Below are 72,089 nucleotides of genomic sequence, written 5' to 3' on the forward strand. Positions count from 1 at the left end.
TACATATGAGCAGCCTCATAAATGGGTGCACACATACATGCACCTGCACAAATCAAAACCAAAATCAAAAATAAGAATGCTGGGAGGAGACACTTCAAGTTGGGTGACCCAAGAGAGCAAAAGAAACTGAATCAGGGAAATAAATTACATTCCAGGCAGATGAAAAATCAAATGCTAAGTAGAAGCCATATAATGGGAATACAGTTATTCTAGTGAAGAACAGAAACATAATATTTATGCAAAGGGAATGGGTGGGTAAGGAGACTTGAAGACAAGATTTTTCAATGTATTACAACCCAAATAAATAATATTGAATTTTATTTTGAGTGGGCAGGAAACTTCTGGAGAGTTCTGTTTTTTATTTTTATTTTTTGTCTCATTGAGGTGTAATTGTGTGCAACAAACAGCACATAACTAAAGAGTATAGTTTGATATGATTTGACAGACATGTTGATATATAGTACACTGCCCACACTCAGGACAAGAAACATTTTTCCCATCCTCTGGTAATATTCATCTCATAACTCTCTATTCACAGGCAACAGCTTAACTACTCAGCAATTTTAGTTTGTGATATCTAGATTTTTTTTAAAGACCAATTGGGATCCCAGAAAATATATTCTTTTTGTTTGTAGCACCTTCCTCTGGCAAAAACTACTTTGCTATTTATTCATGTTATGCATGTGTGAACAGTTAATTCTCTATTTTGGTTGAGTAGTATGAACAATAGTGTATCTTTCCAACTGTTGATGGAACCTGGCATCTGTGATATTTTTAATATTTAGATAATATAATTTGGTTCTGCTTAGCATGGAAAAGAGTTTATATTTTCCTCGGATAATAATCAAGGGGTTCCAAGCTAAACTATAGAAGTTATATAATTTATCTACCTTTCAAAAAACTGCTAGATTGTTTTCCAAAGTGGCTGTATTATTTTGTATTTCCATCATCAATGATAAGAGTTCAAAGTCTTCTATAGGCTCACGAGTCATTGATTTCATCAGTCTTTAAATTTTATTTATTCTTATATGTAGATGGCAATTAACAAGAAACCCATAAATGAGAAATATACAAAGAATAATTAATTTTGGAGTACTCAGCCCTAAATGGAATGACTTCATTGTACCTCTTACTACAAAGCTCAGGAATCCATGCCAAAGAGGGGGCTGAAAGATTATTAGAGCCAGAGGTGTGGTTGACTCCATGGAAACAGTATCTTCTAGACACAACAGGACTGGTACATGTATGAACTCACATAGACTGTGGCAGCACACATAGGATCTGTGCAGACCCAAAACAAAGTGCCAGCACTGAGAAGGAGAGCTGGCCACAGCATCCCACCCCTGTGAAAGAATCTCTCTGCAATTGATGCCTGCTGGGAAAATGAAAACATGTTTTGTTCAGTGGAGTGGTATACTAACCATACCCTAAAACAGTCCTATTCCAAGGCATAACTGGCCAGCACAAAACAGACATCACTGTGTGGTTTTGTTTGTTTGTGGGCCTCTTGCTTTGTTTTGTTTTGTGTTGGTATTTTCATCTTTGTGGTTTTCTGTTTGTTTTAATTTACATTTTCTGTTTTGTTTTTGTTTTGAGACGAAGATCAGAAAGGTGTGAAAGCAGGGAGAAGCTGTGGGGAGTTAGAGGATGATAAAATATATGATCAAAATATATTGTATGAAAAATGTCAAGATTACTACAAAATATGATTACTACAAAAAAGAAGGAAAAAAAAAGACTTTACTGGATGCCACTGATGATATATAAAAGTGAACTCAAAACGAACATAGATCAAACATAAAATTTCAAACCATAACACACATAAAAAGTAATATAGGAGAATCCCTGATATTGGGATAAATAAAAATGTTTTTCCAGTTGATACCAATAAACACATTATCAAAGAAGACACTGGTAAGTCAGATACCATTAGATTTCCAAGCTATTATTGAGAGCCTAAAGAGATACTCCAGATCCAGGTATGGTGGTGCATGCCTTTAATCCCAGGACTCTGGAGACAGAGGCATACAGATCTATATAGCAAGTTTCAGCACAGCTAGAGTTGTATAATGGAGAGACCTTGTCTCAAAAAGATTTTTATAAAAGAAAGAAAGAATGTAATGAATGAAGGAAGGCAGTAAGAAAAATGAAGATACTCCAATAATGGGGAGAAAATATATTCAAATATGTATTTATTTTTAGCTTACATTTAGAATGTATGATGGAGCTCCAAGATATGATAATTAGTGAACAATTTGAGCAGGTCTAAGAATATCTACAGATAAGGCATACACATGACCAAAAAAAAAAAAAAAAAAAATACATAGAAGGTTGGAGAGATGGCTCAGCTGTTAAAGGCTAGGCTCACAACCAAAACTAGAAGAAATGCATAGAAAGCATCATTAGCTTTCAAAGAAATGCAAGTATAATTATAATGAGATACCACTAATGAGGACCTTATCAAAGCTTTTGAAGAGGATCCAATAGCCTTAGCAATATTCTGTGCTGGTTTGGAGAGGTCTACAGGACACCTTTGGCTAACAATTCAACAAGATGTAACCTGTTCCTAACACTGGAGGTTTTACTTGGTGGAATAATAAATCTAGTTAGGGTGTATGCATTCTCTCACCTATTATATAGTGACTCCATTTAAGTTAATTTGATATATATATATATGTATATATACATATATATATGTATGTATGTATATTTTAGTACTTCTCTGGTATTAGGTTTGCATATGGCTTTTCACAAAGTCTTTACTGTTAGTTGTCCCTTCACCTTTTCCTTCCTTTACCCTGCCCTTCCACTTTCTCCTCATCTAATATTCAGTGTTTCCCTTATTAATCTTTTCATAACACTACATTCTATTTTCCCTTCCTTGCAAGATCCCTTCTTACATAGATCTCTTACTAGGTACATAACCTCTGTGTTTTTTTGGAAAAAAGAACACATATCAAAACTTTAAAAGCTGGCATTACCATAAAAGAAAACAAATTTTCTGTCTTTTGGGGTCTGGGTTGTCTTACCCAGGGTGACTGTTTTCAGTTCTGTCTATTTATCTTCGAATTTCATCATTTCATTTGTTAAAAATAGCTGAATGGTATTCCATTGTGTAACATACCACATTTGCATGATTCATCTATCAGTTGATGGGCATCTTGGCTCTTTTCAGTTTCTGGCTATTATAAATAGAGCAGCCATGGATACAGATGAGCAAGAATCTCTGTAGTAAGATATAGAGTCCTTTGGGTATAAGTCTAACAGTGATATGGTTGGAGTTCAGCTGTTTAGGAAACTTTACACTGGTTTCCATAGTAGTTGTACCAATTGCACTTCTTTCAACAATGTAAAAATGTTCCCCTTTCCATAAATCATCAGTACATGCTGTCCTTTACTTAGTGATCTTGGCCTAAATTTGGATTGGGTAAGATGAAATCTCAAAGTAGTTTTAATTTGTATTTTCCTGATGGAAAGGATGTTGGGTATTTCTAGAAAGAGACTTGAACATTTTCAAACAAAGTTCACCAAATCCCCTTCTTTTGGTGCAACTTGCTTATCATTTGTAATTCTTACTTTTGGTCAATAGTTTCACTTGCCACACACTTGAATTAGAAACAAGAAATAATGAATTTATTCTAGGTTCAGATCTCCAGGGTGCTCAAATTAATCACAATGTGTCAGATATTTTCCTTCCTAATTATTCCTTAGATTTATTTCTGACCATCTAGACTTGTTTTCATTCAATTGCTTACAGTTCACTTGTTGGGTTTCCTGCCTCTTTTCTTGTACTCATAAATCCTTCATATTAAACACACTGCCAAAGGATATATCCAAACAAAACATGAAGTACCTTGACTAGAGATCCCCTTTTTAATGACAAAGTGTTGGTTTATTTACTTTTTTTGAGACAGGGTTTCTCTGGGTATCTCTGGCTGTCCTGGAACTCACTCTGTAAATCAAGCTGGCCTTGAACACGCAGCGATCTACCTGCCTCTGCCTCCTGAGTTTATTGGCCACACTAGGACAAGTAGACTGAAGACTGACAACATTGAGGCTCACTCATGATCAAGGCTCAGAGTTGCTCCAATAGATGATCATTACATCAGAACACTTTCTTTTAAATCTTCTTTTCAACTTTGTCTCTTTCTTTTTCAATTTCAGTGACACACTTCTCATGTTTTTCAGGATTTAGAGTCTTTAGGGGTTGGGGCTGCCACATGATAGCAAGTTCAGTGACTGAACCATATCCAGGAGGGGTTTGATCACTGGTTTTGTGGTCAGATTATCTGTCTTGATGGCATCATCAATGTCGTTTTCCTCAGGAATACATGCCCTGATGTGGCACATTAGCCTGTGGTATTGGCCTTGTAGGTACAGGATGTGTCTGAGGGCTTAGTATGATAAAGTCTAGGGATGCCATCAAAGTAAAAACTCACAATTAGGACAGAGATGTGTGTAGCGTTGCTTCTGACTGGCAGTGTAGTAGGGGGAACATGAAACTGGGTCCTCTACAGTCAGCTGCTAGCTTTGGCACTCTACTCTGTGTTGACTATTCTTACATTATCAGTGTGGCCCTCAAAGGCCATGCAGACATTATCATCCAAAGTACAGTCCTTCTGCACGGTTCTTTCACCTTTACCTTGGCCACTGATTGTTTTCCCACACCAAGGACAATAATGTCACTTCCCCAAACACCAATCATAGTGGAGTGCCTTTTCAGGGCTACAGTCAGAGCCAGCCAACTCACTCACAGTTCGTACATGACAGGGGGAGTTTGGATAAAGAAAAGGCTAGCTAAAGATGTTAAGGAAAAGATGGAGACACAAAAATCAGGAGGGCAATTCAGTCAATACTGAATGCCATAAGTTTATTTTTCACCACTCTTAAATACCTTAATGGAAAAGGCGAACATGGCATCATGTATATGGAACAAACAGACTTTTCTTCCTCAGTTCTCCAAGGATTTGGTAACCACACTTATATGCAATTTATCTGGTCTTGAGGGTCAAGAGTAACCACACTTCAGACCAAGTTTGTTGTTATTTAGGTAAGACACTCAAGGCCAACATCAAACATCCTACTGTAGCCACACCTTTGACCTTTAGGTCTTATGACTTACTTAGGACAGTTTTGAACTCTGTGGCCTTAAGTCAAGATGGATTGGAGCCATCTTTATGGACCCCAACAGTGGAGCCTTTCTCAATCACTGCGGCACATATTCTACCTGAAAGAAGTGGCCACAGGGCCAGAGGACGGTGATATTACCCATGTTCTGACTGCTGGCCATGTCCTTACTGTTTCTCTCTGGCATTATCTTCTCACTTAAGAATTAGGATTTGAGGTCTCTTGAATCCAAATATGTTTTTTCTCACACATATTTGGTTTCAAATTCTCTGCCTTTCACATATTCTTGAAACATTATTTTACCATGGCATTGGCTGTATGATTCCTGTATTTACTCCTTTACTCCATGTCATGACTTGAGTCACATTCTATTGAGAAGTCTTCTCATTTGGCTCCGGTGCCATTTGCCTGTGATTCAAGCACTCTGTAGAGTGAGACATGAAGACTATTAATACAAAGTCAGCCTGGGATAATAATAATATCTCCACCTACATATAAAATTTCCTTAGTTACTATACAAAACAAAGGGAGTAAAATTTTGTGCTTATGTTCTATACTTATCACCCTGGTGTACAGATCACTCCTGATGGGAGATGTCATTCTGTAAGTATGTTTCTCATACTGGTTAATGAATAAAGCACTGTTGGCCAATAGGAAAGCAAGATAGATGGGGCTAGGAGACAAGGAGGATTCCAGGAAGTAGTAAGGAGGAGTCAAGATGGAGAGACTGGGGAGACCCGACGCCGGCCCCACTCCCTGGTAAGATAAAAGCACATGGAAATATATAGATTAACAGAAATGGGTTAATACTTAAGACAGAGCTAGCCGATAAGAAACTAATACCTGGCCAAAGCATTATATCAAATACAGAGTCTCAATGTGTTAATTGGGGCTGGCGTGGTGGCTGTGCAAGACCAGCGGTGGGAGGAAAAAACCTTACTCCTTACACACTCCCTTGGACTCTTCTGGGAAAACAGATGAAAAAAGACCTGTCATACAATCCCTGACATTTTGTACCCAATGGACCTAAGTGAATCTAAATTTCTTGCCTTCAGAAGTCACACAGTGGAGGGAATAAAACCCAAGGCCACTAACTTCAAAATCTGTTGGAAGAGAGAAGAAAGATCTCCAAATAGGAGGTTTGGAGTGCAGTGGCTCCAGCCCCAACAGCAGCATTGTTCCATGAACATTCTCATCACATGATGCTGAGGACCTGAGACTTTTGGTGCCAATTATGAAAGTTGTGAGACCTAAACTTGAAAGATGAAACCTATCTAGGATGGAGTGTTAGGATAATGATGCTGAAACCAGACTACTTCTACCTCTAGTTATCTCATGTACCTCCTCAGATAATTTCCTCATCTGGAAAACAAAGATGAAAATAGTCTTGCAAGTGGCTGGTGTGAAGATGAACCCAGGATAATTTATCCCAAATAGTTAAAACTGTGTGAATATGCTACACCCTGGGCATGTTGTCTTTGTCCAAATCACTAGATAAAAGTGAACTAAGTACTGTCCTTGCTCTCCATCCTTCTGGTTGGTTGGCAACAGATGTACCGAAGAAACTCAGACTCAGGACCTTCCTAGTTTGGGGGAATGGCTTAGACTGTGACTATCCTGGGAGGAGTGAGTATTGTCCCAGTGGTCCCCAGGCCTTGCCAGGCCTCTACTGTACTGTCAGAGTAGAGGTAGAGGCAAGAGCTTAAAGTTAAATATTTTCAGGCTACAGAGTATTATGTGAGGGGAACCCAAGAGATCCCTCTTGTACTGTATGTTCACACACTGAAAGGTGTGTGATCCCTGTGGGATGCCCAGAATTGCCAACAAGGAAGAAGTATACTAGGGAAGGAGGGAGAAGGTATATCTGGAAATATCAGGACCTGGGAGCAGTTCTCCCTTAATAATGTACACTCTAAGGAACTATGAGAAGGAGAAAATTAATAAGGTAGAGACCTAAAGAAAAGGCAAGAAATCTGTGATGATTATCACAGAACTGCAAAGCAGGACAAAAACCAAATCTCATTACAAAGATAGATCTATATTGAGAAGAGCAGAGAGAATAAGCATGGATGAATGATGAATAATTGGCCTGAGGCATCACAGTGAATTCAGACATTCCTGAGAGGGGAACTCATTTACAAGCAAAGATAATTTTTTATAGAAGACTGTCTTCTATAATCCCAAGTAATGTAGTATTCTGGAAAAATATGGTTCAAATGAGATAGAAAAAAATAATGTTAAGTGAAATTAAAATTTCCCAGATGAAGTACCATTTGTGAGGTTGGTAGAGGATACCAAGCATAAATTAAAACAAAAAAAATTCTGATCCAGAGATCTGTCTTCATGATTATTTATTTACTCTGCTAAAAACATGTGGCTTCCTTAAACACTGAAAGGATAGCAGGTTCCATAAAGGAGCTAGTGATTCCCTTGCAGCTATGTTCAAGATCTCATACAAAAGGCCAGTTTCCATGGTTTTTCATGGCAATGAAATTATGACCAAATTTATACTCAAAAAACTATCATTCCAGTTTTGGCACTTGGGGTCAAAATGATGAGTCTGGGGAGCAACAGGCAGAATGGAACTGCACATTTGAAACCAGAAAGCTGGTGTCATTTGTACCTTTGCTTCAGGGACATGCGCCAGATACACTCATCTCCCATGCCTTGGACACTTACAGTTCCTTCCCATGTGAGGCCTTGCACTTTTTAATGACTTGTCAGGCAGACGGACACTACCACCTGCTGCTCTGCCCTTGTCCCCTATTGCAATAATCTGTTCATTTCAGAGGTCAGGCCTTCCTTTCTGTATATGTGATGCCTATTGAATGCCAGGCACATTTTACTTGCGTCATGGCTCTTTGAGGAAGAAGACAGGGAAAGGATTGAATGAGAGAGTAAAGGGCAGAGGAAGATGGGAGAGAATGGAGACTCACGGGTAGCTGGTGTGATCAATGGATTCAAACAGTCTTGGCCCCTGCTGTGTTGATCTGAAAGGAAAGTGGCATCCCATGCAGTTGACAGCCAGACTCGTTTCCCAAGAAGATACTGATCAATTTTTGCTCTGAACTCAGGCTACAAATTTAATGTTGTTTTCTGATCATTTGAGACTATGAGAAGCTACAAGTCCCTCTCCATCAATTTTTATTATCTAAGTACTCACTGTTCTGGGGATTTGCAAGATCAACTCTTCTAAGAGGCAGCAGTAAGCCACCAGGGGCAACTCTGAATGCTCTGGAGGTGATAAAATCAATCTCAGGCTAAACTATGACTTCTGGATTTTGATACTTGAAATAGATATATATTCTCAGAAAGGTTTACTTGCTAGTTAATATGCTTTTAAAAATACATATTTTCTGTTATTCAGTTATTTCCTTAGAAAATTTCAATCAGTTTCCATTATTCATTGAAGTTATGAAATGCAAGGTCACTGTAAGCATTGTATTAGTGGGTATAGAGGCATTGCTCCAAGGAAAACTAGCTTAAGGTTCTGGTAAGGTCTAGAAATTTTGTCAACTTATCACACATAAGTTTGATTACATGCACTTTTACATGAAGACAGTTCTCCTGCCTGTGCACACAATGAATAAACATTGTGAAACTGGTTTTGGAGTAAAAAGTGCATTTTGGAAAGTAGGTCAATCAACAAGCCTTGAAGCAGCAAAAAGTGAAGAGTTCTAATGTTGGAAGATGTGATTCTGAACTGATCCATGAACCTCAGTGAAGGTATATAGTAGAGTTCAGAACTGTGTCATCCTAGCTATGATTCAGAGCTCACCAAAGCTCTTAAGCATCTTCAGTTTATGGAGAATATATATTTACTATTTAAGAAATGCTTATTTTGAGCTCTTCATCTTCTCTAGCTTTCTGGAGGCTTACCAAAACACAATCCTTTTGCAAGAAGGATCCCGAGGGATAGTGGGACAGGGGATATATTGGGGTTGGGCAAGCGGAGTGTTGGGGAAGGGTCCTTTAGTGGCATGGCAACAGTCTCAGGATTGGTGCATTTTTCTGAGCTTGAGCAACCTGTCCTGTTTAACTGTAGCTGCAGCCAGGTTGCTATGGCCTATAGTCCCTCCCAGGGAGGTTGCTATGCTCTGAGGTCCACTGTTACCATAAAGTACATCCAGAGCTTGCCCACTAACTTCTGATTGGTTCCCCACCACATGCAAGGCAAGGTCAGGCAAGGTCAGGAGCAAATTATGCTTTCAGACTGATAAGGACAGAACATAAATAACATCATATAACAAAATACAGGGCAGTGAATTGTGTAATTGAATTTTGCAAGTCTTTAGTGTACAAAGAGTAAGCATTCTATATTCATATAGACAAAACATATCAAGTATGTGCATGCCAAACAGAAAATAGCTTGTGTCTGCTGAGCTTTGCAGATGACTCTTACTTTACATTTTCCCACATTTCTCAAAGCTGCCATAAGACTCTAGGTTGTTTTCATTTCCAAAAGAAAAGCCTTTTAAACAAGGCCCTGCTTTTCTTAGTTCATGGAAAACAGTTGGGAATGAAGCCTTGTTTACGATGGTGTCTGAAGGCAGAGTGGAAAGGTTTCCATGCTGAAGGTTAGATCCCCCTAACAACTTGCTAACCAGCACAGGAGGGAGGAGAGATAAGTTTTCAGCCATCTTGCCATTGCAGCAGGGCTCAATGTGTGGTTACTCATTTTATCCTAGGCCAGTGGGAATCAGTTGCTCTTTTACTTTTAAAAGGGAGTATTTTTTCATGTCCTTCTCCTGATAGCCAAATCCTGTACTGCCATCTTTCACTAAGTTTATCTTAAGGAATAGTGGACTAACTTAAAGATTCTCCCTATGAAGTTTAGAGACTTTTCATTCTATCTTCCTTCATAGTTTAAAATTTTAAAGTGTAATTGAAAAAAAATAAAACAGAAATGTACTTGAAATGAGAAATAATAGTTCACTGTTTTATTTTATTCATTTTATTCTCATCCTTTACCTCTGTGGCAAGAAACCACATAGAACTGCTGTTTTGTACCTACGTGTGTGTGTGTGTGTGTGTGTGTGTGTGTGTGTTTTCCTTCCACAAAATGTGGAACATGTTTTTAAAAGATCATAATATTATGTCATGGATAGTCATGGCTGTACTATGTAGAATAATCATCTAGTTAATCATTTCTTTAACTTTTCCAATTGATAATTGACATAGAGGCAGTTATCATTTCTATTTTGTTTTAAACAATATACAGTTTATACATTAATGGCTATTGTGGTTATTGCAAGACTAAAACCATATACAGACAATTGTGGCATCAAAGATGTGCGCACCTCAGCTGGTGAAAATGATTCCTTCTAGGTCACCATCTTTTGTACTTCTTCCATATGAGTGGCTGTGACAATGAGATTACCAACTTCAAATTGGCTGTAGGCTGAGGTTTGGACTGAGCAGGGAATATTCAGTCCCTTTCAAGAAAGCTCCTTGAGCACAGCCAGGCCCTCTGAGAGGCACACACGTTCCAGTAAGGACTAAAGTAACCAGACAGGATTGAGTAACTTCTCATGGGGCATCCAAACTCAGTGTGTTGCTTAAAATCAGGAATGAGAACAGGGCCCTACAGGTACCTCTTGAACTCTGAGGTATTTCCATTTCCAATATGTGTCTTAGAATGCCACATGAGTATTTTACTGGTCATGGTGTCTCTTCACAGCAGTAGAAACCCTAAGACAGGATTATGTAATTTTATGTCATCATAATAAAATATATGATAGAAGTAAGTTAAAGGAGGGAGGATGCATTTTTGCTCATAATTTCGGGTCACGTTAGTGTACCATAACAGAGAAAGCATGATGACAGAAGTAGCTTAGACTATGTCAACAAAAGAATTAGTTGTTTGTTCACGTTCTGGAGGCTGCCCAGGAAGCAGAGTCCAGGCCAGAGTTGTAGATGTATGTCACTTTCAAGGTCTGTTGAGAGCACAAAGGTCCTTGTGCTCACAGGTAGCAGTAGGAAAACCAGGAACGTTAAACATGCAGTGTTGTCTTTTCAAAGGAAAATATGCATTACCTGTTTTCCACCTGAAAGTCTAGCAATCGAGGTGGCTGATAGCCTAGGTGATATTTTGACTATTTGTAAGGCCAGGTTATTGTACACTCCTACAAGCAGGACTGGAGGTGGCTAATATTCTAGGTTATCTTAGCATGTTCTGTATAGCAAGAGATTCACCTAGGGTCCTACAACCAGAACCAGAGATGGCCAGTAGCCCAGATGAGGTCGGTGCTATCTGTACGCCTGAGACCACACCAGATCCTCCCCTAGGCCCTTAAGATAACATATGCAGCCTAGCGTAGAACCCATCTTCGTGGAAAATATGACAGGTTCTTTGAGAAGAGTTTGATGTACTCATGCACTTATGCCTCCTACTCACAGGGGATCCTGTTAGGACAGGAAATTTTTTTTCCAATTGTACTGTATTTAGAAATGCCTAAATAAATGGCCTGGTATCAGACTCTACAAGTTTGAAACAATACTGGCTGCTGAGTTATGTTGAGCCAGATTTCCTTCTTGCCTCATGTGAATCATTATCCTGATAGCCCTGCCTGGTGTTTGCAGAGACCCCCCCCCCCAAGCTCCACAAGTTCTCTTCAGGCAACTTACTTCTGCTTGCTGAGGCTGTATATCAGAAATGTGCCACAACTTTGCAAAAGAAACACATGAGTGGGAGTATATTATACATTTAAAACACAAAAGGAAAGTATTTGCTGTAAGGAGTAATGGTTTTTCCTACCGCCACCAGTCTTGTCCTGCCGCTGTGCCAGCCCCAAATAACACACAGAGACTATTGAATATAATGCTGTTGGCCAGGTACTAGTTTATCAGCTAGCTCTGTCTTAATTCTTAACCCATTTCTGCTAATCTCTACATGGTCTCCTCTTATTGGACAGCTGGCTGCAGTACTGCTCTCTCCAGACTCTCCATCTTGACTCCTCCCTACTACTTCCTCTTTCCTCTTTGTCCCCTAGTCCTGCCAGTCTTGCTTTCCTATCGGCCAACAGTGCTTTATTCATTAACCAGAATGAGAAACATATACAGAATGACATCTCCCATCAATTTGCTTCTTCTCCATGATGTTGGTAAGAGGAACAGGCTGGTGCAATGCTTCTTCAAGAGACATAGGTTCTAATTACACTTTGTTTCTTGGTAAGCAGATACCTGACTTTTGTCAACAACTTAATGGAAGAAAGGTTTTTTTTTTGTTTTTTTTTTTTTCAGTCTCAAAAGATTTATTTTATAGTGGTTTAGTTCTCTGTGCCTGGACAGAAAATCATGGTTGTGGTATTATATGATGGAGCCAGACAGGGGTTGTTCAGGGATAATACACTCCAAAGACCTGCTCCTCAGGATCAACCCATTCCAGCTGGGTTTCACCTAACTTTCTCACACGCCCTTAGTAGTGCTGTCAACTAGAAAACAATCACAGCAACTTCTAAAAACATTTCAGGCCATTCTTCAGATGTCAGACTGTTATTTATTTATTCCTTTACAACTACTTTGAGTCATGTTAGTTTACTTTCACTTAAGTTCTTATCAAATAAAAGTAAACCAGAAGGCAAGAGAGATTATCTGAGAGAGTCATTGTGACTTGAAATAGTCCCATAGAAGGAGACCATTGCAATGAAGAGGGAGACAACTTATTGCTATGGTGCAGGGACTGAACAAAAGAGAGGCCTTTCACTTTTAGGAAGGAGAAAATCTGGTAAAGAATGAGGGTGGGATGATGCAACCAGAGAATTGATCTGAAGCATTCTTCCCTTACACTTTCCAATGCTCAGCAGTGGCTGTCTTCTGCCTCAGACTAAGTATGAGTCAAAGTTAAACAGCCAAGTAAAAGAAGATGACATTTACAGGAATCTGACTAGGAAGGACTGGCCTGCTAAATCAGTAGGGGTAAGAGGGCATGGAGACATTATGAAATGGAAATTTGGAGGGTCTAGGTCTGTACCATGCTATATGTAGAAGGTGGATCTTAGGGTCTCAGTGGGTCACAAAGCACAGGACACTCAGTCTGCTTTCTAGGATCACAGTGATAAAGAAAACTTCTACATTATTGTTATCTTTTATAAGGCTGAAAAGCATTTTAATGTCTAGTTTAATCTTTTAAAATGAAGAAAGAGAGATACAGAATTATTGCAGTTAAATAAGGATCAGGATAAACAAATAGGCCGAATAGATGTTTATTTAGGGAGAAATAACTTGCAACCTAGACAGATGAACACCAGGAAATTCTACCCGATGCTCTCCTGTCCGAGTCCCACCAGCAAGAGAACTTTTCCCCGGCTCTTTCTCCGACCTCCTTCCACAGGTCACTTCCGCCCATGGCTCCACCCACCAATGGGCGTGGTCAGTGCTACAGAAGGGCTATCTCACTACAATTCCCCTTTTAGTCTAAAGAAAAGATTTAGGCTTAATACAAAACTATATACAAAACAGTGAATAACAAGTGTGCTCTAAGAAAAAAGGAAAATCGAGAACAAATGACCTACACAGAATAATAATTTTTCTTTTCAAGTTGATGTGCTCTTTTGTAAAAGAAAAAAAAAATAGGGAGAAGCACATGCCAATGGCTCCTAGTCAATGAGAGTCTTCTGAATCTCAGGAGTTAGACACAGGCTGTGATGGTTTGAAAGACAATGACTCTCAAAGGGAGTGCACTATTAGCACGTGTGGCTTTTTGGAGTAGGAATGACCTTGTTGGAGTGCCCAGGCCAGTTCCAGTGGGGTTCAGTTCCCAAAGAGGAAGTATGGAGTAGGCGAAGGAAGGAGGCTGACATGGTCTGAAGGTGAATTAGGATGGCTGTTACTTTATTGGAAAAAAATGGCTAAACCTTTTATACTCTTTAATTGCACAAAGGATTGAATGGGAATGGGAGGAAGGAGGTTTGTGAGCTGGGGTGGGGTTTGTGAACAGGGGTTGAGGGAGCTGGCATTGACCTTGACAAGTTAATAGAAGCCAAGGTCATATGCTAATGAAAGTGCCAGGAATCCCTCTTGCCAGAGATAAGGAGAATGGCAGCTCCCTTTGTAGCAGTCAGGAACTTTCTTCAAGTCCCTGAGGAAATGGGGGCTTAGGTATCGATAAATCTTGATTATCAAATATACCTTGTTTATAAAACTGTAAGCTAACCCCAACTAAATGTTTTCCTTCATAAGCAGTGCCATGGTCATAGTGTCTCTTTACAGTAATAAAAACCCTAAGACAGCCCCATAGGCTCATATGTTTGAGGGACCGTCACTATTTGAGAAGAATATTTGAGAAGGCTATATACTATTAAGGAAATTATGCCTTTTAGAGTAAGTGTGGCCTTGTTGGAGGAAATGTGTCACTGGGGGTGGGCTCTGAGGTTTCAAAAAACCTGTGCCAGGCCCAGGGCTGCTCTCTCTATTTCTGTATGAGGATCAGGATATAGCTCTCAACTACTTCTCTGCCATGTCTGCCTTGCCTGATGCTATGATCCCCACATTGATGATAATGGATTAAGCTTCTGAAACTGTAAGCAAGCCTCCAACTAAATGTTTCATCCTATGAGAGTTGCTATGTTGGGAAACCCTGTCTCAGCTGGCCACCCCCAAGAAAAAAAGAGTTGCTGTGGTCATGGTGTCTCTTCATAGCAACAGAACAGTGGCTAAGACACAGGGATATGTGAAAAGATGATTTAAAACAAGGGAGATTTAAAGTATGTGGAAACTTGTACTATTTAAAATGGATGTCAGCCCTCATCCCATATCTGTGGATGTTCTGCGTGTACTTATCACTTTCCTTTGTTGTCTGCCCTCTGTATGAGAATACAATTGGGTGAGAAAAGGACTCTGGCTTCCTGTTTTCTACCAATGCAGGGCATCATGTACATGACTGTTCAGTGTTTATCGGCAAGTCAGTAAGACAGGGAAACCAGGATCCCTTTAAATGAGGAAATTTCTCCCATTCCAGTGCTGAAAGAGACACATTAAACCATCCAGCAAATATCCATGGTACAATTCAGGGTCCCAGGCTTCCTTTTCAGATCTAAGATGGAGTTGAGTAGAACTGCCAATGCCAGAGAAAGTTAGCCAGAAATGGTTACCCATGAACAATAATAGAGGAGTGACTCAAACAGGTGCAGACGGTGTCTCATCCCAGATGAGGGTAAGGTAGATAAGATAGGTAACCTTTAAAGTGATGGTAAAATGAAAAGGCAGGCACGTAAACTAGCAACCAATGCAGAGTGATGGCTCAGGGGAGTTATATTTCTCAACAATTTACATTCACACAGGGCTTTGTCTATTTCTAAGTGCTTTTCTGGCAGAGATCCTCTGAGGGCTTCGTGTTCTGTTATCACAGTGTCTGGTTTATTATAAAGGGCTCTACAGTTTGCCTTTAGCCTGGAAAACCATTTTAGCTGTTTAAATAGGGGACAGGAAGGCTATCCTTGGAGATTTCTCTTTTAATTTGCATGAAAATCCATATTTTTGGTGGATTCATATTTCAGTGAATAAGACTGAACTGAAAAAGGCAGTTATCTGTGTTTCATCTCTTCCAAGTATGGTTAGAAAAAATGTCACACATGATCTGTATGTACTATGTTATGGTGTTAGATATTCCAAGTATTTCCTGAGGATGTGAGTTCAATTCCTAGCACCACATTGTAGCTTACTATCATCCATAACTCGAGTTCTGAGAGAACTGTTATCCTTTTCTGCTTCTGTGGCCACCATGTACATGGTACATAGCTAATACATGCAGGAAAAACACCTCGCATGCACATATCAGTTAATACTGTGAAACCCAATTTGGCAGCATCCGAGGGCAGCTACCAAAACATCCCCACAGTGTTCTAAGTAGTTTGCAGTGAAGAATCTGAACCTTGTAAGAATAATTTGTTGAGAATCTCTGCTCTGGTCTCACTCCCCCATTCCAAACCCCACCTTTCTTAGAAAGCCTGAAAGTGGTGACTCTTCCTCCAGAGCTGCTCTAGACCTTACCTACAGAGTACTTAAGCTCTGATCCCCAAACCTGCCACATGATTTCTCCTTCCCCTGAGATCACCCAGGGGTGCATTGCTCGTTATAGGTGGTCTCTGCTTACTCAGGTGGCATTTATTCTTCTCAGATGTGATGGTGTTTGATGACTAGGGGACTGACAGATTTGCCAGATTAATTAGCAACTCTTCCCACAAAACCCAAGGCTACATTAGTTCATGAGGTAAGCTTCCTGTTAAAAATATAGACAGGTTTCCCATGCTCACACAGCATAACTCCAGAGGTTCAGAGTTTTACCACTGAAAGATGCATGATAAAGCATGATAGTTCTCAGGAGTCCCTAAGTTTCTGAAGACTTACTGCTCCCAGCTTTTAGGACTATGTTTAGGACAACTTTTTCATCATTACTGTGTTGTCTCTAGTCACACATGCCAGCTCCTCCCAACTCGGAACAGGTTAGCATTGAAGAGTGTGTGGAACTCTGGAGGCATCTTCAACTCCCTACTCTTCCCTCACTTGCTGAAGCTTACAGCATGGTAAATAAGAATCTGGGAAACGATAGGCTGATGGATGTTTATTTGGGGAGAAATCACTTACACCAGAAACAGATGACTGCCTCAGGTTCCCGTCCCAAGGATGCCTCCAGATCCTCTCTGTCTCTGACCAGGAAGTAAGAGAGCAAGCCGGGGTCTGGGACCCCAAACCTAGTCAGTCCCCCATGATCACACTCACACCTGTCCCCATGCCCCAGTGGGCATGGTCAGTGCAACAGGTTCTGGCAGGTGGATATCCCACTACAATTCCCCTTTTAGTCTAAAGAAAAGATTTAGGCTTGATACAAAACTATATACTAAGACAGTAAATATCAAGTATACTCTAGGAAAAGGAAAATTAAGAACATACAGACTTAAGACCTATTTCCAGTGAGGTAACAAGAGCAAATGGCAAGAATTACATATCCAGTCCTAGGGTGAAGGTATAACAGAGATTACATTAGAGTTGTCCTAAGCTGGAAAGGACATTTCTATATTTCTATCTAGGAAGAGAGAACAATAATTGTGACAGTGTAATCTTCAACCTCATCAAAGACCTGAGTAGGAAGATAACAATACTAGGGTAGGCAGGAATGTAGGGAAGCAGCTTCCAAATGGTGCAGTGAAGACAGAAACAGCAAGCTAGCCAGACAGTCACCTAAAGTTTCACAGCAACTTTGATGCAACCAGTTTTGGCTAAGGCCTAGAGTATCTGACAGACCATTACAGAAGTAGGAAGGAAGAAAGGCTGTCTTACACTGACTTGACAAGGTTCAGCAGTCTTCTATGTTTGTTTCCTGCAAGCACAGTAGGACAGCATGTCCAAAGTCAGTGGTCAAGGTGAGGGCAGTTCTTTGCCCACGAAGCCATTAGCTGAGGAGAGAATGGACTCCAGAAGGAGAGACATCAGTGCTCAACATATTCTCAGGAAATGCTTGGTGCTGTCAGGAGCAATAGTGTCTCATGTCAACAGAGCAGTAATATTTAAACATTTAAATGCCATGTTCCGCAGGTCTATGAAGTATTTGAAGATCAAACATCTATATCTGACTAATCTCATAGGTGTAAGAAACATGGGTGTTTGTAATATTCAGGAACCTAGCTATACAAATGGTTAAAACTTCCCTAAGTAATTAGCAAGGACAATGATTTTAGCAATATAACTATATACACACATACATACATACATACATACATACATACATACATATATATATATATATATATATATCAGAGGTAGAATTGAAATGTCTTGACCAGAGGTAGCACTGTATAGTGCAACATGATAAAAATATCCTAAATTGTATTGATATACAAAATGTCTTGAACATATATAAAGGTATAGATACATAGAATATGATAGAAATATTGTGCACAAAACATCGTAAACAGAAAGATCTTACACAATATGACAAAATATAATATACAAATCATTCAAGAAAGGAATACAAACTTGATTTTACATAAGTTAGAGCATAAAAGAATGTATAACAATGTAAGTTGTATGTAACCAGTAATTACTAAGATAATTCACAAGAAAATAAGTTAATCTACCCATATCCCATCTAAACCATACATTCCCAACCATACTCTAAACTTATCTAAAAGAGATACCTGAGTCTGAGAATCACCTTCCATACCCAACCCTAAGTAACTAGAACCAACCAGCAAGGGGGTGTTGTTATCTTAAGATTACTTCCTGCTGAAATGGGGATAATGACTTCATAGGATCCTGTAGGAAAAAATTAAGGCAACAAAATTTCTCGAGGGGAGTAGCTGTAACATTTGTAACTAGTCTCTGTGTGTCAGGATATGCTTTAATGAAGTTCTTATCTGAAACTCTGGAGTTGTGTTGAGCATTACAGTCCCAAACTGGTTTTAGGGTGATGTTTGTAGTTCAGATGCATCAGGTTGAATCAAGTGGAATTGATGAAGTGGGGCCCCATCTTCTTTCTGGAGAGTTTAAAGATTGCTGTGAGGAATTGTTATTGTTTTTTGTGGAAAACTTAAACATTAATATCAATATAAAATTTCAACTTTTATAGGTATACACATTTGGAAAGGCAACATTAAGCATGAAAATAAGATAATTAGGATTTCAGAGAGAAAACTGAATTTAGACAAATGATAGTCCCCAGATTTTGTTTTCTTCTGTCTTAGAGCAATTGGCTTCTTGATATAAGGCAGAAAGTGTGAGTTTAATTTTAATAACATGTTAACATGCTTGAATTTAGAGGAGGAAAGCCAAATCCAACTCCAAAGCCAGCATTGGTTTACATGAACTGTGACTAAAGGAGTAGTATGAAGTAAAGAGAAATAGATTCCTGTATAGAATTATTTCACCAGAATTAAATATTGGTACCATACATACATCAGATTCCTCTTTGTTAGATGGTTGTTTCTGGAGAGCTACCTGTAGGTACCTACATGTTCAGTGTCTTTTGGTTGTTTGAAGATAGGTGCTTTTTGTTTTCCTGTAAAGACAAGAACAAAACACCTACCTTTGAGAGGTCTCCATACAACTCATGGGAAATACTTCGGTGGATGACTTGTCATTTCTCCTCCTTAAGAGGTTTCTTTTGTTAACTCGGATCTTGATCAACTTAGATGGTATCCACAGCTTTTCTTCTCCTGTAGATACAAAGGTGAAATCCCTACCCCAACATAGCACATATCCTGGTTCCCATACTGATGTCAATACACCCTTGAAGTACACTGGCTAGTTTAGTTCAGAAGTTTTTCTTATTGTTCAGTGTCTTTCTGCAGCTGTTTTTCCTTTCTCATTAGCATTAAGAAAGTTTAATGCTAATAAAGCATTATGTAATCTGTGTTTGGGTGTTTTAGTTCCCCCTGACTGTTTATAGAGCATTTCTTTTAAAGTATGATTATATCTCTCAACTACTGTTTGTTCTGTAGGATTGTGTGGTATACCAGTTATATGCTTTATGTTATAATATTCAAACAACTGCTTCAATTTTCTGGAGACATATGCTGGAGTTTTTATTTGTTAATTTGTGTAGGTATGCCCATAATGGCCATTACCTCTAATAGGTGTGTGATAACAGAATCAGCCTTTTCAGAGCTCGGAGCAGTGGCCCATTGAAACCCTGAAAATGTATCTATAGTGTGATGTATGTATTTTAATTTTCCAAATTCTTCAAAATGAAACACATCCATTTGCCATAGTTCATTCCTATTTATACCTTTAGGGTTACTGCCTGGTGGTAAAAGAGTTTGGTTACAGAATGAGCAAGTAGGACATTTCCTTACTATTTCCTTAGTTTGTTGCCAAGTGATAGAAAAATCATTGCTCTTCACATGGTATTTTTTTTTTATGAAACTCCAAGGCCTCTAGCACACTTTCTATTAATAACTGATCAATTTCATCATTGCCTTGTGCTAGACTATACTGGCAGACCTGTATGGGATCTGATGTGTGATTGATTTTATATATATATATATATTGAGTCCTGTTCCTGATTGTTTCTTGTAATTGTGTAAACAATGAAGTTAATTCTGTAACACCAGGAATAAATTTCACAGTCTTAATGTGTAAGACAACTCTCTCTGCATACTGAGAGTCAGTAACTATATTGAGAAGTTCTATAAAATCTATAAGTACCACGAGAATAGCATAGAATTTTGCCTTTTGTATAGAGGTATAAGGGCTTTGAACTACTTTACTTATATTTCCTGATTATATCCTGCCTTACCTGATTTGTTTGCATCAGTGTAGAATGTAGGGACTCCAGAGATTGGTGTTTTCCTTACAATGCGTGGAAGGTTCCAAATAGTTTTCTTTATGAATTTGATTCTCTCACTTTTTGGGATAATTGTTGCTAATTGTTTTCAAAAAGTACTGCAAGCTCTTTGCTGCCAATATTCATTATCTTCCCATAAGGAGGAAATTTCCTCATTTGTTAAAGGTACTATAATTTCTGCTGGGTCCATTCCTATTAGTTGACAAAGTATTAATTTACCTTTTAAGATCAGGTCAGATATCTTTTCTATGTATTTTTAGTTTTTTATTCTGTTTATGTGGTAGAAATATCCATTCTAATATGATATCTTCCTTCTGCATCAAAATCCCTGAAGGATATTCTCTAGATGGTAATATAACCAGAATACAGTCTAGGTTTGGATCCACACGGTCCACATGTAGTTCTAGTATCCTCTTTTTTACCCATTCTAATTCCTTTTCAGCTTCAGCTGATAGTATTCATGGATTATTCAAGTCCTTGTCCGCTTTTAGGGCCATTTTCAAGTTTTTCAATTCATGCCCTTCTACCCCATAATGTTCTATACTTGAGAAATCTCTCCTAGTAATTTTTGAAGATCATCAAGAGTCTGGTAACGATCTCTCCTGATCTGTACTTTTTGTGATCTAATTTTCTGTAGACCTATTTTATATTCTAAATAGTTGATAGAATCTCCTCTTTGTATTTTTTTTTAGGGGCAATTTGTAATTACCAGTGAGGTGAAACTTCCTTTACTTCCTCAAACATTTTTTTCTAATATTTCTACTTTAGAGTCAGCCAACAATATATCATCCATGTAATGATAAATTATGGATTGTGGAAACTGTTTACAAATTATTTTCAAATGTTTTTGCACAAAATATTGGCACAGGGTGGGGCAGAATATTCCCTGTGGCAAAACCTTCCATTGATATCTCTTGACCATCTGAGAATTATTGTAACTACATACCATGAAGGCAAATTTTTCTTTATCTTTTTCTTATAAAGATATGGTGAAGAAGGAATATTTTAAATCAATAACTATAATAGCCATTCTTTAGGTATCAGAGAAGGCAAGGGCATTTAGGCTAGAGGCCATTGGCTAGATTACTTTATGATGGCTCTCAGGTCTCCATTTTCCAGATTTCTTTTTGATAACAAATACAGGAGAATTCCAAGAATCTATTCTTCAATATGTCCAGCATCTAGCTGTTTCTGAACCATCTTTTCTAAAGCTTCTGGCTCCTCCGAGGTCATAGGCCATTGTCCTACCCACATAGGTTCATCTGTTAGCCATTGTAAGGTCCTCCCACAGGGGATGTGAAATAGCCCAACTCTATGCCAATATTTTGTGCCAAAACCATTGCAAATAATTCATATACAGTTTCTACAATCTATAATTTACCATTATATGGATGATATTTTATTGGCTGATTGTAAGGTAGAAATATTAGGAAAAATGTTCATGGAAGTAAAGAAAGTTTTACCTTGCTGGGGAGTACAAATTGCTCCCGAAAAAAATATGGAGAGAAGATTCTATTAATTACATGGGATATAAAATATGTCTACAGAAAATTAGACCCCAAAAAGTACGGATTAGAAGAGATTGATATCAGACTCTTAATGATCTTCACAAATTGCTAGGTGAGATTTCCCATCTTCAGACCATTATTGGAGTAGAAGGCCATGATATAACACATCTGAAAAAGACCCTAAATGGGGATGAGGACTGAAAATCAGAGAATATTATCAGCTGAAGCTGGAAAGGAATTGGAATGAGTAGAAAAGAGACTACAAGAAGCTCAACTGCATTCTGGTTATATTATACTCCAGGAAATACCCTTCAGGGATTTTGATGCAGAAGGGAGATAACATATTGGAATGGATATTTCTACCACATAAACAGAATAAAAAATTAAAAATATATATAGATACGATTTCTGATTTGATTTAAAGGAAAATTAAGACTTTGTCAACTGACAGGAATGGACCCAGTAGAAATTTCAGTACCTTAGCAAATGAGGAAATTACCTCCTTATGGAAAGATAATAGATATTGGCAAAGAACATACACTAATTTTTGGGGGGGAAGGTTAGCAACCATTATTCCAAAAGTGAGAGAAAAAAATAATTTGGATCCTTCCATGCATTGTAAGGATGCTAATCTCTGGAGTTTCTACATTCTACACAGATACAAACAAATCAGGTAAGGCAGGATATAAATCAGGAAATATAAGTAAAGTAGTTCAAAGCCCTTATACCTCTATACAAAAGGCAAAATTCTATGCCATTCTCGTGGTACTTATGGATTTTATAGAACCTCTCAATATAGTTACTGACTCTCAGTATGCAGAGAGAGTTGTCTTACACATTAAGACTGTGATATAAATCAGGAGATATAAATAAAGTGGTTCAAAGCCCTTATAACTCTGTACAAAAGGCAGAATTACATGCTATTCTCATGGTACTTGCAGATTTTATAGCACCTTTCAATATAGTTACTGACTCTCAATATGTGGAGAGAACTTACGCATTGAAACTGCTGAATTTCTTCCTGATGATACAGAATTAACTTTGTTATTTATATAATTACAGGAAATTATCAGAAATAGGAATCATCTCATACACACACACACACCACACACACACACACACACACACACCACACACACACACACACACACACACACACATATATATATATATATATATACATATATATATCAGATCCCATACATGTCTGACAGGCCCTCTAGCACAAAGGTCAATTATTAATAGGAAGTATGCTGTAATAGAAAGTATGCTGGAGTCCTCAAAATTTCATTAAAAACACCATATGAATAGCAAAGGTTTAAAAAAAGATTTTTTTCATCACTTGACAACAAGTTAAGGGAATCACAAAAAAGTCCCACTTATGTCTTCTATAATCAAACTCCTTTACCAGCAGGAAGTAACCCTAAAGGTGTACATAGAAATGAAATTTGTCAAATGGATGTGTTTCAAATTTAGAATATTAAAATATGTATACCATACAATAGACCCATTTTCAGAAATTCAATAGGCAAGTGCTTTTATCTCTCAAAGGAATGATTCTGTAATTATACACCTATTAGACATAATGGCTATTATTGGTATACCTGCACTAATAAAAACTGGCCATGCTCCAGCATATGTTTCTAGTAAATTGAAACAATACTTTAAAAATATTATAGCATAAAGTATATCACAGTCATACCACACAGTCTTACAGGACAAACAGTTGTTGAGAGATCTAATCACACCTTAAAAGAAATGCTCTATAAACAGATAGAGGGAAAAAGACCCCCCAAAACAGATTGCATAATGTTTTACTAACCTTAAATTTTCTTAATGCTAACAAGAAAAGAACAACAGATTTGAAAGACATTGGACAATAGAAAAAGACTTATGAGCTAAGTCAGCTGTATACTTTAAGGATGTGTTGACCTCAGAATAGAAACCAGGAGATGTGCTACTTTGGGGAATGGGTTTTGCTTTTGTTTCTATAAGAGAAGAAAAGCTATGGATACTATCAAAGCTAATGAAGATGCCTCCAGAAGTTCCTTTTATTGTATAGGGTTGTTTTGTCTACCCTGGATTTTTTGTTTTTCTATATAAAGTTGAGTATTGTTCTTTCAAAGTCTGTGAAGAATTGTGCTGGGATTTTCTAACTTAATCGAATATATGTTTTAAAGTACACTTTATGGGTTAGTTTCATTAAATTTTACTAGTTTGTTCAATCTAGAAATTCATTTTTTTTGGATTTTCTAAATTAATGGAGTCCAGTTATTGCCTTATAATATTCTGAATTTCTGTGTTGACTGTCATAAGGTTGCTTATTTATCTCTGATTCTGTTAGTTAGTGTCCTTTCTTTCTTTTGGTTAGCTGTACCAAGAACCTGTAATCTTACCTCATTTTATTTTTTTTTCCCTACACTTCCCCCAATCTTGCCTTCATAAAGGAAGAGCTCCTTGGTTCTATGTATTGTTTTCCTTGTGTCCATTTTATTACTTTTTTGCTGTCTATTGGATTTGCTCTTGTTATTAATTCCAATTCTTGAGTTGGATCATTGTCATTTGTTTTCCTCTGGTTTTTTTTTTAAATGTTAGTACTTGCAGCTATACATTTCCTCTCAGAGCTCCCTTTAATGTTGTGCTATTTTAATTTAGTTCTGGGAATTTTAAAATTTCTTTCCAACTTCCTTTTCAATCCAGCCATCACTCATAATGTATCGATTAACCCCCATGAGTTTGTATAATTTCTAGAGATTCACTTGCTATTGATTTTGATTATTGCATTATCACCAGGTAAAGTATATTGACTTATTTCAATTTTCTGATTTTGTTAGGAATTGTTTTCTGTCCCAAGGTATGGTCTAGAATAAAAGCTTATTATACTGTGAAGTAGAAGGCAAGATGTTCCTTTTATTGTACAGGGTTGTTTTGTCTACCCTGGGTTTTTTGTTTTTCTATATAAAGTTGAGAGGTTGTGGGTAGAACACAGCAGGAGGTCCAGGAAGGAGGTGAGGATGATGTAAATACATTACATATATGAAATTAACCCCTCAAATAATGTGTAGATTCTTCTATAGATGTCAGGTTTCAACACTATGGTTAAACATTTGCTCTTCACACTTGCTGCTTGGATCCTACTGCTCCACCACATACAGTAGCCCCAGAAGCAGAAAGCATGTTTTCCCTTGACTTTCCGCCTGTGTGTCCTGGCACATGCCACACACCAATAAACATACATTATATGCACACTCACATATAAATGAAATAAAATGCGTTTGATTAAAACTTCTGATAGAGCAAAGAAGTATGTGAAGTTCTAAGGGTAAAAGCTAGGATCCTTAATGTGCCCTTTGCTCTACATTTTTTTTTTTTAATGCAGGGTAGGATTTTGTGGAGTTTGACATTTGTGGTATGGTTTTTAATTCTCGCCTCAACACATGTTCTACACTCTTTTAAAGTTAAAAATGAAATGATGGGCATGCAGCAAAAGGCTGCCTACATTTGAAGTGCTGTGGGCTACAATTTTAGATAAATGAAGTGAATGCTTTGAGATGAGACCATTTCCAGAGATGTGCTTGCATCTCTGCAATCTGCTGCAGACTCCAACAGATGCTACTGTTTTCAAAATGACATTTTTTTCTAGGAGAGACAAAACAAATATTGAAGAATTGAGCTCTTTCCTTTGTTGTAGCAAATTAAAATGTAACACAAGTTGCATTAAGTGTTAAATAAACTCTCAAAAATCTAGCCACCCCTAATCCCCAAACCCAGGTTATTGCCAAGGCTATTGGTTGATCCCCACAAACTGACGGTAATGCACTAATGCCCAAAGGTAACACCTGCGTAACTTACTGAACATGGAGAGGTTGAGCTGTTGCCTGCCACTACCAACTAGTGTTCATGGTACCAGATGGTACAATGTATACAATGACCCTAACCTAATGAATACACTTTTTAGATTGTTCTCTAGGGGTCTTCATCTGAAAGCTATTGTCAAAACATCTAACCTGAAGTTATTTTGAGAGTCTGTTTCAGCTATGAGACCCACTGAAACCTTGGCTCCTGGGACTGAATTGTTTTTCTTAATCATCAACCTGAATTACGATCTATGCACCTCCTTAAGTGAAACTAGGCCCTAGCTCTGTAACATTTCCCTGTACTTATTTTAAATCATCAAAACTCTATTTAAGCTCGCATTGTAATTATCAAACAGACAGTAAAACATAAGAAGAAATCATCTTCATAGGAACCCACAGGTAAAATTGCCCACCAAAATGGGATGTTTCCACGAGATAAACACACAGTGCGGATCTCCCAGCAACCATTCACACCATGCCAGATACCAGGGAAAGATGGCAGCGGCAAACAAGCAAAGGCAAAGCAGAAGCAAAAGGTATTCTGGGGTCTGTGGTTCCAGAGCCTTGACATCAGGGGTGGCACCTTGAACTTCAATTGCCACCTGCTGCTCCTCTGACATAGCCACTGGCAGCGACTGTTCTGCTAAAAAATGTGTAGCAATAAAATGACTCCCACATTCTGCTCTACTCATAACTCAGCTTCTGGTTTAGCCATCAGCAGGGTAGCTTCCTTCTGCAGCATATAGGAACAAGCACAGAGACCCACAACCAGAAAATGTCAGAGAGTGAGAAACCTTGGGACTGGAAACGATGTAGGACTAGGAGCTCAGTCCTAAGTGGGATGTCTCTATCTAACTTCTCCTCTCAGGGAAGAAGAGGAGGCAGGGAGATTGAGAGATTGTAAAAGCCTGTGGGGATGGAAGATACCAAGGAAACAGGCCTTCTAGTCCAAGCAGGGTTGCTGCACATATAAGCTCACAGAGACTGTGGCAGCATGCACGTGGCCTGCACAGGTTTAAATCAGATGGTGTCCCAGCACTGAGAGGGGAAATAGACACAAGCCTCCACCCCTAACCTAGAAGCTATGTCCAATTGATAGCTGCTTGCGAAGGAAAAATTCATTTCCTCCTACAGAATCTCACTGGGTAGACAAACCACACTTCAGGGCAAACTCCAGGCTCGACATAAAACGAACTCTGATATTTTTCTGTTTTCCAATCCTTTTAAATTTTAACCCAATAGAAAAGATTTCATGGCCATCGCTGATCTCAGTTCTTCAACAGACTTTCTTCTTGCTGTTTGTGTTACCCAGTCTTCATATTTCAAACACCAGCCTTGCTGATCAGATTCCCAGGTCCCTGTATCTGTTGCCCCACAATGAGTGGCCATGCTGCCTCATGGCCTCCAGGTTGCTGGGGGGGGGGGTCCCACTCTCAGGCTGAATTGTCACAGGGGAAGTGAAGGATGTTAGCTTTTTACCTAGTGAGATTCAGATAAGAATTTGCTATAGCCAGCTGCTCTGCACAATGCCAGCAGTAACCCTGGAAGATGGTGTAGCTCCTACCGTATTCCCCATCTCTTGGGATAGCTTAGACTGAACTCTTGACATCCAAATTGATATCCAGTGCCGAGGAATGGGACAAAGGAACATATTAAGTATCTCCCTGGAATCACTAACCAGGCATTGCATTTTGACTGACCCCTTCATTCCTTCAGGGTTTGAAGTCTTGACATGCGTAATGCCCTTTTCCTTGGGTTTAGGCTTCTCAATTTAGCAGCAGCAGCTCCTACTGGGCCATGCTGCTTCTGACACACTTCAGTTGGAGAAGTGCCACATGTAGGACAAGCTAGCTCTCTGAGGTCTCACTGACTCACCGAATTGAATTTTCTGTAAGAACTCCAGCTTAGAACCAACTTATTCCATGATAATTTATATTTGATTCCTCCTGACAGAGTTCTTGTGGGTGGGAACACTAATGAGCCATGTTACAGAGTCCCAACTTTTATAGAAACCATCTCCAAGGTAAGAGAACAGGAGGGGGTGATAGAAAAGAATGGGGCAGGGCAGGTAAAATATTTCTGAGGGACAGTGACATGGAGAACATGGGTTAATGAGTGTGACCGGGATGGTGTGACGATCATGTGGCTGTGGGCACCCAGAGAGCTGTCACCTGCAGGTATTGCTGAGGTCCGTGGTGCCGTTTCCCACTCAGCAGACAGCGTTCAGCCCCAGGGAATCCCCCAGGAGCTGCAGCTGCTTTGAGTACGTAGATCTACGGAGGATGAACGGTCTGAAAAGAAGGCACAGTGTGTCTTGGGCATCGTCTCAGAGCATGATAGAGCCCGGTGTGGAGGAGTGGTGGGAAGCCAGGAGTTCGAATGGAGCCTGGCAGTCAGTAGTGCCGCATGGGCTGTAGGATTCTGTTTTCTGGGGGAAGAAAGGTCTGTGTGGCAGGGGAGGAACATGGTCTGATTTGCATTTGTTAAAGACTGGTTTGTTTATGTGTGGGAGGATGGATTTGGGGTAGCGATAGAAGTGAATGGACAGTCAGGAGACGACTATAGCAGTGGTCACTTGCTGTGCTGGCTAATTTTATGTTAGCTCAACACGAGCCAGAGTTATCTGAAAGAAGGGAACCTCAAATGAGAAAATACCATCATGAAACCTGGCTATAGGGCATTTTCTTAATTAGTGATTGATGGGAGAGGGCCCAGCCCATTTGGGGTATCATTCCTGGGCTGGTGGTCTTGGGCTCTATAAGAAAGCAGGCTGAGCAAACTGTAGCGAGCAAGCCAGTAAGCAGCACCCCTCCATGACCTCTGCATCAGCTCCTGGCTCCAGGTTCCTGCCCTGTTTTGAGTTCCTTCCCTGACTTCCTTCAGTGATGGACTATGATGTAGAAGAATAAGCCAAATACATCCTTTCTTTCCAACCTTACTTTTGGTTATAGTGTTTCACCACATCAACAGAAACCCCAACTAAGGACAATCACCTTGAGGAGATGCTGGTGAGAGGACCAGAGCATCAGCAGAGAAAGGTGGAGGAAATCGAGAAAGCTGGAGATACCTCTGAACATCGGTTGGCTGGGATGGAGGAAAAATGGCATCAAACTCTGCATGTGGGCGGAGGAGATCATTCTCCTGAAGCAGGAATGTGGGGGTGAAAAGCAGGTTGGGGAGAGGGTGAAAACCAAGTGTTCTTTTTCAGCTGTGTCATGGTTAACAATGAGGATGAGACATCCCAGAGGGAGTGTCAAGTTGGCATTTGGGCATGACAGGCGGGGAGGTAGTCAGGGCTACAGACAGAATTTTTGGAGTCATCAACAAAGAGGTATTCTTTGAAATCTTTGGCCAATTTGGATGGCGAAGCCTGTGGATGTTCTCCCTCCCCCATACATGCCAGGGTTCTTAGTTTCCTAGGGTGTGCTTGCCTGCCTAACTCTGGTTGCTGTACAGCATGGATGATATGTCCTCTTGCTCTGAGTACATCTGGTACCCTGCTAGGAAAGGAGAAATGCTCAGAATCAACACCATTCTCCAGGAGATGCCGTGCTGAATTCTAGCTATAACCACCCTTCCTGTGCTTCCTAACCTCTACTCTTAATCCTATCCCAGATTTATCTGAACAGGGCTGAGTGAACTTGCTGAGATTTTGGACATTTGAGCAACCCAACTTTGGATGATATTCACATACAAGGGTCCTGCTGACATAAGTTCCTGGACTTGGGTCACATGCAGCCATTCTTCTTAGTATTCTGGTTTCAGCCAACATCATCTCACCCTGCCATCATCTCCTTATCCTGACACTGTATCCTCACCATGATCTTACTGCCTTGCCCTGATTTCATCTCCCGAATTCACCTCTTCACCCTGCCATCATCTCTTCACCCTGGCCCCGATGTCACCTTCTTACCCTGACATCACTGCCTCACCCTGGCATAATCTCTTCATCCTGCCATTGTCTCCTCACCTGACATCACCTCCTCAACTTATTCTCTCTTTCTTTGATTGCCCTGTGGCAATCTCTTTTTCTCCCACCTGCCCACTGATTGGATATATTTCTAAAGCATTTTAAGTCAAAAGATTTTTTTTTCGGTAGGATTGGGCTTTTTCACTGAAAAGTAACTCTCCCAGCATAATCCTCAGACAAGCTCTCTTAACAATTCCCTTTACCACTTAACTTTTAAAAATGGTGGTTTGAAGATTTTTTTCCTGCACTTTCTTCTGATTGTGTTTGCTTCTTTGGCCTGAACATGACATCCCTTGGGTTGATTAATCTGTCCTGGGGCTGTCCTAAGACTGATGAATACTGTATCCTATTCATTGACTTTCTCTGGCAAACCCATGCATAGTCTTAGGTTTAAAAACAGCACATTTTGTTCTGGAATGCTCATTGTAGGTTTGTGTTCCTACATTTTCTAAAAAGCGTGTTGAAAGCCTCCATGTTTTTATTATTTTTCCCATGTGAAATATTAGGCCTTTTCATTATAATCAGCCACAAGAAGTTCTAACTTTAAATGGTTTCCTCCAGAAGAGCAAAATGAAGTTCCAAGAAAGTCAGCATGTGCTTCCTGGATGATATAAATAAGTCCTGGGAGCGAACTTGAACAGAGTAGGTCCAGTCAGGGATGATCTGACTGATCTTATGAGGGATGCTAGTAACCTCCATTTACAGGAACCCCAGAGGACCAGATCTGAATTCTCACATTTCCCCACTCTTTCATTGTTTGCTTTATTTTATCTGAATTATTCCACGTAGTTTTCTGTGCTAACAGTTCTGTTTTCTGCTGCTCTTGAAGAGTGGCTGCAGTTCCCCTGATTTACAGACATTTCTGCCACTGACATGCAGCATTGTCACATTCGATGTCAATAATGTCCCGTAGTGCTCATTGGAGAACATTTTTTCTTATGTAATCAGCTTTTATAATCTAAATGTGCTGCTTTAACCTTAAGTTATGTATTCTTCCGTGTTCCTGACCCAGAGCAATTTATGTGTGCATGTGAACATTCCAGTAAATTAAAAAGCAACCTTAAGCAAAACAAATATCCCATAAATGTTGGAAACAGCATGTGGGTATAGATTGATAACATCTGTGTGGAGTTTTGGATGCTATTCTAGATCAGTAGATGTTGTTCCTTGTAAAACTCAGATTTCTGTAAAAAAAAAAAAAAAATTGTTGGTCTGTTCCCAAGCCACATTTTCTGTGCTGTTCAATGACTATTGAGCAAAGTTCTTTGAAACAGACAATCACAGACATTGATGTGCATTTTTAAATTTAGAAAGGCTGTATCAGGGAATGGCCATACCTCAAGCCAACGGTCATCTGTGCATGTCTATGTTTCATCATGGAATGGCCATACCACAAGCCAATGGCCATCTGTGCATGTCTATGATTCTTTTTAAGTGTTTCCTCCCTGAAGCCCGTCAAGACTTGTGTGCCTGCTTTGCTTACAATTGTGACCTTTAAGATACAGCACATATGCTCCATGGCTACACACTGTCAATATCCATAGAACACATGAAGATAGTGGTTTCTCTTACTCTCATGTTGCTTCTCCTCCATGCTGCTGTGGGTCAGGATGGTAGCTGGCACCCTTTCATGTAGGTGAGAGGACTTCTGGCCATCCATACACTCTGGGCTGCCCTCAGTTCCTGTCTCTTCCATGTACAATGCTGTCATGTCAGTGTAGAGTACAATGGGATACTGAATGCAGACTGGTCAGCCTAAACAAATATTTGGAGGATTTTCCCCCCAGATACAAATGTAAAAGTCCTTCATATTTTCTCTTTAGTAAAAATCTGCCCCAGAGCACGATGGACCAAATTTGAGAAGTCCCTACATTGTTTGTCTTTGATTGACACTAAACCAAAATGGACCTAGATCCAGGGGTTTCTGTTACCCATTTCAGAGTTTTTCAGGTTTCTCTGGAAAGAAATGCTTGGCAAAAACATCATGTGCTAAACATTTTTCCCCAAGTGATCCCTAGCCTTGCCAGTTTTCTTGAAAAGAACACACAAGAGTTTTCTGGCCTATACCAATCTTGGGCATATACCCAAAGGATGCTCAATCATACCACTAGGACACTTGCCAACTGTCTTCATAGCAGATTTTCTTCGTAACAGCCAGAACCTGGAAACAACCTAGATGTCCCTCAGCTGAAGCATGGGTAAAGGAGAAGTGGTGCATTCACACAATTGAGTGTTACTTAGCTGTTGGAAACAATGACATCATGAAATTTTCAGGCAGATGGATGGAACTCGAAAAAAAAATCATCCTGAGTAAGGTAACCAGCCACAGAAAAACAAACATGATTGGTGACCTTGACTACCTAAATTGTTATCATAGAGCCTTCATTCAATAACTGATGGAAAGAGATGCAGAGAGTCATAAACATTAAGCAGAGCTTAGGGAATCCTGTTGAAGAGAAGGAAGACATATATGAGTCAGAGGGGTCAGGGACATCACAAGAAAACAGACAGAATCAACTAACATGGGATCATGGAACTCACAGAATCTGAACTCTCTTACCTGTGTGGTACCAGCAGATGCTTCTTCCTCCTCCGTAGCATCTCTTCAGCCTGTGCAAAAAAATCTGACACTGAAATACATCAGTTGACAGTGACCTATCTAGGGGTTCAAAGTGCCTTTCTCATATTGAACAGCTTTTTATCCTGATAAAATTTAATTTTTTAGCATGTGAAATATATATATAGTTTTAATGTTTCATATTGAATTATGTTTTTGGCCTTCCAAGTAGAGTTAGAAACTCTCAGAAACTTTGGGAAAGGAAGTACCACGTGGTTATTACCATGGAGTGATACTTCATGAATTGGCCAAAGAATGGTGATGCAGTGCGCAGTCTTAATGGATAAGTAAGTATGGGCTGCACAAAATAGGAAGAGGCATGGGACATTTAAGATGGAAGCATGGCTTCTAGGGAAGGACACATGTCCCAGTAGGCCATGGTTGTGCTTTGGATCAAGATATGTTTGAGGTACAAAAAGGCATATTGTCACATCTTCCATGTTAGCAAAAGCTTTTATGGGGTTTGAACACTCTGCCTGCTTATGTGGACATGGAGGAGGCATACCACAGGCTCGGACACACATAGGGTGGAAAACCTTATGGCTGTGAGAAACAGTTTCAACAGGCATCATTTAGTTCTTTTGTGCAGCAATATCTGGTATTATTTTAGTTATCTAGTTGTTGTGCTCTTATATTGCATATTTATTCATCCAGTTTTAACATCCTAACTTGAAATATGAAGAGATTCAACCAGAAAGGAGGCTGCTCTGTTCAAGTTCACGGTTAATGGCCAAGCCAACTTAGCCTCTCATGCCTGCTTAGGCCTTCCAGTAGTTTGGCATAGTACTTCCTTCTGTGCACCCATAAATCAGAGACACTCTCTTTGCCCATCCTGTCCATCAGAGATACTCAGTAAGTATACTCATTGGATCACAGCTGCTAAATGATAATCTATTAGCAAAGAACAGGGCTTGTTCCCTTAGCACCAGATCAGTAGTAGGAGGTGGTTGGTTTCAGCAGGCTTAGTCTGGTCCATTCCTACAGCACTCTTTGGTATCATCTATCTATTGTTATTATTTTATTGAGTTTTTATCCATCCAGTTAAACACTTAACACCAGTGCTTGACTAAAGTTGATGTACCATGTGAAGTCCTGTTTAGTTTAGAGATACTTGTATATTGGGGTAAGGAACTAATGCTAGCTATTATGTATACAACCATAATCCCTGCTCTAAAGAGGCCAAGGAAGTAGGGTTCAGGGTTTGAGGCCATCCTGAGCTAAACAATGACATCTTATTTCAAAACAGCCATGGTAGCAACAACCAAAGAGCTAATTCTGACAACTATTAAACTCAGTTTCTAACAACATTTATTCAGTTTGTTGTTCTTGATGAAATAGACTTATGTGCAACTGACAACATGCTATGTGTTGATTGATTGCAAAAGCATTAAAAACATGAAGGGATGGAATTGAGTTGTAGAGAATGTCCCTATGTTTGCAAATGTAGCCTATAAAAAGATAACATTTTAGCATAAACAAATGACTTAGGTATGATTATATGAAGATTTAAGAGTTATAGGTCAAATAAAAAGCAGAAAGTAAAGTATTCTTTACCTACTGAAGTCTATTTGAGTCAGCATATAAACAAACTGACAACCATTTGTTAAGCTGTTGTTGGTGTTTGTTTGTTTATCATCTTCAGCTTCAGCTCCATAACATGACATGACATTGTTTTCTAGGGTTTAGTACTCTCTTCTCATATGAGGAGCTAAGTCTACACTGGGGTGCTGAAGGCTTTTTAGTGCTAATGTCCTTTGTGTCACCACAGAAGAAAACAGGGAAGTGGATAAAATTTAGCTTTGATTGGAGGCTGGCAAATGAAAAGTTACACAAGCTTTCTAGGTGCTCAATCTTGCTATAACTGTTTTTCTCAGGACACAGAGTTGACATTTCATTGACTCTAATGAAGAATATCTTTCTACAGCAGTAAAAGAGGACATTCTCCACATATGCCATCTGCCCTTCCTTCCCAGAGCCCACACAGTGAGCTGTGTAGGTAGAGACTCTTCATGCTGGCTTTTCTAAGGTTCACACATGTCAGCTTCAGATGTTCACACCATGTCATTTATGAGAAATTTTGTAACAGCAGAATTCATGTGATATTAAAGAAGATGTACTCCTTGACATTACCTATTTCCTCAGATCAGGATTCCTATTTTGAATTTTGTTGTCATCAGAAAGTTACCCAAAGGACGAATTGAAGAAGAAGAGAGGAGCAGGAGGATGAGGATGAGGATGAGGATGAGGAGGACAATATGTCATTCACATGTCACTGAACCAACCTGATTAGAACACAGCAAGTGAGTTTCAAAGAACCTTGGTATGCACGGATGCTCCCAGACTGCCCACATTGTACCCCAAGCCAAAAAAATTACTAAAAGCACAGCACAATCATCAATCAAATATAATGCCACTACCTTAGGGACTCATGCCTTTATTGATTTAAATGTTAGACTTTAAGATGGTGGCTTTTGTTTACCAACAGATTTTGAAAAGTAGACACTCCCTGAACAGAAGCAGATAACATGGTGGTCATCTCTCAAGCTGCTTCCTTTCACATGCCATAGCTCTACATTTCAGGAGGACTATGGATACATGAGTAGCTTCATTCCAGCTGTTGGTTCTATTTCTTCTTTACATCCAGACACATTTGAAATGTGCATAGTCTTAAAGTATTTACAACTTTTATAGAAGTATAGATCATGTTTTACCAATCCTGTGGTGTCTGTGAACTGATGTTATATGTCTCCCTACAGATTCATGCTGGAAAAACATTTTCCACTGGACAAGCACATGCCAAAATATTCCCAGACCACCTCTTCTTGGTTGATAGTTTTCTGAACGAGTCCCAGGCCATTAAGAAGAATGTACATCCTAGAGTGCTCATTTTAACTACAAACCAATCAGACTCAACACTTTCCTTCACCAGACTCTTATAAATTGAGCTACTTTCCCTTGTCTTAATCACCAGGCCAGGTGTGGGATAGCACCTATCCTGGAGAGGCTGCTGACTACTCACACTCATGAATTCCAAGCCTGCTTATACTGCCTCATCTGGTGCTTCCACTGGAAACCATAGTGAAGTCTGTTGCACAGAGCTGCTTCTTTCTCTGTGCCTCAGCCATGCCCCAGAAATTGCCCCTGTGGGCCTGTAGCTAGGGCTCTGCTCTTTCCCATGGAATTGTGAGTGTAATGAATTTCTTGTTTGATTTCTGTCAACTTCTTACCTATTGACATCACTATAGTTCCTTAAAGAAACCAGTTAAGGTGGAATATGATGCCTGTGAGGTCTATACCTTTCAGATCATTGAGAGAACATTCACAAGTTTTCTTTCCTAGTGGGAAGAATGTAGCTGTGATCATTGAGGTTAATGGGTATGCCTTGGACCTCACTCAGGATCTTCTGCCTACCCAGCCTGCTTGGGCATGTTAAGTCTTTCCATGAACATCTCTGAAAATGCAGCCCCAAACTGGTGTGTGTATACATGAGACCATGTCATATTGTTTTTTTCCTACTACAAACATACTTGTCATCACTGATCTGCCTTTTATGATGGACATGGTTGTGAAAGTGATTTTAGAATTGTATCCCAGTAACATAGCTTTCCTCAGGCATATGGCATCAGGGACTGGCTGGATTTGAGTTGAATGAATGAAGGTGAATCACCCAACTCCTAGAGTAGGATGTTTCAAAGCCATCTAAACGTTGACAAGGTCTGGTTCCCAAAACTTTCATGGGTTTGTGTGATAGACGGAATAGTATAACCTACTAAAGAGATGCAATGTTCAAATTCTTAGAGCTTGCAATATTCTATGACAACAACTTCTCTGCAGATATGATTAGGTTAGGGATGTTGAAATGGGCAAATATAGATTGCAAAGGAGAATTTAACTCTAGCAAAAAGTGTCTTTATGAGAAAGAGGAAGAAGTGAAGTCATGACAAGCATAGAAGATGAGATGTATAACAAGACAAGCAGAGAAACAGATGATGTTCACTCCAGGATCAGGAAGGAAGCTGGGTGAGGCAAAGGTGGATTCTCCTCTCTGTTCCCCAGAAGGCCCATAGCCCTACAGACACCACGACTTTGGATATATGGCTTCAACAGTTGTTAGAGAGTACCTTTGTTGTCTTAAATTCATAAACATGTCATAGTTTGTTGTAGACAGCTCAGGAAACTAATATTTGTTTGTTTGTTTGTTTTTCAAAACTTCATTTTGGAGAGTCCTCACAAGTCTTTCTGTAGCCACACAACACAGTGGTCTAGTAAAAGAGACTAGCTCAGCTCATCTATGCAAGTCTGTTTCTGAGAAAGTTTCTTTGATTCTGGGAGAAGTTTGCCCTCTTAGTTTAGTGTTCTTTCTTTGTGTGAGTGAATCAGATAAGGGTGAAGGGAAAAAAAACTATCACTGGTCCATCCTTCAATGTGGCTCTATTTTTACTTATAGCGTTCTCCCTTTTAAATGTGTGTTGTTGTTATTGATGCTATTTGTGTGTGTGTATGTGTGTGTGTGTGTGTGTGTGTGTGTGTGTGTGTGTGTGTTGTGTGTTGTGTGTATGAGTCTCAGTGAATTTATGCCTCAGCAGCCATTGAGGTGAGAGGACAACCTCAGGATTTGGTTCTGTCTTGTCAATGTGTGCTTCAGGTATCACACTCAGGTCACCAGGCTTGTGTGACAAGTGCTGATACCCACTGAGCCAACTCCAGACTCTTAAACTTTCCTCTTAAGTCATTCCTTCAGGAGCAATAGAACTGTTTGCTAAATCCCTTTATGTCCGGGAGTCAAAACTGGTAAGCCAATAAATGACTCACATAACGAAGCTAGTCGTCTGTGATCACCCTGGAGCAGGGTCATAATGTGTGAAATAGACTTCTCCCCTCTAGAAATGATAGCAATAACCACTTTGGGCTGAGTTACAGGACAATGAGATGAAGAGCAATCAGACTACACTCTGACCAAGTCTACTTCTTATATGTTTCTTCTTCTAGTCCCAAGTATTCCTCTATTTGAGTCTAAAACTCATTCCAGCACCCAAGAACAGTTCTGCAGGGGTCATTAGATGCCTTTATCTTTTCCAACTCACTGCATGGACTAACCCTCCTTTTCCTTGATTTTCACTGTTACTTTTTTCTTTAATTGGTGAACTGAGACTTTTAGAGGAGTCTCTGGTCTACTTGTAGACGAGTTTTAGGTCAGAGCTTTTGACCTAAAACTCCCTTAACTTGGCAGAATGGTGGGGTGGAGGGGAAGAAGAGGGCAGACTTGATAATGTGAACTTTGGGAGAGATTAGAGTTTCTGAGCCTCTGTCATTCCTAGTCCATTTATCTACTTGGCAGTTTGCATCATTTAGAGAGAAGAAACAATGTCTTTGAGGTTCATGATCAATTGTTATATTTACTTATTTTATGCTGTGTTAATATTGGAAAAGACGTTTCAGGAGTGCCTTGTTACAGTGGGATGATTACTGGAGGGAAAGGCACTTTAACGTGGATTTTTAATAAAATCATATTCAATTCCTAAAATTTTGTTTATGCTTTCATGCCATTTGGTCAATTGGTGTATTAAGTGGCCACTGAAACATTTTTGTGGGGGCATTGTTATTGATTTTAAATAAATCAAAATGAGCAGAAGATTCTAAAATCTTAATTCAAAAAATGGTCACTTTTAAAAGTGAAGCAAATTCAGCTGTGTGTTACTTAATTTTTGGATATGTAATGTTAAAATCCTTAGAGTTTATTCACAAACCCATAAAAATCAAGTCCTGAATTTTCTGGTCACTTTAGGTAACTAGAGCATTTTCAGGTTACTTAAAAAAAACAAACAGTGTCTCATATAATAGTTGGGAAGTCAGAAAGGCAGAGCCTATTATTTCCCTTTTCATTTTAAACAGCACAGTTAAGATTGCATGAGATGTGAAAATGGAAGGAGAAATATGAATTCGAGGGATTTTGGGTATGCAATGCTTCTGTGAGTCTTACTAACATAATCTTGATATATTTCGTTTCTTATGTTTCTATGAGATTTTTCCAGGACACTCCCTGACAGGAAGCCACATTCGAAGGTCTCTTTGTCATCTTCAGCCTGTGTTCCAGTGTCCAGGCTTGACCAAGAGAGATGCTCTTGTAGAGAAGATAGACTTCTGAAGTCAACAGATGACTCTTTGTACCCAATCAGCATCTGAAGTGTCTCCAATATGCTTGTAGTTTATCTTTCTCCTACTCCACTCCAGTGAAGCAACTTGCTACTATTAAATACAGGTCTCCAAAGTTTCTTCTTGGCCTGGAGAGTCAAATTCCATTGTTTTAGAAGCTGAAGTAGACAGACAATGCATACACACATCATCTTAACCTATAGGAGAAATTTCTGTGATAATCTTCTTGGGAACTGGTGAGACAGATGGCTAGGTGGTCAAGAACACTTGCTACTTTACCTGGGGACCGGATTTGGTTCCCAGCACTTACATCCATGTTCCACAGCTCCAGTTCTATGGTATCCGAGCCTCTGCAGGCAGCAGGCATGTATTGATGCACAGATGCTCATGCTGGTGGAACACCATACAAATTAATAATAATAATAATAATGATAATAATAACAACTCTTAAAAGACAAACCCTTTCTGTCAACATTATTATTTAAGAATGCTATTAAATGAGAACTGTGAGTGAATTGAAAATGCTCTTAGCTTTCTGGCTGAGACCTGTAATGAAATGTTGGAATACACCTTTGACAGAGGACAACATGAGGAGAGGAAAGGAAGTCTTTTTGGAAAAAGGGTGATTAAGGGACTTAATTTAACTTAATTTAGATTCACAGATGTAGAGAGATTTTCCTATATCTCTTGTATATGTGTAGCCTTCCTGTTGTCAATGTTACCATAAGAGAAAATGAATACATTTGTAAGCATGCATGAGTCTGCATTTAAATATACTTATCAGTCAAGTCTATGGTTTGCACTGAGTTCACCCTTGGTTTTGTGTGTTAGGGCAACAGTATAATGAAGTATATCGGGCACTATTGTATCAAACAGAGTAATTTCATTGTCAGAAAAATTATCCTAACACTGTGTATTCATTGCATGGCTTTGAGTTTACATTACTGAGTTTTTCATAACAATAAAGAATAAATGAAGTCTTGAAAATCAATGAAACTACCCAGGAGAATTCTGAAAAGAGATGTAACAACTTCCCATCACTACACCTTGAGGAAAATAAGTGACAAGGAAATGAAAAATTGGGCTGGCATGTAGCTCAGTAAGAACTTCTAATTATAAGGAGCACAAAATCCAGAAATATTAAAAATGGGCAAAAGATTTGGAAAGACATTTTTCTAAGTATTACATTTAAGTGAAGAAGGTGATCATAAAGAAATATCTTCAGAGCTAGGGACCACAAAGATGACATGTTGCTTCTTACTAGGATCTAACAGTCAGATACTTCTATGTATTGGTGGTAGCATGGAGAAATCATATTTCCTGTATTGCTGATGATTATATAAATTGATGTGCCACAAAATGATCTGATAGTTCCCCAAGCATTATAATCACCATGCGATTCAATAATTCTATTCCTCAATATATAAAAGAGAGATGAAAACATAATATATTCACCTAAAAATTTGCACACGACAGTCCATAATACCATTATTACAATAGCAAAACATAGAGATAATCCAGATGTTCATTATCTGATGAATAGTAAAGAAAATGCACCATAAATTGAAGTATTATTCAGCCTTCAAAAGAATATACTTATGACAGCTTATGTTGGAGAGGATGCGGCGCAAGGGGAATACTCCTCCACTGCTGGTAGGAGTACAAACTTGTACAGCCATTTTGGAACTCAATGTGGTGATTTCTCAGAAAATTGGGAAACAATCTACCTCAAGACCCAGCTATAATAATCTTGGGCATATACCCGATGGATGCTCAATCCTATCACAAGGACACTTGCTCAGCTGTGTTCATAGCTGCATATTCATAGTAGCCAGAACCTGGAAACAGACTCCTAGTAATAGTGGAGAGGGGTGCTGAACTGGCCATCTACTGTAAACAGATTGGTGACTACCCTAATTATCATCAGAGATACTACAGTAATTGATGAAGCAGATGCAAAGATCCACATCTAAGCATGGGACTGAGTCCCTGGAGTCTGGATGGAGAAAGGGAGGAGAGATTGTATGAGCCAGGGAGATCATGATGGGAAACCTACAGAGATAGCTGGACCAACAGTTAGGGAAACTCCATGGGACTGACCTAGGGCCTCTGCATGTGTGTGACAGTTGGGTAACTTGGTCTGTTTGTAAGTCTTGTAGTAGTGAGATCAGGACCTGTCCCTGATGCTTAGCTGTCTTTAGAGAACCTGTTACCCATGCTAGATTATCTTTCCCAGCCTTGATGCCATGTTTTATTTATGCCCATGGGAGGTCTGTCCCTTTCTGAGTGAAGACAGAGGAGGAATAGAAGGATAGAGGGGAAACTGTGAAGCTGTGGTTATGTAAAATAAATGAAAAAAGTTATTTAAATAAAACAAACAAACAAGAATACGCATAGATGCATTTTGAAAGCTTTATTCTAAACAAAAGAGCTTAGCCACCAAGGACTACACATAGCATGATTTCTTCTATGTTTAATGTTAGTAGTAGACAATGTAGAATCTATTTCAGTGTTTGCAGGAAAAAAGTTGAGAAAGGGAAACAGAATGATGAAAAGTATGTGCATTCATTGTTTCTGATGAAAATATTCTGGTGATATTAAAAAAATGTAATGACTATGTTACAGACTATTGAAATTTGTACTTTTCCAAGTTCCCTCTCCCTCCTTCCCTCCCATTCCCCTGCACCCCCTTCTACCACCACCCCCACTCCACATGTAGGGTGATGCCTTCCATGAGGTATCATCAAAATCTGTCAAGTCATTTGAAGTAGGGACTAGGCCCTCCCTCCTGCTTCTAGGCTAAGGGAGTATTCCTCCATGGGGAATGTGCTCCCAAAGTCTTTTTATGCACCAGGGATACATCCTGGTTCCACTGTCAGAGGTCCCTTAGACTGCCCAGGTCTTCTGAGACCCATGTTCAGGGGGTCTGAGTAGGTCCAATGCTGGATTCCCAGCTCTCAGTCTGGGGGCCCATGAACTCCCCTTGTTCAGATCAGCTGTCTCTGTGGGTTTCTGTAGCCTGGTCTTGACCCCTTTGCTTATCACTCCTCCCTCTCTGCAACTGAATTCCAGAAGTTAGGCTCAGTGTTTAGCTGTGGGTGTCTGCTTCTGTTTCCATCAGCTACTACATGAGGGCTCTATGATGGCATATCAATCTCATTATCAGGGAGGGGTATTTAAGGTTGCCTTTCTACTGTTGCTCAGATTGTTAGTTGGGGTCATCCTTATAGTCTCTGGACATTTCTCTAGAGTCAGTTTTCTCTTCAAACCTATAATGGCTCTCTCTATTATGGTATCTCTTTTGTTCACTCTCGTATCATCCCCTGACTCAATCTTTCTAGTCCCACACGATCCGATCCCCTTCTCTCCCCTTCTCTTTCTCCTAGCTCCCTCTCCACTCACTGCCCCTCTCATGCCCAATATGCTCAGGAGATCTTGTTCCTTTCCCCTTCTGTAAGGGACCATGTATGAATCTCTTAGGTTCCTCCTTTTGCGGTTAAATAAGGATCAAGATAAACAAATAGGCCAAATAGATGTTTATTCAGGGAGAAATAACTTACAACCTAGACAGATGAACACTAGCAAGGTGGAACCTGATGCTCTTCTGTCTGAGTCCTGCCAGCAAGAGCTTTCCCCCTCCTCCTCAGACCTCCTTCCACAGGTCACTTCCGCCCATGGCTCCACCCCCCAATGGGTGTGGTCAGTGCCACAGAAGGAGACAAAGTAAATATCTCACTACATCCTCCCTGTATCCCTGTATCCTAGTTTCTCTGGAGGTGTGAATTATAGAAGGAATTATAGAAGGAAAACCAGGAAAGAGCATTGGGTTCCCCTGGAACTGTGTTACAGCTGATTGTGAGTGCTAAGAACAGAAGCTTGTGTCCTCTGGGAGAGCAGTAAGTGCTCTCCAGTCCCCCCCCCCTCCAAATCAATTTCAGTAAAGTCCAGCTTGTCACTATTTTCTCCATGGATCATGCCTTTGGTGTGATGTCCAAAACCAATATTCACCTACATTCCCTTCTTGAACTTGCACAATGTTATGATCCATGATCCATTTTAATTTATTTGTAAAGGGTAAGTCTAGATGTGAAATTACTATTTAAATTGCATGTTGTTATTGCAGTATTATTTGTTGAAAAGGTTATCTTTATCCATTGGTTAGGTTCACTATTGTCAAACATCAACTGATGTTTTTATATAATTGTATTTCTGGGCTCATTAGTCAGCGGCACTTATCTGTCTATTCTGATACCTATGGAACACTGTCTTGATATTATATTAAATCTCAAGTTCTCCACCTGTCCTCATTTTTTTCTTGAAACAAACAAACAAAAACAACTTTAATATCCAAAAAATAGTGAATTCTAATAAAATACATATTAAAATTACTTAAGGAACAAATACCATGTAACAGATTATTCTATAAATGAACACAAATATTAAACATGCAAAAAATGGTGAATTTTATGTTGCCTGAATTCTATTTTTATGAACATGGTTTAATTATATACATTAATGGTGCTCAATGTGCTATTTTAATTCATATCCATGTGTTGAACTCTTGGTGTGTCTCTCTTCACCTGGAACAAGTGTGACTCTCCAGGAAAGATAGAGCTTCCTGGTCAGTCATTACTTTCTAGCTTGAACTAGCAGTGTGAGATGTGTGAAATATGGCTTTGTCATAAAGGCAAAAGGCAGAGTTGAAGGTGAATGACAAGCTATGGATGTAAATGGTTGAGGAGACACTGAATGAGGAGAATAGTTTTCACCTAGAAAACTAAGAAATAGTGAAGGAGGCCTGATGAAAACAAAGAAGGGAGCAAAAAGAAAACTATAAATAAGAAGAGGGTCAAGTGAGTCATAAATGGTACAGGACTTTGAAGCCTGTCAGTAAATAATGAAGTCAGAGTGATGTATACAGAAGTTTCTGCTCTCCCTGGTCCCAATGCCATGTGTCCCAAATAAAAATACAGAGGCTTACATTAATCATAAACTGTTTGGCCTATTGCTCAAACTTCTTACTGGCTAGATCTCTCTTAATTATTAACCCAAGACTATTAATCTGTGTATCTCTACATGGCCTTATCTTACCAGAGAATGCCCAGGCACCCCACCTTCCTGGTAGCTACATGGTGTCTCTCTCACTCTCTGCTCATCCTTCCAAGAATTCTCCTAGTCTTGAGACCCTGTCTATACTTACTTCCTGTCTACATCCTGCATGTCCATTGGCCAAAAACAGCTTTATTCATCAACCAATAAGAGAAACATATATTCATAGCATACAAAAGTACATCCCACATCACTGGGACTTGAGTGGTGAGGTTGGAAGTAGACATTGGAAACAGTTAAGCAAGTACCAGTGAACACAAACAAAGAAAGAGCTGAAACAATATCAAACCTTGGCGTAGAGAGAAAGAATATGATGTCAAGGTGTGCTCCTTCTGTTTGAATTTGGATTTCATAGATGGTAATATGGATCTGAAGTTCCTCAGATCCTGAGAATCAGATGGCTTTAAATGCATGATTTCAAGGAATCCTATCTAAAAGCTAAGTACATTTGTTGCAGTGCTTAAAAGAAAAATAAATAATGGTTCAAAATATAAAGAATGGACAGTGAAGCTGAATGGATAATTCTTTAATGAAGATAGACAAATGACTAACAGGCATGTGAAAAGATGCTTAACTCATAGACATGGAAGCCCAAACCAGAATGAGATATTTCTTCACATGTATTAGACTGACAATTATCAATAAGCAGGTGTTGGCAAATGTTGGTGGATAAAGGGAATTCTAGTACATTATTGTTAGAAATGCAAATTAGAACAGTGTCAATGATTGTGTTATTCTAAAACTATAGATGAACATGTTTGTGTCTTTCTATAGTGTCAGATTTTATTGAATAAAAGTTAACATGTTTTAGCAGTTTCAATGATAGCAATTGGCCATAAAACTTACCTACTTTGGTAGTCTGGTTGAGGCAAATTCAGGTCCTATTATACCAATCCCAATTACTGCAAGTAATTCTCATGTACCATAGTGCACACTCAGTATATCTATATGTCTACACTCTTATCCATTAGTTACAGAATTAAGACAAATTAGGTAGCAGCAGCAGAGTTCAAGAGGTTTCAAAAGTAGGCTAAGATAAAGGACATTGACTCTCTAGCCAACATATATGGATACAGAGATTCAGGTAGGTTGCCTGCTTTCTCTTTCCCAGTTCTCCCTTCAAATTTGGGTCACCCAAGCCCTACAGCTACTTTCCAGAGACCACCATCTCTTCCTAACTTATAGAGAGCACTAGCTCATTGTGCTCACAGATAAGCACAAGGAAAACCAGGAATGTTAAACATTCAGTCTTGTCTCTTCATCAGAAGAGAGATACTTTTTATCTGTCCTGAAACCAGGGAATGGAATAATAGCCTGGTGGAAATCTGTGCTATCTGTAGGGTCAGGCCTCATCTGAATGCTCCTGACTATTATGTTTCTTCCAAACTCTTCCTCCCTAAATCTACTGAGCATTGTTTCTCAGTCAGTAGACCCCATTCTTATGAAGAAGGTCCCATGTGCTTTGCAAAAAAGTTTTGATGTAGTCATTCCTAAACATTATTGCGATAATTGTCATCAGGTCACTTCCCCCAAACTGTGCTATACCTAAATATGTCTAAAATAAACTGCCAATGTCAGACTCTAGAAGTTTGCACAACATTAGATAACTAAGTTGTGATGAATTGGATTTCATTCTTTCCACAGATGGATGTTTTACTCTGCTTGACCCCGTGTTTGCAGAATCCCCCACACTAGCAGAATGTCTTCCTTTTGAGACTCACAAGATATCAACTTTCTCCAGATCAGGACTCTCAAGCCATCACATATAACCTGGCGGTCCAGAGTTGTGCTAGATACCTGACTGGGACTCTCAAATGCTGTATCCTGCCTTGAGACTCAGTATCAGTCTACAATGACAAAGAAAAATCCTTCCAAGCTCTTCTGAAATAACCAGACTGTAATAGAAAAACAGAAGGCCTGGGGTACAGGTTCAAACCCTAAACCAGGTTGATGGTGGAAATGAACATTGAAGCATTGCACGGTTTGGTACTTAGGTCACTTCTAACTTTTGTTACTTAAAACAATGTACAGAGCTGGCATATTTTCCTTTTCTCAGCATGCATGAGGTTCCTGGGGAAATTCCCATTTCTCTAGGGTCCATTGTTTTAATAGTCTGATAGGCTGAAAGACACAAGTCTGCCATGGCTGTTAGGAGGGTGAGGCTGTCTAGTATAAAGGGGGCTCTGGCTTCCCTTCCCTTGTTCCATCTGGGGCCAACCCCTGGGCTCCAGTGCTGTCTTCCAGGTTTTCTGTGACTACAAACAGAGGAGGAATCAAGAAAAAGACAAAACTTTCTTAAACTTGAATCTTTCCAAATTTTGCCATTCTTTTTAAGCAAATGTCACTGCATTCTCTCTGTACAATTGGCAGTTGTACATGGAGCACAGGCAGAGATGGTATTTTGGAGGCCTGCAGCTCTGTGTGTTGATATCCACTCATATATGCTTTTGGTAGACTGTCATCATCCTCAACTGCTTTTTATAGAGACCATAGTTTTGTAAACTGAAGCTTTTTAAAGTGAAGATTACTCCTAATATTAAAAACAGAATATAAAGTTTAGATCCTTTGACGACATTGTGGTTTTAAGAAAATGACCCCCACACAGAGTGAGGAAGTAGCAGGATGAAGAGGTGCGACACTGTTGGAGTAGGTGTGGCCTTGCTGGAGGAAGAGTGTCACTGTGGGGGTGGGCTCTGAGGTCTCATATGCTTAAGCCATGCCTACTATCTCAGACCACTTCCTGCTTCCTGCACAAGATGTAGAACTCTCAGGTATCTCTCTAGCATCATGCCTGCCTTGTGCTTCCAGGTCCCACCACGGTGATAATGAACTAAATCTCTGAACTATAAGCCACCCAATTAAATGTTTTCCTCTACAAGAGTTGCCATGGCCATGGTGTCTCTTCACAGCAATAGAAACCCTAATTAAGACAGGCATCAAAAGAATCACCTTTGCCAAGGGTTTTGATTAAGGATAGGAGGCTGAGTATCTGACTGCTATCCAAACAAAGATGTGATTTTCTATTCTGGGCCCAGAAAAGAAGAAACATTGACTGTTACCCTAGTATGCAACATTCTGTTACAGGCACACAAGTCATTTAGGTAAAAACACTGTTCAGAATCCATAGAGTGAGAAAGTAGATTGCCTGGAAAGTGTACTCTTTTTTTCTGACTTTGAAAGTTTGGGTACCCAAAGAGAAGCCAAAGGGTATGAACAAAAGAATATGTGAAGATATGTGTAGTATGTGAATATATAAAACATACATGTAATTTTCACAACAATAAATTCTATTTTGGAATGCTTAAGCATCAGCAATTGCTTTTTGCAAAAGTTGCTATCTCATAGCACTGCAAACCAGAATAAAATATTTTCTACAGAAGTGTGATGTCTGAATTATGCTAATTGAAATATGACAAGATGTTATAAAACTCCATGAAAAGCTATTTAGTGATTGTCACTGGTGTTTGACTTTTAATTCTATCTCTACAGACTGTAGTCTATGATTATTAGGTACTTGACTTTAAACACTGTAGACTCTAGCTTTACCAGTGGCATGATCTGTAGCTACAATCAAGTCTTCAATTTCTTGGAATCTCATATGTTAAAAAGAGGATAACTATCTTTCATTTATGGAATTACTAGGGTTGTCTGATATTTTAAAAGAAATATTTATACTCTTTGGAAAATCTTTGTTTCCTAATAGAAATTTACTAAATACTGGGAAAAAATCCCCTTTTGTTCATTTTTGGACAAATATATTTATTTCAACTCTTCTTTTTTTGAGTCAAAAACATATCTATAATTTCGGATAATAGTAAATAAACCAAGAAAACCTGTAATGTTTGGGTTTACACTTGTGTGCATGCCTGCTACACATGACTAATCAGTAAATAAGTGGTTAGGTGGTAGGCTTGTGTTCTAGGAAGACACTTAGGGGAAAATTTTGTTACAGGTACAGAGGAGTCAGTCTCTAATGAGGTGAGATCTAAGGGAGCTTGTAAAGATCAGCCACATAGTTATGTTTCCTTGGTTAAATAAAGGAAAGAATATGGCATCCTTCTTTATGGAAAGCAACATAATCAGGTCATGAGTGGGTGGAGTTGGGACAGGCTATACACAAACTAAATTTTCACTTTATGTTGTTGTTTTGATTTGTTTGTAGCCAGAACCTCACTAGATATGCCACACTGGCCTTTGTTAGCCTCTGCTTGGAATTACAGTGTGTAACACCACAGCTGACCTTAAGCATTTAGTTGAGGGTAACAGGTTTAAGTAATGAGTGATGACACAGTTTGATTGACCTTTTAACAGGTGGGTTTGTAGAGAGTAGATTGCACAAGCAGAGGATGTAAGATCCAGGAGATGAACTAGGAAATTACTACAATCTGAAGCTAAAATACAACATTGGCTTGAACCAGGCTGACGGATGGTTATGTATGTGGTGACAAGGATAAATTTCCAAGAAGACAAACCATGGTAAATTGTAGGATTTGAGATCTCTTTACTGGCATAGTTGAGAAATGGGGTGATCAAGTTTTAGAGCTGAACTTGGGGCTATACTACCCTGAGAATGTACTAACTTATTCAAAATCCCCCAGAAGGCAAAAGGATGAGGTTTGTATTTTACATAAAAGTCTAAGTCATAAAGTAATCTCAAAATAGAACTAGAAACCCTTTAGTTAAAATAAGGACTAATAATTTAAAAATATGTGGCTTAAAAACAGTCCATGATTAAAAATTAAATGGACCTTGAGTAGAACATTATCTCTACCACTAATTAGCTGTGGGATCTTGGGATTGTCACTGAACCATTGAAAGCTTCATATTCTTGTCTCTAAAACAGGATGATAATGCTTGCCTTGTGTATTTCACCTAAAACTGCTTTGTGAATTTCAGAGTGCTTTGCAAATAGTATTATAGTTGATATTTATACAAATCTTTTAGAGTAAATAAATATAAGGCTGTAATTGATGAGATGTATTGATGAGATGTCAAATAGACCTTCTTTCATGGTCTTGTTCTAGGTACCTTCACTTCCAGATAGATTACAAAAGCAAATGTGAAAAGCTTTAAACAATAAGATAAAGGTAAAATATAACGTGCTGTGTGGATCTTACTTCAAAATTGGAAAGTCTGGTGGCCTATATCAGTAGCCGTCAACATCACAGTTAAAATGGCCTGACTTGCATAGGCAAAAGATTGTATAAATCTACAGCAAAATACTGATATTGAGTATACCTGGATAGTGAGTTCTAGGTTATTTTTATTATTTTCTAAAGTTGTTTTTTTTTTTTTTTCATCGAACATAGATTCTCCTCTCATACTATACATTCTTAACACAGTTTCCCCTGGTTCCTCTCCTCCCAGGTCCCCACCACCTCCTCCATCAGAAAAGAGCAGGCCCCCAAGAGACAGCAACCTGACATGACAAAGTAAGATATAAGAAAAGGCAGACAGCCCTGATGCCAAACTGGACAAGGCAACCCAACAATAGGAAGAGTCCCAAGATCATGCAGAAGAGTCAGAGACACATGTGTTTCCACAGCTGGAATGACTCACACAAAAGCACCAACGCAACACTCATACATACAGAGAGAATTTCATGCCAACCCATGCAGGCCCTCTGTACATGGCTGGCCCATGTGAGTCCTGCTTAGTGAATTCAGTGGGTCATGTTCTGCTGATATCGTTCCCTTCTGAGTTCTGGAATATCTCTACCCCCTCTTCCATGGGATTCCCTGCCTTCCAAGGTGAGGGGCCCAATGGAGAATTCAAATTTAGACTCTCTCCACAAATAATGTCTGGCTGTGGGTCTTTACATCTGCTTCTACCTGCTGCCTGAGGAAGCTTCTGTGATGACAACTAGATAAGGCATCAATCTATGAGTATAGCAGAATATCATCATTAGAAATCATTTCATTGATATATTTTTTTAAACCAGCAGTCTTTGGTACTGTGCTAGCTCTCTAGGCTGCCCAGCCTCTAGATTTTGACCATTAAAGCAGTGCTAGGCATGAGAGTTCTCTCATGGAATGGACCTCAAATTAAAGCAAACATTGCTTGGCCATCCCCACAAGTTCTAAGCTACCTTTGCCCCAGCACATCTTGCAGGCAGCACAGATTAGTCCTCTGTCAGATGTGGAGTTGGTTAAAAAAAATCTTTTCCCACTCTGTAGGCTGCTGCTTTGTCCAGTTGAGAGTGTCCATTGCTTTACTGATGCTCTTCAGCTTCAATTGAGGTCCAGTTGATTAATTATTGATCTTAGCCTGTGATGTTATAATTTGTTGAAAAAGTTGTCTCCTGTGCCAATGTATTCAAAACTGTTCCCTGATTTCTTTTTTATAATGTTCAGTGCGTCTGGTTTTATGTTGAAGTCTTTAATCCACTTGGATTTGAGTTTTGTGCAAGGTGATAGATGTGGATGTATTCACATTCTTCTACATGCAGATATCCAATTTGACCATTTGTTGAAGATACTGTCCTTTTTCCAGTGTGTATCTTTGGCTTATTTATCAAAAATAAGTTGTATATAGGTGCATGAGTTTACTTATGTCTGAGGCTTCAATTTGATTTCAATGGTCAATATTTTTATTTTTATGCCAATACAAAGTAATTTTAATATAATAGCTTCATAATATAACTCGAAATCAGGATAGTGATATCTCCCACAGTTCTTTTATTGTTCTGGATTATTGAGCCTATCTTGTTCTTTTTGTTTGTTTGGTTTGTAATATGAAATTGAGATATCATTTGAATGTCTGTGAAGAATTGTGTTTGAATTTTGATGGAAATTTCATTGAATGTGTGGATGGCCATTTTTACTATGTAAATTTTACCTATCCATGAGCATGGGAAATTTATCTATCTTCTAACATCTTCTTCAATTTCTTTCTTTGAAGTCTTGAAGTTTTTACCATACAAGTAATTATCTCATTTGCTTTGTTAGAGTTACCCCAAGATATTATCCATGGCTATTGTGGAGGGTATTGTTTCTTTCTCAGCCCACTCATCATTTGTATTTATGCAGGCTAATGATTTTAGGTAATTTTGTATCCAGCTATTTTTCAGGAAGTATTTATCAGCTGTAAGAGTTTTCTGATGGACTAGGAAGACTGAGTCAGAGGAAGAATAGAAGACATGAGAGAGAGAGAGAGAGAGAGAGAGAGAGAGAGAGAGAGAGAGAGAGGCAGAGAGAGAGAGAGAGAGAACATAAAAGAGGGAGCCATTATAGCATTGAAGAGAAAACTAAACCTAAAGAAATGTCCAGAGACCTACAAGACTGACTCCAACTAACAACTTGAGCAACAGTGGAAAGGCTACCATAAATGCCCTTCCCTCATAATGAGATCAACAACTAACTTATCCAAAATCATGGAGCTCTCATCTAGTACCTATTGGAAACAGAAGCAAACACCCACAACTAAATACTGAGCTGAACTAGAACCTAGATGCAGAGAGGGAGGACAAGACTAGGCTGCAGAAACTCATAGAGACAGATGACCTGAACAAGGAGGAGCTAACGGCCTCTAGACTGATAGCTGGGAATCCAGCATGGGACTGATTCAGACACCCCCAAATATGCGTCTCAACTAGAAGGCCTGAGCAGTCCAAGGGACCTCAGACAGTGGAACCAGGATGTATTCCTGGTGCACAAAAGGACCTTGTGGGCACATTCCCCCATGGAGGGATACTCCCTTAACCTAGAGACAGGAGAGAAGTCCTAGTCCCTATTTTAAATGACTTGACAGATTTACATAACCCCTCCTGGATGGCATCACCCTACCTGTTTAGTGGGGGGGGTGTGGGAGGAGAGGGTTTCGGGGTGCATGTGAGGAGGAGAGACAGGGAAAGAGAGAGGGAGGGAGGAAGGGAGGGAGGTAGAGGGATTGATATGTCAAATAAAAAATATAAAAATTAAATAAAAAAGAGATTATGTCAGAGCTAAAGACCTCTCACCTATCTTTGGCCTTAGGCTTTTTTTATTTTCAAGTAAATAAAATTCTGTATATCAAAAAAAAGTTTCCTGATGGAATTTTTAGTGTCACTTACATATGCTATCAACCTTCAAATAAAGATACTTTGATGTCTTCCCTTACAGCTTGTATCATTCAATTGTCTTATTGCACTAGGTATGACTTGAAGTACTATACTGAGTAGGTATTGAGTGGACAACCTTTTCTTGTTCCTGATTTTAGTGGAATTGCTTTGAGTTTCTCTCCATTTAATTTGATGTTGACTATGGGCTTGCTGTAAACTGCCTTCATTATGTTTAGATATGTCCCTTGTATCCCTAATTTTTCCAGGATGTTTATCAGAAAGGGTTTCTTTTTAATTTTGTCAAAGGCTTTTTCTACATTTGTTGAGATGATCCTGTGTTTTTCTTTTAGTTTCTTTATATGGTGAGTTACATTTATTGGTTTTCATATGTTGGACCATTCCTGTATCTCTGGGATGAAGCCTACTTGATCATGGTAGATGATTTTTTTTGATGTGTTCTAGGATTCAGTGTGAAAGTATTTTGCTGAGTATTTTTTTAAATCTTATGTTCATAATAGAAATGGTTGTAATTCTTTTTCTTGATTGGTTCTTCATGTGGTTTGGGTCTCATAAAGTGGATTAGGCAATGTTTTTTGTTTTATTTTTTTCTTTTTCTGTTTCTGTTTTGTGGAATAATTTGTGAAGTATTGGAATCAATTCTTCTTTGAAAGTCTTGTAGAATTCTGCACTCAGACCATTTGACTCTGGGCTTTTTTGTCGGGAGACTTTTAATGACTGCTTCTATGCCACTGGGGCTTAAAAGTCTGTTTAAATTGCTTATCTGATCTTCATTTAACTTTGGTAAGTGTTACCTATTGAGAAAAGCATCCATTTCTTTTAGATTTTTCAATTTTTTCTTTTTTGTTTATTTATTTTATATAACCAAGTCCATTTAAATGAAAACAAACATTTATAGACAATATTTGGGAATTTGGGCGTCGTTCTTTCCAAACTACTTCCTGCTGGTAAGGGGCGCTGTCATGGGGGATTCGAAGAAGATGCAGAAATCCTGGCTGTAGTCTGTAAGGCTGCTTTGTCCAGCTGTTTTGAATGTAGGATCACTTGGTACTCTGTTTCAGGAGGTCTGGCTTGATCAAACCACATTAGTCTGGGAGGAATCCACAGCTTTTCATTTTCTGTGGAAACAAAAATAGAAATCCTTTTCCCCAGTAACTTGTCCTTCAACTTAAATTTTGGAGTCAAAGCATGTTTTTTATTGAATTTATTATTTTACATGTCGATCCCAGTTCCCTCTCCCTCCCTCCTTCCCTCTCTCCCTCCCTCCCTTTTACCCTCTCTGCCCTCTCACATGCACCCTGACCACCCTCCCCTCCCATCCCCCACCCCAATTTCATATGTAGGGGAATGCCATCCAGTTGGGGTCATGTAGATCTGACAGGTCATATGAAGTAGGGACTAGGGCTTCTCTCCTGTTTCTAGGTTAAGGCAGTTATCCCTCCATGGGGGATGTGTTCACAAAGTCCTTTTGTGCACCAGGGATACATCCTGCCTCCACTGTCTGAGGTCCCTTAGACTGCTCAGTCCTTCTGGCTGAAACCCATATTCAGGGGGGCCTGAGTCAGTCCCATGCTGGCATCCCAGCTATCAGTCTAGTGGCCATTAGCTCCTCCTTGTTCAGGTAAGCTGTCTCTGTGTGTTTCTGCAGCCTGGTCTTGTCTTCTCCATCTGCATCTGGGTTCTACTTCTACTCAGTGTTTATGTAAGCGTGTTTGCTCCTGTTTCCAACAAGTATTATTTGAGGGCCTCATGGATAAGTTAGTTGTTGATCTCACTCTCCGGGAAGGGCATTATGGTAGCCTTTCCACGGAAGCTCAAATTGTTAGTTGGCGGCAATCTTGTAGTTATCTAGACCTTTCTTTGTGTTCAATTTTATCTTCAAACCAATATTGGTCCCTCTTTTATGTTCTCTCTCTCTCTTTCCTGTCTTCTATTCCTAACTGGGCTCAATCTTCCTGGTCGAACATAGGACCAAACTAAGCCTTCTGAGTGTGGATGACAGTAGAGTGGCTTGGGAATTCTGTGGGGCCATTGGCAATAGGACCAGAATTTATCCTTAGTGCTTGAACGCGTATTTTGGAGCCTACTTTATTGGGAGGGATACCTTGCTCAGCCTTTAGTGGGGAGAGCCTTGGTCCTGCCTCAAAGTGATGTACCAGAGTTTGTTGACTCCCCAGAAGCCTTATTCTCTCTGAGGAGTAGATAGGGGTTATGGTGGGGGAAGGTGGGAGAAGAGGCAGAAGGGAGGGAGTGGAATCTGGGATTGGTATTTCAAATGAGAAAAAAATGGTTTTATATAAAAAAATGATAAAAAAGGCAAAATTAAGGAAAAGAGTCACATGTATCATTAAAAAAGATAACCTGTCAGAAAATAAATAAAAATAAAATACAAATAAGAATATTAATTAAAAAAACAAAACTAGACAAACCCCCCAAAACAGACAAACAAAAACTAAAACAAACAACAATACAAGCAAACAAAGCAAAACCCACCTCACTCCTCCAACCTTGCCACCTCTCCATTGTCTCTTTATTTGTCTTGTGGCATTGGGACTTGCTGTGTCATGCAGTAGGAATACCCTCATTAACACTGGACTCTTAGCAGATCTTCTCTTGGAGACAATGCTTTTGTGCTCTGACTCCATTCCTCATCTGAGGGTCGTGGTCTCAGTGGTCTGGACTCAGCTACCACCCAGGTACACACCCAGGGCTTTGAGTTGGTCCATCCCATCCTCTACCCCATCTATGACCTGCTGGAGCATATGATACCCAGTTTTAATTTGTGGTCATCTGATGTGATGCAGGCAGTTATTTCAGTTTCCTTGAATCTGTTGAGACTTGCTTTGTGACAGAGTATGTAATCAATTTTGGAGAAAGTTCCATGAAGTGCAGAGAAAAGGGTATACTCTTTTGTATTTGGGTGAAATGTTCTGTAAATATCTGTTTGGTCCATAATGCTTATAACAAGCTATTAGATCCTGAGTTTCCCTGTTAAGTTTTAGTCTAGACGACCTGTTCAGTGACGAGAGTGGGAGAGTGGGATATTGAAGTCTTTCACTATCAGTGTGTGAGGGTCAGTATGTGATTTAAGCTGTAGTAATGTTTCTTTTACAAACTTGGATGTCCTTGTGCTTGGGACACAGATGGTAAAAAGTGAAATATATTGGTGGGTTTTTATATGCGTATTTAGTATCCTTCACTATCTGATTACATTTGGGTTTACAGTATATTTTCTTAGATATTAGAATGGCTACACCAGCTTGCTAGTTTGGTCCATTTGTTGGAATATCTTTTTCTAATATTTACCCTGAGGCAATGTGTACCTTTGATATTGAGGTGTGTTTCTTGTGTGAAGCAGAAGGATGGATCCTGTTTTTATATTCATTGTGTTAGTCTGTATCTTTTTGTTGGGAAATTGAAACTACTCATATTGAGAGACATCAATGACCAATGATTGTTAATTCCTATTATTTTGTTGTAGTTGTTGTTGGTAGTGGTGTGTGTGGTGTGTGTGGGTATGTATTTCCCTTCCTTTAGTTTTGATTATCTGAAATTATTTATTTCCTATGCTTTCATAGGTGCCATTAGCCTCCTCGGGTTGGAATTTTCCTTCTAGACCCTTGTATGGTGTTTAACTTTTGCTTTATCATAGAATATCTTATTTTATCATCTATATTGATTGAAAGTTTTGCTGGGCATTGTATATTAGACTGACTGGCATCTCTGGTCTCTTAGAGTCTGTAGCACATCTGTTCATTCTATATATTTAATGTCTTGACTATTATGTATTGTGGGGAATTTTTTTCTGGTTCTGTATGTTTGGTATTCTGTTTGCCTCTTGTACTTTGATGGGCATCATCTTTCATTTAGGAAAATTTTCTTCTATGGTTTTGTTGAAAATATTTTCTGGGCCTTTAACCTGTGTTCCTTCTTCTTCCTCTATTCCCATTAGTCTTGGGTTTAGTCTTTTCATTGTGTCCTAGGTTTCATGGATGTTTTTGTGTCAAGAGTTTTTATATTTAACATTTTATTTGACAGATGTTTCCATTTCTTCCTTTGTGCCATCAGTGCCTGAGATTCTGTATTCCATCTCCTATGTTCTGTTTGTGATGCTTTGTTTTGTAGTTCCTCTTCAAATTTGTACACTTTTTATTCCCAGAATTCCATCAGTTTGTATTTCCTTTATTGATTATGTTTGCATGTTCATGTCTTGAGCAGTATTATTCATTTCCTTGCACTGTTTCCTTTTATTTCCCTGGGTTTCTTCAAGGAACTTATCAACCTCCTCTTTATGGACCCCTAGTATCATCATATGGGTTTTTTTAAGGTCTTTGTCTTGCACTTCAGCTATGGTGGGATCTGTAGGGCCTACTGTGGTAGGACAGCTGGACTCTGGTGGAGACACATTGCACTGTCTGTTGCTATGTCCTTATGTTGGTTCTAGACAACTTTGATAGGGATCATGAGTTTTCTTTGTTGGATGGGTGTTTTATTCCTTGTTTTCTATTTTCTCTATGGATTTTTAGAGAACATCATTCTATGTGTGGCCTGGTAGGACATTTTCTTTGTACTTGCTAGTTTCTGGGTATTGGGAACTGACACTTAGAAGTGGGGATGTGGTACAGGTTCGTTGTGGTTCACAGGTGCAAAGTATGCAACCTGGATCTACTTATTTCATCTCCTTAGAAGGGGAGGAGTCAGTGAAGAGAGGTCACTTCAGAAGGTACGCTGTCGTGCTTGGGATGAGACTGAGGGTTGCCTGCTGGAGTTGGAGGCTGTGGTAAGGCAACCATCAGGCAAAGGGAGGTTGGGAAAGGAAAATCTGGGAGATCCACAGGAAATGTGGGTATAGTGGGAAGGAAGCCTATAGTAGGTGTTCGTGCCTGAGATGTTACTGAGAGATGAAATTTGGAGGAGACAGGGAGTGGTTAGTGTCTTCGGTTAGTTTCCTGTTTCTCTGTCCTGCTCAGCTGGTGTTTTGCAGAGAATGGCTGCTGGTCTTGGAGGTTGGGAAACTGGGATGAGTTAAGGAAGGAAGGTTGGAGAAGATCTTTGTACACTTTGGGAATGCGATCTAAAGGAAAGGGAGACAGCCGCAGATTTTCTGCTGCAGAGTTGGGGCAAGACTGGGGAATTGGAAGTGGAAGAGCAGAAGGAGAGGGGAGGATCTGTAGTCAGCCTGTCTGCTTCCCTGTCAGGAGTGGCTTTTGGGTTAGCGGTGTGTGTGTGTGTGTGTGTGTGTGTGTGTGTGTGTGTGTGTGTGTGTTGGCATTACGGTTTGGGATAAAGCAATGAGCAGAGGGAGGGAAGTTAGGAGGGGACATCTATGGTGTCCACTGTAGGTGAGGGCAGGGGTGCAGAGAAGGTTGCATCACTTTCTTTGCAAAGCTGGGGATGAGACTAAGGGAGTGGACCTGGAGGGGCAGAAGGAGAGGTGAAAATGTTCGGTCAGCCTACCTGTTTTCCTGGCGGGAGTGTCTTGTGGATGAGCAGTGGGTGCATGCTGGAGCTCGGGGGTCTTTCCGTGGCCTTCTCAGCTGGTGTGTTTGCAAGGAATGTCTGCTGGTGTTGGAGGCTGGGAAGCTAGGGTGAGTTGGGGTATACTGTTTAACCTTTGATGAAACATTATTTAGCTTCAAGGGAATGAAGAGCTCCTGTACACTATAATGTGGGTACACCTTAGAGGCCTTACACGAAGGACTCTAAATGCAACTGTTCCATTATGCCATTTCATTGCCTCCAGTATCAAAAGGAGGTATGCCTATAGAGATAGAAACCAGTCTGATCTTTGTCAGGGTCTGTGACAAAGGAGAAATCCCAAAGGAGTAGTAGTTTACTGAGAATGGGCTGTGTGCGTGGGTGAGGAAATTATTTTGAACTAGTTAGTGTTCAAATGAATTATGAGCAAATTAAGCACACTTGGGGTTAAGGTCCATGCCCAGCACTAGATGGCCTACAAATTTAATTGTATTTTTGTTAGCATTTTGTCTCATATTGCTTTGTTTAGGCAATTTCTTTTTGTCTTATTGGTCTTTTGCTTGCATATTATGGTTTTGGAGTTATGTTTTTGTGGGTTGGTCTGTTTCTTGTGTTTCTCTTGCATTTGTTTGCCTGTTAGAAAGAGAGAAAGAATGGGTATAGAGTTGGAGGGGGTAGGGAGAATCCCAGAATAGTTGAGGAAGAGGAAAGTATGATCAGAATATATTTTATAAAAAATTTTGTAATGAAAAACTGCATTATGAATATGGTTAATACCACTGAATGTCTCACTTAAAGATGGTTACTGTTTTATTTTGGAGATAGGCTGGCTTGAACTTTCTATAGTTCAAGTTCTCACACTAAAAATGATTATCAAGCTTCACCCGCTGAGTTCTGGGATTACTGGTATGTGTCACCCATGCTCAGATAAAATTGTTCACATGTTCTGTGAATTTCAGCAAAATTGAGTTTTTAACAAAAATGTTGCTCTGAACAGTGGTAGTTTTCAGTATGCATGATTTGTGTGGTGAAACACTGAAGGTGGCATTTTGTCTTTATAGAAGTGGAGTACTGTAGCCCCTTTCCTATAGTTTTTTTTTCTGCCTTCTCTTTGTCTCTGCTTTATCTCTGAACCCATCTGTAATAACATTTGTTATCTGAACAGATGCTCTTCCTTTTCATGCAGTCTTGTGTTTCCATACAGTAATGTCTTTTTTACCACTGACCTATCTCTTTCTACCAGATGGTAGCTGTCATCATTACAACTTACTGCACTGTTTCTCCCCTAAAGTAAAAATAACACCATGACGTCTATCATCTTAAAATTAGAATAAGCCAAACAAAAGCAATCTTCCTATTGAACTCTTACATAACATGGAAGTGGAGAGAATTTTCATAACCTTGATTCAAAATCTAAATGTATTATGAAATGTGGCTTGATAATGCCTGTTTTCTCTCTGTCTCTCTCTCTGAATGTGTGTGTGTGTGTGTGTGTGTGTGTGTGCATGCGTGTGTGCACATACTTGAGTGTGTGTACTGGGAATTGAACCGAGAGCCTCACATTACCACTGAGATATACCCATTGAAACAGTTTTCAAATCCATGCATAACGTGAAAAAGAGAAATATTTAAAGTTGGTATCACAAGTATTAATTTTCCCTTTATATAAGGAACACTTAAAACTAAATTTATAACAGTTTAAAAATGTCAAAATACCCATCTCCCAACCAAAGAGTCTTACAAAATAATCATAGAATATCCCTTAAATCAATGCTCAAGAGCCCAAAGCAGAAAAATTTGATATTTGAGGTCACCCCAGATTTCAGATCTGCCTTGGCTACATAGTAAGACCTCTTAAAAATAATAAAAAAAACAAAAAACAAAAAACAAACAAACAAACAAAACCTATAAAAGTTGATTGCAAGCAGGAAAACAGTGTTTAAACTTTCCCATTTAGCTTTGAGAAAGTAAGTGACACATACCTGGTTTTCCATGGCTCCCTGTTACACTGACAGACTGCTCAGTTCTACAGTAGCACACCTGCTGTCAAAACTGGAGTCAGGTCCCACTTTATTCTTCAAATGATACAACCCAAACGGGGAGGGAGCTCAGCAGTGTGGAGTAGCAGTAGGTGCAGATTGTTCACTTGCATTTCTGATGTTTCTGTGCTAACCAACCACTGTAAACAAATGAAGAAACGCGCATCCATTGAAGTTACATTTCTGTAATATCAGCCTCAAAAGTAAAACTGATGAAAGTATAGTGTACCATCATTAAAATCAGCCAACCTAATTGTGGGATTGAATGAACTCTGACCGATGCCCTACACAGCTGTCATCTGAAAGAATATTAAAAGCAAGAATACCAGGGCCAAGGATTCCTCCCAAGTGTTTATAATCAACCCCTTCCTCTGACCTCTGACTAGTGGTTCCCATTCTTTGTCACTATACATTTGCTTTATTTCCTGAAATTGCGCCTACATTATTCAGAATGTACTCTTTTTTGTCTCATTTTTTTCCTTCCAGAATAGTATTTTAGAGATTTGTCTTTCAATGAATTGTTGATACTTTATTCCTAAATAGTTCTATTTTTTTTAAGAAACTTTATTATGAAAAAAATCTTACAAAAAACACACACAATAAAATTAACAGACCCAAAGCCTATACATTTTAAAACTCCTACACATTTAGAGTAGCTATTTGGGACAGAAGACACACATTTTTGACTTTTTGAGAAATTTCCAAACTGCTTTCACGTTGGCTAATTAGTTTGCATCCCCACCAACAGTGAAAGAGAGTCCATTTTTCTCTGCATCCTCTCCATTTGTTCTCAGATTGTTGATGATAAGCATCTGACTTGGGAGAGATAGTATCTAAAGTAATTTTAAATTACATTTCTCTGATGGCTAGAGATACTGATCAATTTTTTTTTAAAATGTTACTAGTTATTGTATTTTTTCTTAACTATGTACGTAGCTCATTTGCTTATTTGTTGATTTGTAGAATTTTTAACAGCTATTTGTTCAGTTTATTTGCCCAATCTTTTTATTGGGAGATTTATTTCTTTGGCATTTAACTTCTTTTATTCTTTGTCAATTCTCTATCAACCCCTTGTCTACAGTGTGACTGGTAATGACTTCCTCTAATTCTGTGGGCTCTGTGTTAACTTTGCTAATTGTTTTCTTTGCTGTACAGAACTTTTTATTGTCATGTAGTCACATCTGTTGCTACTTTGAGGTGACTTTTGTGATCTTGATGTTCTACTTTTGTAAGGAGCATATAACCAGAGTGGGATTGCTGGGTTCTATATACCCAGATGATCCACATCCATGCAACAAAGACATCTGTTCAACTATGTTCGTAGAAGCATTATTTGTAATAGCATGAACCTGGAAGCATCCTAGATGCCCCTCAAACGAAAAATGGATAAAGATGTGGCACATTTACACAATGGAATACTATTCTGCAGATAAAAATGATAGAATCTTGAAATTCACAGGCAAATGGATGGAACTTGAAGAAACCATCCTGAAAGAAACCACAAAAAAGAGGAACATGGTTATGTACTCACTCATATATGGATTTTAGACCTAGAGCAAAGGATCACCAGCCTATAATTCACACCTCCAGAGAAACTAGGATACAAGGAGGAATTTAAAAGATTCATACAAGGTCCCTCCCAGAAGGAGAAAGGAACAAGATCTCCTGAGCATATTGGGAGTGGGGGGGGCGTGAGTGGAGAGGGAGTTAGAAGAAAGAAAAGGGGAGGAGAGGAAAGCACATGGGAGTAGGAAGATTGAGTCAGGGGAGAACTGATGATAGAAGAGAGAGAGACAGAGGCAGATAGACAAAGAGAGAGAGAGATACCATAAAAGAGGGAACCATTATGGTTTGAAGAGAAAACTGACTCTAGAGAAATGTCCAGAGACCTATAAGATTGAACCAAACTAACAATTTGAGCATCCATGGAAAAGCTACCATAAATGCCCTTCCCTGATAATGAGATTGACGACTAACTTATCCACCATCATAGAGCCCTCATCTAGTAGCTGATGGAAACAGAAGCAGACATCCACAGCTAAACACTGAGCCAAACTGGAATCCAGATGCAGAGAGGGAGGACAAGTCCAGGCTACAGAAACCCACAGAGATAGCTGACCTGAATAAGGAGGAACCAATGGGCTCCCAGACTGATAGCTGGGAAACCAGCATTGGACTGACTCAGACCCCCTGAACATGGGTCTCAGTTAGAAGGCCTGGGTAGTCTAAGGGACCTGTGACAGTGGAACCAGGATGTGTCCCTGGTGCATAAAAGGACTTTGGGAGCACATTCCCCATGGAGGGATACTCCCTTAGCCTAGAGGCAGGAGGGAGGGCCTAGTCCCTACTCCAAATGACTTCACAGATTTTGTTGACCCCTTCTGGAATGCACCACCCTCCCTGTAGTGTGGTGGTGGGGGCAATGGGATGGGAGGGTGGTTAGGGGGCATGGGAGAGATGAAGGGAGAGGGAACTCTGATTGATATGTAAAATAAACAATGGATTAATTTAAATATAGAATGAATGAGATTGTGCATGTGTGACAGTGTGTGATAAGCAAGGTATTTAGGGACCTGTTCAGGACTAAGAAGCAGAGCCCACCATGACTGCTTGAAGGACATGTCCTGGATGAACTCTTCTCTGCTAGAGAAGTCAGTCCACTAAGCTGAGAGCCACCCAATGTGGTAACAGACACCTGAGATGGGAGAGCTCAGTGGACTTGCGGCTTGAATCCAGAGGAATCTTGAGATGTTGCAAATCGTGCCCCTGTGCTAGACAGGTACCCCAGCTGTAAGCGTAGTAGTTATGGTCCCTAGGACTTTGCTTCTGCTTGTGTGTATTGCTCTGATATAAGTGTGAAGTAAAGTATATACTCAAAAGCAACTTGCTGAGTCTGTCACCATTCCTCCTGGGTTAAAGCCCCATAAGTGCTTGTGACAACGTTAAAAGTTCTTACTGACCCTAATACATTGGAGGGCATCTCCTGGGTTTTCTTCTAGAACTTTCAATGGTTCAGGTTTTAAAATAAGGTCTTTCAGGTGTTTTGAATTGGCCTTTACATGAGATAAAAAAATAATAGTCTAATATCTTTCTTCTGGGTAGAAATCCAGTTTTGGAGCATCATTAGGCTATTCGCTTTCATTTATAAAAAAATAAGTACACATACTTTCACTTTGTGTTAAATTTTGAGATTGTAGTTTAATTTTAATATTTCTCCTTCCCTTTACCCTCTCCAAACAGTGCAATAAACCCCTTCCTACTGTCCTTCAGATTCATGCCCCTTTTGTCCATCAGTTGTATATATATATATATGTGTGTGTGTGTGTGCGTGTGTGTGTATGTATATGTATATAAGTATATATGTATATATGTATGTATGTATACACACACATATAGGTTATATTTTGAAACACACACACACACACACACATATATATATATGTCTGTGTGTGTGTGTGTGTGTGTGTGTGTTTCAAAATATAACCTATAGAGTCTGTATAACATTGCTTTATGCATGTATTCAGGGCTGATTATTTGGTATGGGACAACCAATTGATGTATTCTTACTACGCATGTCCTCAGCTTTACTAGGTTGTCCATCATTCTTTGTATAGAGTTGAGGCCTCATGGGTTTTTCCCTACCAGGTTCCGCGTGCTCATTGGTGTCCTCCTTGTTCACCCCATAAGTGGGTAGTCAAGCTGTTGGATCTTTATGAGTGTAGTTTCTGGTGTTACTAGTAGACACAATCTCACAGAAAACTTCCTGGTTCACTGGCTCTTACAATCTTTCTGCCCTCTCTTCAGCAATGTCCCCTGAGCCTCAGGTGTGCAAGTATTTTGTAGATATGTCCATTGAAACTGGGTTCCACAATTCTGTATTTATTTGGTTGTAGTTTGCAACAGATGGTCTCCATATGTTGCAAAAAGAAGTTTCCTGGATGAAGTGTGAAGATTTCACTTATCTGTATGTATAAGAACAAAGGTTTATAGATTGCGCTAGGAATTTTTCTGGTTTAGTGAATTAGTCATTAGAGATTCTCTTCCCATAATCATGATGCCACTAGCATGGAGGAGTTATCTAGGTATCCAGTCCTAGGCATAGAATCTTTTTTTGTTGAGTACATCTTAAATCCAGTTAGAGAGGAATTGTAAACTACCAGGCCATTATTGCACCAATATACAGGTTATTGTGTCATACTGTTCTTTGAGGTGGCTCATAGATGGCAAAGCTGGGTAGGACTATTGGCTGCCTTCCTCCTTTGAAAGCTTGCATGATGTCTTATTTGGGGTTTCTATTTTATTCTATTAATCTGTCTATTTTTATTCTATTACTAGGCTTTCTCTTTCTAGCTCTTTGATATGGGTTCTTGGCTTGACACAAAGAACTACAGATAATGGAGTTAAACTGGGAATGGTACAGGTGTCTTCCCCAGAGAAGAACACACCAAGGGGGTGAGTATATTTTGAGTACATTTTCCTTTATGATGTCTTTCTGGACTATTGAATAATTTTTGATTCAATATTTTTTTAAATTGCAGTCATCTGCCTTTACATTTAAACACCAAGTAAAACTCCTAGAACCAAACATGGGTTACATCTTGCTGAGGGGATCCCATGCATAGACACACCCCTCTATCAAAATTTAAGGCTATTGCCAATACTAACGGTTATACTCCACAACATAATGGTAAGGCTTTGTTGCTGAAAAAAATACTAGTTTATATTATCAAACAAGTAGAAATTTATCTGATGCCCAATTAGAAGCTTCACACCTTCTGGACAGCATTCACAGCACTGGAAGGTACTACACATGCAACTAGACTAGAAAACAAATTACCCGTCTCATCCAGGTACAGATTCTGAAACCTATAACAATAACCTGTCTATAAGATAGGCACAAATGTTATGGGAGTTAACCAACCACTTTTTAAACATTGGATGTAGGACCACTCCATGAGATGAAACCCGTACCTAACACTGTTGGCAAGGCCAACAATCTGACCTTAGGTAGGTCATAGACTATAGAGGAAAACTGAACATCATTATTCTACTAAAGCAACATAGCAATACAACTATTACTACTGTCATACTGCTATATTTGTAGATCAGAGCATTGCTCAAAATGCATCAGAGAAATTTCTTTTTGCATTCAACATCAAGACTCACAACTGGAAGCTAGAACAGCAAAGCACATAAAAGAGAAATCCAGAGAGGGCCAGCACATTTTTAAAAAGAATTTCCCACTTACAGTAGCAGCATTAGCCATTCCCTAAAGGCAGAGCTACCATGACCCAGTAAGGCTCCACTGTGAATTACACTTCCTGTGTATGAATTTGGAAGTGTGTGATCAAACCATAGTACACAGGTTTCAACCTCGAAAATAAGTGTATAGCTCAGCAAAGTGGGGAGAAGGAAAAAAACCCTCTACATTAGCTTGTTTTTAAATTATCTGAGATTTTGCTTTCCTAAAGCAAAAATGGAAGTGTATAGAGACAATAAACTTATATATTGTAATCATTTTTCTGTTTATATATGTATGCCTATGTGAATTTATGTGAAGGATGCATGCAGGTGTTAGGGCAGGTTAGAGGTGCCCTCTTATGTGGGTCCTGGGAACTAAGCATAAATCCTTTTAATACACATATACATTCTTAACAAATGAGCCCTAATTCCAGCCCCTTAACTTCTGCTTTTTAAGGAAGCTTTGCCAGACCATGGGCAAGCACACATCACTTATTTAGAGTTACAACTCTTAGTTTGTATACTAGGAAGATAATATAAATCTATTTTTGTAATCAAGAAATTAATGTTGATCAATTCAGTTTATATCTTTAAAGAACAGTTGTACATTATAGAAGGAAAATAACAATATAGGAGCTAGATTTTCTTTTACCCTAGAAATTGTGTTTAACTGCCAAACATTCATAAGTAATGCATTGTAAAGCAATCTATCTCAAGAATGTTGCATGCCTACCCCAAAGATGTATTGTTCCTACTGCTCATGGTATCAGGTGTCCTACAATCTGTAACTAAAGTGAGAAGTTGACTTTATTATAGTTTATTTTGAACCCTTCTTTCATGATATTCTTTTTCTAAGGTTGTTTTCTTCTGCATTTATGTTGGGATGTTCAGGTACCAATGTTATAGAACCTCTAGTCTCTGGTGGTGTCATATTACTCTTTATAATATTGAATGTGTTTTTATATTGTCATCTACCCATCTCTTTCTCCAGTGGGTGTAGGTGGAGCCTGTGATTCAGGGGATCTCCTTTTCCGCAATTGGTGTAGGTGGGGTCTGTGGCTTAGGTGGTTGATCTTCCTCTCCCAGTGGGGACAGAGTCAAAGCTCCAATGGTGGGAGATGCAGTGCAGGGTGGTTTGGGGTGTGAAGAGGATGCCCCTGATCTCTGGGCTTTCTCTCCAGGTAGGGGCAGGGTCAAGCAATGGAAGCAGATGTAGCCCTGGATGTTTTGAGGCTGCTCCCAGATCTCTGAGGAGTCTCTTGGCCAGATGGGCAACATACCCTGGCCAAGGGCCTCCAAGGAGGTGGGGAATGAGTACAGGAGAAGGCCAAATACTCACCTCTCCTGGTGGGGGCGGAGCCAATTCTCTGATGGCAGCAGATGCTGCCTTAGTTTGGCATGATACTCTTCTACTATTTAATTGACAATGTTTCTATTAGAATGATAAAATTCAAATTGTTACAGTGAAATGCTTGTCACCTGGGGGAGACAAGATAGTCCTGGTTATGAAGAAAAGCACCAAACCATATTCTTCCTCACTCACTCATCATATAACACAGCTGAGCTCAGAATGATTACTTGGTGCCTCCTTTGCCATCTGGTGAAGCACAGATGAGTCCATGTAGGTATTAAAGAAATAGGCATATTTCATTTGTCACCTAATAGGGGAAGCCCAAATAGCAATAGGGAGCTAATACAATATCATATCTGCCATACTTTCTGCATTATTGGAGGTATGGAGGTCCTTGTGCCCACAGATCACTAGGGAAACCAAGCATGTTAACTTTGCAAGGGTATTTTCTCAAAGGAGGAAATACCCTTTTCCTCCCAGGATGTTGGGAGTGGATGGTTAATGACATGGTGACCTTTTTGCTATCTGTGGAGGCAGATTGACCCACCTTTTGCTATCTGTAGAACCAGACCTCTCCCAAATTCCCCAGACTGTTTATCCCAGACCCTCCTTCCATAGAGCTTTATATTTAGCACTCTGTCAATAGAATCCATCCTTAGGGGAGATGTCACATGTACTTTATAACCTGCTGACCTCTATTCTGTGTTGGTCAGAGACCACACTGGATTCTAGGTCTTTTAGATATAGAAACCATCTTCATGGTTACATGTACTTTGCAAAGAAAATTCTATGTAGTCACCTTAAAATTTAATGTGCTCCTGAAATTGGAATGATTGTTGCTTGGAAACCTTTTTCCAAATTGTACTGTGTTTAAATACTTTGGAAATAAACAGTATGGAAGCAGACCCCACAAATTTTGATCTAGGTTGATGAAGTCAAACTAAATCAAATTTTCACTCTCACCTCTTTGTGGATCATTCTGCTACCTGTGGAGACACATGCAGGGGCATCTTCATTACATCTACTCATTGTGAATCACTGTTTGTGATGCTATAGGGACATCCCTGCCAGGTTTAGCCTCCTCTGTTTTTCCATTTCCTCTCTTAGTTCCTGTTTCCTAGTCTATTTGGAGTACTTCCATGAAATCAAAATTTCAAGGTACTTTGCCAATATCTGCTGTGCTTTCATCTTCTTAATTACTATTGATGATAGTTGAATAAAAGCTTTCAGAAAGAGGAAATTTGACTTTCTTTGAAAATGACATATATTCATTGATATATACCTGGACATATGGTTATTACTAGAAATGATGGAAGAACCAGGAAATAAACTACTTTGTGAAAGCAGTTTGTGTCCTTCATTCACCTTTGTTGCTTACTCTTTGACCTTTTTTCTTAGCTTCCTCTTTGTCATTACAGAAATTGTACCTCATATCAAAAGATATATCTTAGATACAAGAAGCTTTACAACATATTCCTGTACTTGAAAAGTTGCCATTAGGAATAAAGAGAGCAGCTACAAATAACGGTTAATAACCACCCAAGGGGGGAAATAAAGTAAGAAAATCTCTTTTTGTCAACAGGCTAGATTTTCCCTAACTGTCCCCAGAGTCTAGTTGACTCTCATGGGCAATTGGAAGGAGACAGGTGTTTTACTGGCTCACTGGGTCATGTCAGCATCTGGGATGCTTCATCTTCCTGTGACGACACTGAGTCTCTAGTCAATGACAGACATTCAACAGATGCTTTGTCTGCAAGATCTCATTTAATTCCACAACTATATGAACTCAGTAAGTTGTGTCCCATACAATATTGTGGCTGTTTGTAGACAATGGTGGTGGGCCTATTTGTCTTCTGAAGACAGCACATTCCTCACTTGGCTAAGTTACCCTGGACCATATACTCAGTGATTTAAAAAGCTACTAGTTTTGAGTCAAGCCTTATCTTGGTGAGGGTTCCTATTTCTGTGAGGAAACACCATGATTAAAAACAACTTAGGGAGGAAAATGTTCCTTTGGCTTGAACTTCCACATCATTGAAGGAAATCAGAATAGGAACTCAAGCAGGACAAGAACCTAGAGGCAGCAACTGATAAAGAGGCCACAAAGACTGCTCTTACTGGCTTGCTCCCCATGGATTACTCAGTATGCTTTCTTATACAACCTAGGGCCATCTGCCCTAAGGAGGCTGCATCCACAATGGGCCAGGCTCTCCTATATAAATCACTAAGAAAGTACCTACAGTCTTGCCTAAAGCTTGATCTTATGGGGACATTTTTTAATACTGGGTCTTCTTCCTCTGAAATGACTCTAGCTTGTGCCAAGCTAGCCACCACAAGCCTATAAGAGGAGAAGACTTGACGAATAGGTACAGGAGGCGATGCAGACTCTCCACCACTTGGGAAATATGGCCCAGCAGACTTGATGGTAATTGAGGTGTTAGTGACAAATAGAGATTATTGGAGCCCTTGACAGGACCCTATAGGTAAATCACAGAACAAACTGTTATGAGTAAGGTTTTGAATATCTCACTACAACAGACCTTTGGGATTTTGGAGCAAGGCTATACTACCATCTGCACACAACTATTCTCCCTTTGAGAGACAGCTCTTGGCCTGCTATTGGCCTTAGAAGAAACCAAACATTTGACAATGGACCACCAAGTTACTGTTCGACCTGAGCTGCTCATCTTGAATGGGGTATTATCTGATCCACTAAGCCGTAAAGTAGGGTATGCACAGCAGCAGTCTATTATAAAATGGAAGTGGTCTATTTGTGATGAGGCCTGAAAAGGTGCAAGCAAGTTACTGAAAGCACTTACACAGATGCCTATGGTTTCCACTCCTGTTACAATGCCACCTGCTGCCAAGCGTGTACCTTCATGGAGTATACTCTGTGATCCATTGACTGAGGAAGAGAAGACGAAGGCCTGCTTTACTGATGGTTCTACACATTATGCAGGCACCACCCAGATGTAGACAGCTGCAGCATTATAATTCTTTTCTGGAACAATCCCAAAAGACACTGGTAAAGGGAAATCTTCACAGTGGGCAGTAACATGGTCGTACATTTTTATTTAGAAAGAGAAATTGGCCAGGTGGTGGTGGTGCACACCTTAAGTCTCAGCACTCAGAAGGCAGAGGCAGGCAGATCTCTGAATTCTTGACCAGCCTGCTCTACATGAGCTAGTATCAGGACAGTCTCCAAAGCCACAGAGAAACCTTGTCTCAAAAAAAAACAAGAACAAAGAAACAAACAAAAACAAAAGAGAGAAAGGAAGGAAGGAAGAAATAAAGAAAGATTGACAGATTTTCAATTGTTTATTGATTCATGGACTGTTGTCAATGGATTGGCTGGATGGCCAGGGATTTGGAAGGAGCATGATTGGAAAATGGGTGAGAAAGACATTTTGGGAAGAAGTATGTGGATAGATAGATGTGAAGATACACGCTGTCTTCCATATCTGCCAATAGCAGAGACCAACAGTGACCCCAAGATGTAGCACTATTTTCCAGTGTAAATAGTAATTTACCTGGTGGCAAGGACAATGCTTTTCTCTTAGTGAAGTAGATACTTATTCTGGTTATGAATTTGCCCTTTCTGCACATAATGCTTCTGCCAAAAGCTACCATTTGTGGTTTTACAGAATGCCATATCCACCACGACTGCATTTCACACAGTATTACTTCTGACAGAGGAGTTTACATTACAGTCAGAGAAATGAGACAGTCAGCCTGGGATCATGGAATCTGCCAGCCTTACCATGAAGTAGCTGGCCTGATAGAAAGATAGAATGACCTTTTAAGACACATCAACAGTGCAGTAGGTGGCAGCAGCATAGTGGGCTGGGGCAGGTTCTCCAGAAAGCAGTATATACTTTGACTCAGTGTCCAATATATGACTTGGTTTCTCCCATAGACAGGATTCATGAATCCAGGAATCAAGGGGTGTAAAAGGGAAGAGTTCCATTCACCATCATCCCTAAGTGACCCACTAGGAAAATTTTTGTTCCTGTTCCTGCAATGTTAAGCTTTCCTGGCCTAGAGTTTTGGTTACATATGAAGGAGCACTTCTGCCAAAAGACACCGCTAATATTTCATTAAACTAAAAGCTCAAACTTCCTCCTGGCTACTTTGGGCTTATGAGTCCCTTAAGCCAATAGGCTAAGAAATCCATATCAGTATTAGGAGGGTGATTGATCCAGATTACCAAGAGGCACTGGATGGCTTCTCCACCACGGAGGTAAGAAAGTTTATGTCTAGAGTGCAAGTAGTCCCTTGGGGTGTGTCTTGGTAATGCCATCCTGTGGTTTACATCAATGGGAAACATCCATAACCTAATCCAAGTAGAATGACAAAAGGCACAGACCCTTCCAGAATTAAGATATTGTCACTCCTTCAGGAAAAGAGCCAAGACCTGCTGAGGTGTTTGCTGAGGCTGGGGAAAGTACAGACTGGGAAGTCAAGAAAGATAGAACTAAGTGCAAGCTAAGGTCAAGGATTATAATTGACATGAGTGTTTCTATCCTAGTTCACGAAGAATGTGTTTGTGTAGATATTTGAGTTTTCTTCCCTCAGTTTCTTTATCTTGTAATATAATATCAATTAAGAGCATATCAGTAGTTTTGTTCTTAAAATTTTGAGATACCAAAAGAATGCCCCTTAAAGGACAGTGGCAGCTATTCTAAAATTTATAATGCATTTGCCATTGTATGAGGGACATTTATAAAATGTTAGGGATGGTTATTACCTGGTTAAATATATAACATTTTTGTGATTGTATGTGGGATAGCTATATTATATTTGATGCAATTATGACCTGGTTATTGTTTTCCTTTGTAAATTAAGCAAGACATAAGAAGGTATGATTGTGTCAGGTTGAGGTCGACAAGGGGTGGACTTGTGATGGCTATTCGTGGTTTTCAACGAACTTAAACCCAAGTGGCTAGGTACAACTTGAGGGAATTTCTCTCAATGAATCATTTGAAGCAGGAAGACCACTTTTGATCTAGATCTTTTGAGGTGGGAGATCTGCCTTAATCAGGACTACACTTTCTGGTGACAGTGCATACAAAGAATGTGGAAGAAGAAGGTCCTCTCACTCTCTGCCCCGTTTGTTCTTTCCCTGGGTAGCAAATTCATTTTTCCTTTGGGATTTGTGTGTGTACTGAAGACAAGCTAAGACATCCAGCCTCATAGACTGGACAACTACTGGATTCTTGGATTTAGTTGGTGAACAGCTATTATTGGAATAGCTGGACCACAGTCTATAAGCTATTGTAATATATTCCCTTTCTCTCTGTATATAGATTCATTCTAAATATTCTGTTACTCTAGAGAACCCTGACTACTACACCTACCTATGAATGGTTGATGTTCACTTTCTTTCCTGAGGGCAGTCATTCTTTCCCAAGTTCACCAACTCACATACTAATCTCTTTAGGAAACACCCTCATAGGCACATTAAGGAAAGTTGTTTATGAGCTACTTGGGTGTTCCAAAAGTCAATTAAGTGTTACTCTCTTGAATGGAATTTTTTTTTCTTCTCAACTAGAAACATAGTTTTTGTTAATGAAAATATGTAATCAATTTAGGAGGTGAGAAAACTCTGGTTCTATTTCAATAGCTGCTATTGAAGAATGGCAAGATGGGAGCTGGCTGCAGTTATTTAAAGGCTTCACATTCTGGTTAACTGGGGTTGGTCATAGATAGTAATTTCAGACCATTAATTGTTAAGGGCTGTACCAGCCATATAATTCATTACTTCTTATTTTATGTGATATTCTGTGATACCACCAGCTGTGTTTGCTGAGCCAGACAGTGAATTGTTTAACCTTTAAAAGTCATTTTCTATAATTCTGTAATGGTATTTGTACATGTACTCTGCTTTCTTTATAAAAAAAAATCCATATAATTCTTATTCCAGAGTGTTAGTGAATGTACAAAATCCAGGAACTGAGGACAGACTGGTAACATTTGTGCAAATTTGGGAGCCATTTAAGAGATGGTTTATTCTGTAACAAACTTCAAATTATTTGCTTAAATAAACATGGTAACCTAGTCAGTCAATGGTGAATATAAAGTTTCTTTTTAATAACGTCTGGCAGGTAGTGCATGGAATGTAAGAGATGAATTTTATTGACATTTTGAATTGGACTGAAAAACCTGATACTCATTGAGGGAAATAGCTTTCTTTAAGAGAAAGAGAAGAGAAATACCATGAAGTGTTGAAATGGTTAAGATGTGAATCCAATTAAAGTTAGCTCAACTTACTCTTATAATTCAGGATGTTTCTTGAAGAAAAAA

The 72,089-nt window shown here is 39.3% G+C and overlaps 1 pseudogene; it reads right to left on the reverse strand.

The window, feature by feature from the left end:
* Positions 1-4,120: 4,120 nt before the first annotated feature.
* Positions 4,121-31,453, reverse strand: LOC127230971 (proteasome subunit alpha type-7-like; annotated as a pseudogene).
* Positions 31,454-72,089: the final 40,636 nt, after the last annotated feature.

This window comes from Phodopus roborovskii, unplaced genomic scaffold (genome assembly GCF_943737965.1).
Source record: "Phodopus roborovskii unplaced genomic scaffold, PHOROB, whole genome shotgun sequence".
NCBI classification, from domain to species: Eukaryota; Metazoa; Chordata; class Mammalia; order Rodentia; family Cricetidae; genus Phodopus; species Phodopus roborovskii.